The following is a 72,089-nucleotide window of genomic DNA, read 5'->3' on the forward strand; positions in this document are numbered from 1 at the left end:
CGCATTAAAATGAAAGAGGAATGGTAGCCCCCGTATGTCAAAGCAGTAATGGGAAATACATAATTTATTGTTTTTTTAACAGTCAATCGCTGTATTTGTTTCGGCTGTCATATAAAACGGAATTGCCTTTCTGTCTGATTTCATGTCATCATATAAGGAATGTATAGTCCATGTACAATATGACAATTATGTCCAGTAAGCCCCATGTTCAAACATTGTGTGAAAGATTCATTCACTATATTTGAGGAAATGTGTTCGACCTTGCTTCACTGATTACTTGGCAAAAAAGTGACAAGGTATGAAAATATACTGAAACGTTAGAAGTTTGAAGGTCATTTCTCAAATAGGAGTGTTAGAAAGTAACCTTTCCGATAGGTGGCATGGCAACACAATTACTAGTAGGTTTCACAATGAGATCCAGCACTGTACACTACATTTCTCAGATGGGGTCTGACATCTTTTAAGAGGCTTAATAATAAGAGTTTGGGCTGTAATAGACCCATCCAAAACATGCTGGGCTGTTCAGGCATATCAAATCTGCCATTACAGTAGCCTCTGGGTCCTTGTACTTCCAGCAGTATAGAACCACGGTGTGTGGAAAAAGCCTTTCCTCCAGGGCCTGACAATCAGTTAGGTGGGAGAGAACTGCCCTGGATGTAAACATTAGACCACGGAGACTGGGTCGTGCCTCCTGGGCTTAACACAAGATGTGACCTACAGCTGTTATGGGCCTTCATAAGAACCTGCCAACACAGCTGAGTGATCGGTCCACACAACACAACACACACGCCTCAAGGACAAAAGGTTGAAGCTGTGGGTTTGCGGTGTGGGGTTCAAGCCTAGCCATGACTCCCTGACCTATTAAGCAATTCACAAAACTATCATTAAAAGCTGGAATAGATTTTAACTTGTAAGAAATGGTGTATTCATGATTAGCCTGCGATGAATATTGAATGCAGAAATAAGGACCTGACTTGACAGTTCTATATAAAAGCTGTCACGCCCTAGTTTGCCAGAGACGACATTGTACACATGTGAAGGTATAAAGCACCCCCCCCCCCCTCCACCACTGACCGACCTAACAGAAACACCAAAAATAACTTAACCTGCTCAGCAATGGGAGTTTGAAATCAGGGGCTACAGTAAAAAAGCTCCCAGTGACAGCAAGGCAGAGAGACATTAACAAATGTGGCCTATTTGTTTAGTCTGGCTATGTGGATGAATACATGTGGCCTGTACACCATGGTGAAGTCATTACTATCATAAAACTGGATGTCTTCATTTTTTTTCTTCTCATGGACAGACAGATACTACAAACAGACTGAGTGTGCTTGGCTCCTACTACTACAGCTCAATAGCACCCCCTGGTGGACACTTGTTTAGTGCCTGCCTGGCACATTGACAACCAAACAACTGGATTGTTATCATTGCCCAATTTGCCTCACACATGAATAGGGACCAATTCTTTATTGCTTCATTAACTTTAGTCTTATTTCCAAACTAATTATCAAACTCTGAAATATATCCCTCTGACAAGGGCCTATATAATCCACAAACTTGTCACAACTACTTAAATTGTACATGAATAGCAGCTATCTTTTACTTCCCCCTGAAGGAATCCTCTTTGCATTTAAGAAGCTATAGCTCTATTTGCCATCTGGAAACAGTGAAAGTTTATCTAAATAATGGACAATCTAAAAGTCTTGGCTTGCTCTTTGTCTCCACCCTGTGGGCCTATAAAATTCCATAAATTTAAATAAATTGACAACGCAGGCATAAAAGAAAAGGAGAAACATATTGTGTTGACTAGTAACCATCATGCAACACTCCCTGAAATGATAGTTCAAAAGTTAGTAGCTACTGCTGCTCTACCATGCAAATCACATTATACAACATTATTTTCAAAACTAATCATAAAAGCAACACAAAAACTACATCAGCAAAATCTAAACAATTACACATGACAAGATGATGCGGTCAAAACATCTAGAAAGGAAGTGGTTGTATATTTTATAAGTTTATCCTTTATGTTTCCAAGGCAAAATGTGAAGCATATATAGGCTACTACATTTTAGGTCTACTCATCGTGTCTAGCTCAAAATGTTGCCAATGCCAGAAGGCTGACAGCTGGACATGCAGGGTCCCTTTAAGTGCAGCCTATGTCTTATTATTTGGCTTGATATCTCATTAGGCCAAAGTTTATCATATTGGATTTCAGATAACATTTTACCCAGATAGTCAAATATTGCATTAAACGGTGAGACAAGACATATTCTTACTCTTATTGGCTATACTGCACATCCATTTATTTATTTATATAAATAAGGGTTAAATACAATATTGACATTGTTTGTCAGGTAGGCTACATAAAGTGATCTGATGGACGAGCGCCCCTGGACGTTCTCCGCAGTAGCCTATACAAGGTGTCGCTTGCCGAAAAAGAAAACAAAAAAACAAACAAAGATCACCGAACGTCCTATAACAACGCATCGCGTCGAAGCAGATTAGCGCTTTTCGGTAAACGCCACCGTCGTGGAGCAGCCCATTAGCCCATAAATTAAGTTGTGGTATTCTTCATCACAGCTGCGTGGCTGTGTGGCGGCATTCCGTCTCAAGTGCGACGGGCGAACGGACATTACACGCGTTTGTCTCTCAAAGTGAATATAGGTCAAGTATTAATTGGTGGCAGATAAAAATCACACCCGTGGATAAAATACATCACTTCTGACACGCAAACACGGACCACAAACTGTTATTATCGCCCAGAGAGAGAACGCTCATGCACGCTTTGAAGCGGGTTGAAGGACCTTCCTCAAGGATGGACGCGTAAATAAAAAATAAAATAAAAACACCTCGCAAGAAATATATACAGGCGATGCAAGCAGACTTGCTCAGATGTTTCGTAAAAAGGCATTCGAAATAAACTATAATCCACTGCATCAAATGCACTTAACAGCTTAACTAAAAATGCAACCCCTCTCTTCTGAAAGCTGGGTAATAAGAGGAGAAGTTGGTCGATGGCAATGACATGCTGTCATTTGTACTTAAATGACCTGGAATCCTATAAAGTCACGTTGAGTAAATGCATAGGTTAGGATTTAGCACTTTAACCATACTGACCCGTGCGTGCTTTAAATGTGGTCTATACGATGGGAATAGTAGCTGCTAGAATGCAGGCTAATATTAGCTGGCTAGGTAATGATGTCTCCACGTTCAAGCTGCCTAGAATAAAGAAAATAACCGGAGCCGCGTTCTGCAAAAAACCGTCACTTGTCTTTACACGCATGTCGTTTTTGCACGACTTCGAGCTGTTCTGCATCATACCAGCAGTCATCCTGGTAAATTCATCCCGTTATATATCTCTTACCTTCCGACTTGTTTTCGGCAGCCATTTCCCCTTCACGCGCAACATCCTCCTCCTCCTCACGACCGTGGGTACCACGCGCGTGCACGGCGAGGACAGCACGAGGAGGGACCGGAGGAGAGGAGCAGCATCAGCCGAGTACCGACCAATACAAACTTGCCATTGGCTGTGAGGAAGATGAGTGACAGTGATGCTCTGGAATTACTTATACAGTATGATGACAGCGTGATGAAGAAGCACTACTCCCTTATTGTTGCAACTCTAAATAAAACAACTGAGGCTATTGTCTGGAAAGTGTGCGACCAGGACGCCTTGGTAGAATATGATCAAATATTTATATGAATAAGAAAGGGGAAAAAAGTACTATGTATTTACTGGGCACATAGCTTAAACTTGGCAGGCAATGTGAAAAAGATCAAAACGTTACATCTTGGATGAATAGGCTATATGACATAGCATTTATATTATATTTATATTTGTGTTTAGTATAGGTAAATCAATGGCTTCAAATTATTGTGAACATAGCGTTTACATGTAATGCCAGGCGTTATTCTCTGATGCGGACTCCTTGAATGGGTTGTAGTTTTGAACAGTGGTGCTGAACGGACAGCTCCTGTGTGCTACTATGTGATGTCACTGCACTAGATTGGTTCTGACAGGGATTGGAATGTAGCCTCATTCATACTCGTAGTATACGGAGTTGCTTGCAAAAAAACAAACACACACACACACACACACACACACACACACACACACACACACACACACACACACACACACACACACACACACACACACACACACACACACACACACACACACACACACACACACACACACACACACACACACACACACACACACACACACACACACACACACACACACACACACACACACAGCTTTTTGCATCTGTATTACTATATAATATCTTGTTAATGGCCATAGCTGTATCTCCTTTTTGTGTTTCTAGCTGCACTGCTGTGCACTGCCTTTGGTGACTGCATTTCCCCTGTGGGATCAATAAAGGTCTGATGTTCCATGTCACAAATCCTAGTTATATCACTACTATTTGTTCACAAAAAAAACATGATTGGAAAGAAAAGAGTAAAAGACACAAACACACTGAAATACCTCGCATCCCATGGAAAACAAAATAGCAGATGTACTAGCTCACATGTTGCAATGTGACACATTAGTTCTGCTAGTTTAAGTGCAGATCTATTTGTTATTAAGTGGTTAACTTTGTTTTACCTATACTTCCCCCTTTTCAGTGGCTGTTTTCAACAGATCTCATTAGGTGGCACATTATAAAAGCATGAATATCAAATGAGAATACTTTGTCAGTTTGTCAGTCACCGAAGCCACAAGGAGGTGTCAGTTGCTACTATTCCCATGAAGTGCTCAGAGACTTTAGACAGATGTCTAAATTTAACGAGGATGGGAAAAGAGGCGCACTAACTATGGCTAAGCAGCGATGACATAATAATACAATCTTAAAGTAAAACAAAAGATGGAGAGAAATAAATGGAATGAAGAGCGGTCAGTTTAAGTGAAATGATATACCTATATGTATATATATGTGGCCAGTACTAGTTTGAATAAACTTTCCTACTGATATAACAAGGTCTATAAAACTTAAGTAAGGTGGTAAGGATTAAGAGCCGACTATCTAGGCCTGGGTCGTGGCTCAGCGGTCCAGGCACCTTGGCCGGTAGTCCGAGTCTGGCAGTGTGCCGCGGGTTCTTTACTGCATGTCACTCCCCTATCTCTCTCCCCCATTTCCTGTCAGCCGACTGTCTGTCCCTCTATAAAAAATATAAAATAAAAAAGGCGAAAGCCACAAAAGAAAACATTAAAAAAAGAGCCAACTATCTGGCCGTGTGGGATGAAACACTGCACACAAGGTTAGTCTATATAAGCACACTGTGTGAAAATCACTGTACGCTAGATTAAAGCACTGCACTGGAGAACACTGAACTTTGTTGCAGACACTAGAATATGGAGGGGTGAAAAGCAAGGCTCACAGCTCAAATAATTAAGAAAAAACATAAGGAGGCGCACCAGATATAGGCACATATACAAACTACCAAGGAGGAAAAGCAGTGGCTGCTCTGTTGATCACAGCCAGTGTAAAAATAGGATCAGACTCTGGTGATGCAGTGGTAGGCTCTGTTCACCATCAAAATAAATTATTGTCTACACTTAGAAATAAAAAACAGGATCAGCCTAAAATACATAAAACAAGCACAATGAAGCATTAATGCACTTGTTATTGCCTACAGTATAGTTCTAAACTGTATGTCCTATAAGCAGGTAGACATTAAGCTTGGGTTCAACAGGTTCTGATATCATTTACTGGTAAACATCTTCAATCCATCATTTTGATCAAATTCAATAAAATAAATAATAAAACAAGAAACCACAAGATCTGAGTGCATAAACCTTTAAGATGTGTAATTCCTAGCCTAAAATGTACTCTCGTAGATGTATTTATCGATTCTGACATTTTCAATCGAAAATGTCAGAATCGATAAATACTGTACATCTACGAGAGTCTAAATTCTTTCTTCAAATACAATGCTGCTGGCAACATTTGTAACTGAATCACGCCCAAACATGAACAAATGTTATGTTGTGAAACCTGCACGAGTCACTTTAGAATAACGTTTTAGCAACTGCAGGTCGCACTTACTATGATTGTGCATTTCCCGTCAGTTGTTTGGTTGGCCACGCCCCCATATATGGTCATGCCTCATGACATCATGTGATGTCATCAATATTAAGCCCATATATGCATGGAGATCCCTGATATCATCAATATTGGCCAGCAACTCTATATACATCTCACCTCAAACCCTTAGATCTCCATATATGGAGCTGCACCTCGGGACCCTGTACACTCAAGACACGCTCCATATATGGCCAGTACAGAATTCATTCCATATGTTGATCTGACCTCCCAAGCGCCAGTGCTCGCCCAGCAGTCTGCTGTTCCCCAGGCAGATGCGTGCCCGCAACCTCGCCCTCAGGCGTCTTACTGGTGATAGTAGCTTAAATTATTTATAACTGTACAATCATACAGTAAAAACAGTTACTGTAATGTTACCAACAAGGAAGCACTGCACATGTGCTGGTTTTCTGTCCAAAACACCGGTAGGCTACAGCCAAGGAAAATGTGAATTTGTTTTAAGTTTGTCATAAAAAAGTACATACTTAATATTCAGCCACCCTGATCAAGGTGTAAGCCAGTACGCATTGGTGTTCTAGTCTGTTTTAATAAAGCCATTTTGGACATTCAAAACCCTCATGAGAGTCTGATCTGCTATACAGTACGTCTCCTCTTTCCATCACAGATTAATAACGTTGACATTCTTCAAATAAAGTTCTCAGGTCCAATTTAAGCTCATATTTCACATTCTAAATATGTCACCAATAGATTTATATTACACACATTATGCTGGTTACCTTACCTCTGAGTCTACAGAATTTGAAAACCACTATCCACACATTAGTAAGAAAGTTATTATCCTAAAGTGATACAGTATCTCCACCGACACGCACTCCAGACCAGAGGGGGGCGGCAATGCACCACAGAGCTCTTTATGAACCGCAGAGAAAGACATGACAGGTTGTAAACATGGCGCCCGCCTTGGAGGATGATGAGATTGATAATGATGATTATTATTCTCTACTAAACGTCAGGAGAGAGGTAATGCAGTGCACCGACAATTGACATTTATGACTATGAATACACATTCATATGATGATCATTCTGGAACGTCGCTCGTGCGGATTCGTCGCTGTTTAAGAGCAGAAGTTTAGCGACACGTTTATGTGGTGACCCTCGACATTGATTCTCTGTGTGTGACTCTGAGCTGAGGTTATGATCAATGATCATGCCACTGCAATCACATACCAATAATACGTATTGGTTTTTAACGTTCTCTAAAGTAACGTCGCCAAGGCTCCGTTAATTGTGAACAGATTTCGAGGTGCACGGACAGTAAATGTCAAAATCATAAATGACAAATCAAGTCAGATTCTACACCAACGCGACTTGAGCAACTTATGAAACATCAGGTTCAGTACGTGTTGGAGCTCATAGCAGCTAGGCGGCTATAACGTCAAATCCAGCATACATTCTTCATTTTCAGTTTACTGTTAACTGAAACGCGACAGACAGTGCAAATTAAGATATACACATGAGCAACCCTAAATTAAGCGTACTGACTATAAGGAAGGTACTATGTATATTTGCCCATACGTTGCATTTTCCAAAACATAGCCAGAACATTCCATGCATTTTTCGAGGAGGAGCCAGGGTAGCATTTTGTGTTTACTCACCCAATAATGAATTTCTGCAACTCGGCGTCAGCTTGCCATGATTTAGAATATCCATTTGAAAGTTGTGGCAGAAACACAAACGTGTATATTTAGTAAAACATCTTTACTTTTCCCACGAGATTCACACGGACAACATTCTATGTTTACGGGATGACATTCACAGCAGCAAACACAGCACGCATCTAAACATCCTTCAGTGAACACAATACAACTTGTGCACACACTGCCACGCAGGTGCGGGGTAATTAATCACATGGTGGCACTGGTCCCTCACACCTGCCAATTTGTCAATGTAATCTTTGTTGTCTCTTTGTTTTTGTTATTGCTGTTACATCCTACAATGTTGAAGAACCAAAACATAAAATAATTTTAGTCTTGTGTACTCTTATATAAATAAGCTGTAACTTTATATATGTTTTTAAATGTGGGGAAATGGAACAAGTAGGGATTCCATCTTGAATGAGAGAGAGTTAATGTATATTACTGTATACCTTATGCAGGAGACCCATCTCAGACAAAAGTAACAGGTTGCAGCTTTCAGCTGTATGAGTGAGACAGTGTATATTATAAATGCTGCTGCTGATTTTACTCTACATACTTTGACAGGCAAAAGAAATGTCACATATTTGTCTCCAGTTTTACAAATTCATGCTTGTGATCAAATAAATGCATACATGTATGGAATGTACAGTATAGAAGGTAAATGCCTGTTAGTCCGAATAACTTTTGATGTCCTATCTGTGCTGTATTATCCTCTGTTCATTTAACGTTATATGGATTTAACCAAATGGACCCATTTGGTTACATTAATAGTACACTCTGATACAAATGCATACATTTACACTGAGGAATCTTATGGCTTGGATATGCAAAGTAGAACAAAGTGGGGGCTTGCAAGTCACTTTTGAATGCTCCAAAAAATATATTGGCGACAAATCAGCAGTAAAGAATGCTCTAAAAATATTTATTAGCGACAAAACAGCAGTAACAGTAACTTTACAGCTGTTTTGTCGCTAATAAATATGTTTTGCATTCAAAAGTGGGTTTGCGAGCCCCCGCTTTGTTCCACAATTTCTGTTCTTACAGTTTGGCTCAACACCAAATAACAGAGGATGTGCGTTATATTTTTCATTGGATATGCAAAGGTCATGCAGTTGGATTCATGAAGCATAAAAGTTGTTTTCTGTTTTTATGATTGTGCTTTAGGCGACACAGGATGAGCTAAAGGCAGCTTACAGACGGTTATGTATGCTCTACCACCCGGACAAACACCGCGACCCTGAGCTGAAGACTCAAGCAGAGCAATTATTTAATCTTGTACATCAAGCTTATGAAGGTAAAAAAAAGCTTTCATGTACAGTATGTATGCATGTTCTATTCTTTCGAAGTGTCCTTGAGCAAGACACTGAACCTGCCCCTAAGTGAAACGATAAATAGTGCCTTCTGCCGTCGGTGTGTGAACGTGATATACATTGTAAAGAGCTCTGGAGAAAGACGCTATAGAAATGCAACAATTGTATGGGATATACTGAGATCTATATCAACATTTGTCTGCAATCTGTGCATTTATTACTGACATTAATGATGTCTCTCTTCTCTCTAGTTCTTAGTGATCCACAGTCTAGGGCCATCTATGATATATATGGAAAGAGAGGACTTGATGTCGAAGGATGGGAGGTAAACCTGTTGGATACTGTAATGACTCAATTCCCCCTTTTAAGTAAACATTGTGCACATGTTGATACAGTTAAATCTGTGTCACTACCATTGGTCCATTTGAAGGTATTGAGTTGAGAACAACTCATTTGTCAGAACTTAAGAATAAGATTATGCAAGTATACCGTTCACACAAGTGGTTGGTTATTACCTTAAATACTTTCTTTGAAGCACATGTTATTCACTCTGGATAAGATCGTCTGCTAAATGCACAAATTGTAAAAACTCCTATTATTATTCTGATGGTGTCTGTGTCATAGCATAGGAAATGTTTACACACCATGACCATTAGTATGAAGCTACAAAATAGGTGACATTCAAATATTGATACATTTTTACAACACTATTATATTGAGAGTCTCAAACAACACAGTTGCGCCTCACCAGGTAGTGGAGAGAAGACGAACGCCGGCAGAGATCCGAGACGAGTATTTGCGTCTTCAGAGAGAGCGGGAGGAACGGCGGCTTCAGCAAAGAACCAATCCAAAGGTGAGTTGACAGGGGCGTTATTAAGGCTTATCCATACTCCAGTTTTAGGCGTTAAGGTGACCACCGGAAACTACAACATGATGTCACGCCGCGGTGGTAAGCGACTCACCAATCACCCAAACACATCTCTCTGTTTTTACTAACCAAACGGTGGTCACCTTATCACCTAAAACTTAGTGGCTGTGACGAGCCTCAACCTGGGCTGCAACTGTCGATACATTTCTTAGTGATCGATTACCTTTTCATCATTCATTCAAGTGTTTTTTATAGACTTTTATGACTACTAGTAAATCGATTAGTTTATACTATGTCGCACAATGATGACGCGCAACACCATCGCGCCAATCTACAGTACAAGCTTATAAAGTGTAAGAATTTATTCTATCTATTAAATCGATTTTTTTCCTGTTAGCCTCAACCTGTTGCTGTTATAATGAATGAAAGTGTCTGTCTTCTAATCTAGGGAATGATCAGTGTGGGTATTGATGCCACAGACCTCTTTGATCGCTATGAAGAAGACTTTGAGGAAATGGCCGGCGGTGGACTCCCACACATTGAGATCAACAAGATGCACATATCACAATCTATAGAGGTAAGATGCACATATCACCATCTATAGAGGTAAGATGCACATATCACCATCTATAGAGGTAAGATCGGATGCACATATCACAATCTATAGATGGGTACATAACACGATATAGGGGTAAGATCGATGCACGAATCTACTGTATAGAGGTACATTAAGATGCCATATCACCGTCTATAGAAGTAAGGGCTTGAGCCAGGGAATGTGTTAATTATAACATTTTGTCTGGTCTGAGTGTGCAAACCTGCAGTATGTCAACTCTGTTAATTGTAAGGGAAATCATTGAATCATTTAAGCCCTATATACTTATGTCATAATGTCAAATAGTGTAAATAGCCCGAAACACACTGCGGTGCAATATGTTGTGTGCTTGTAGATTGGCTATTTTCACTATTTTGGAAAAGTTCTGCCTTATAAATTAGGGACTCCAGGTTGAAAACAGTTACTTTGATAGACGTCTCTGGCCTGTACAGAATCTGGAGACTAATTGTACACTGTGCGTGCGTTGTCTGTTTCAGGCTCCTCTCACCACAAAAGACACAGCCATTCTTTCTGGCTCTCTGTCAACTCACAATGGAAACGGAGGTGGAAACATTAACTTGGCCTTAAGAAGAGTCACCTCGGCAAAGGGCTGGGGGGAGGTCAGTACCAATAGATCCGTTATCTTCATTATTTTGGATCCCAGGCAAACGACTCATTTTTCTTCTTGAGCTAAAACATTTGGGAACCACTGATTTACACGAAAAGGGTTTTGTGATATATATACTGTAATGCAGGAGTCAATGTTAAAAGTTTTAATATAATCTAAATGTACAATAGACTCATTAATTTAGCTGGGGGACCCCCTGGTACTGCCTCAAAGAACCCTGGAGGTCTCCAAACCCCACTTTGAAAACCGCTACTGTAATGCTCCATGTCTGCTCCCTCTTGCTTTCTCTATTCCACACACAAATGAAATGTGACCTTTATTCTCTGGTGCTCTGTGGTTCATTTTGAAACAGCTTGAGCTTGGTGCCGGAGATACTCATGGACCTCTCTTGGGGTTGAAGATATTCCGAAATCTGACTCCACGCTGGTACGTATAGAAGAGAGGAAAGATGTGTGTATATATTCATATTGTGATGATTTAGGGTTATGATGTCACTAATGTGGTGTATTTCAAATGGGCCCTTTGACTGCAAGCCTTTCAGCTTTCAGGAAGAAGCCAACAATACACAGGGAAGACACATTTGAATATTATAACCACACCACATACAAAACAGAAAAATCACAGCACTCCATCTTTAACATTTTGATTTGTTTGTGTGCCCCACCCATCACCAGCTTCCTGACCGCACAGTGTGGTCTGCAGTTTTCATCCCGAGGGGTGCGTCCCGGTGTCACCACTGTGTTGGCTCGTCACCTAGACAAGAACACCATGGGCTACCTGCAATGGCGCTGGGGCATCCAGTCCTCTATGAACACTAGCGTCGTCAGGGACACCAAGCGCACACACTTTACCTTCGCCGCACAGGTCAGCGCGGCAACAAGACTTCACATGTTTTATGTTAATAATGAGGACAGAAAACACTGTTCAGCTAACTACTGCTCTTTGGTCTGTGCAGCTCGGCATACCTCACACGTTCCTGATGATGAGTTACCAGTACAAGTTCCAGGATGATGACCAAACCAAGATCAAAGGATCTATAAAGTATGTGTTCCTAAATCGTATAACTAATTTGGGATTTTTACACAAATCTTCTCTTCTGGGGTTCTCCTTGGCACAAAACCTTTTCAGATGGGGTTCCGCAGTGCTTGGCACAAAAACGTTTGAGAACAATACTGAATTAGAAATCATTTGTAGAATGGGTATTAATGTGTTAAAGGTGCAGATACTGTGTCTCTGTGTTGCAGATCAGGCTTCTTTGGGACTGTAGTGGAGTATGGTGCTGAAACCAAGATCAGTCGACACAGCGTCCTGGGGGCCACCATCAGTGTCGGAGTGCCGCAAGGGGTCTCTCTCAAAATCAAGTAAGCACATCTCCGTGTTACCATTTGAATATTCTGAACATTCTCAGCGTTTTTGTGCACTTTGACTTCATTGCCAGATTTTCATCTGTTGAAAATCAGACATTGTGCATGGATGTGCATGTAATCATGGTAATAGAGCGTCGCAGTCCCCCCCCCTTTCAAACAAATAATTAGAAAGTAGAAAAAAACACTTTTTTGTTTTTCTTCTTATAAATTATTTGATCGGCCCAAAACATTGTGTTCATTGTCATGATTTGTCACGATCCGAGTTGGCTTTGTCCGTGGCGTAACCGTCTTTAAATAAATAATTTAGGAATCGCCTATGGTGAAAATGAATGGAGAACCATTTCCTGGGCCACTCGTTGTTCTGAAAGGGGGAGGGACTGTGACGCTCTATACCCACTCCTCCCCCTGAGGATTTATAGGAGTCCTAAGCAATTTTAAGAATTCACTCCTCATGCATTGAAGGAAGCATGAGCTCAGTTCGGGGCTCTCCACAGGTCGGCAGAGAAAGAGTAGCGCCCAGGCAAAATTACTACTCAGGCAATTGGCACCGGGTGAAAAAATGAAGAAGTAAATCCAAGTTTGTTGTTCTCCCAGTCCTTGTCGAATCTGACCTGTCACCCGAGGCCCTTTTCTGCATGTCACCTACTCGCCTGCCTTTGCTTTCTCTCGACTCACTGTAACTGTCAAATGAAGCAGAAAATGCTGGAAATGTTTAAATCCATCCTAAAAGTACAAATCCATAAACCATTGGTTCTCAAAGTGGGGTCCCTGGGGGTGCCCAGCAAAAGTAGTTAACATACAGTAGCGTCACAATCATTTTAACCACTTTATCCATTATGTTGGCTATTCAAATATGGCAAATCTACAAGCTTATGAGCATGTACAGTATATCTGCTATTGAATAGCCAAAATATACACATACTTCGTACCGCACTGCGAGCGTGTACAAACTGTTACTGTACATCAATTTCTTTTTTTAATAATTAGATTTTTTTACACATCTTCTCTTCTGGGGGTCCCTGGTGCAACATATTTTCAGATGGGGTTCCCCGACCAAATACAATACAATAAATCAATTTGGTGGTCCTTTTTGAGAACCACAGACAATAGATTGTAATAGATGTATGACTATGTTTCATGTAGCACGGTACGTTTGAACATCTGCTGAAATGTAACTACAATAAAGCCTGTGTAGCCACTTTACAAACAAAGGACTTAATAAATAATAATTTACATCCTCCTGTCAAAATTCTACTTTCTCAATGTTTTACTTTGATGTATGCCTGATCAATCAAAATCCCCAAAATGGAAAATTGCAAAAAAGAAAAAAAACATTTACAACATTTACAAAGTGATAACACTTACTTGAGATGTTGACATGCCTTTGGTGTCCCTTGGGCACAAAAAGTTTTTTGTCAGTCTTTCAAACTTTTTGTCTTAGATGCTGTCTATCCTGGCAGACAGTGGCAGTGACATTGGCCTTGAGCACTTACTAGGGCTGTTGGGCACCACAGTGCAGAAAGACAGCCTCTGGTCAGTCTGCTTGCTCTGTTAAAATTGTGCAATGGAATTCAATATCCACAAACATTAAAGAGTTTAAAACCAGCTTCAAGCTTTGGCTAAAGTCAGCACAAATGTGTCGCCATCAATGATTGCCTTTCTTTTTAATTACATTTGTCATGTTGATTCTGTTGGACTGTTACTTATTGTAATGATGTTTTGTGGTTGTTTCTGTTTCTGTTTTTGTCCCAGGCACAACGGATGCAAATGAGATGCTACTGTAGCTTACTCTGGTGCAATTACTTTTAATTGTGCGCTGTCTTTGACAATAATAAACAATAAATCAAATTAATTGAAAAACAAAAAGCAGAAGGAGAAGGGACAGATAGCGGCAGCGCACTATTTTATTTCCATCATCGTGTTTGCTATGTAAAGCATTTAACCCAGTAAAACCAGGAAAGCATCTGTCATTATAGATTTTAGCTATAATAGCATAGCGTTTTTCAGAAAAACAGTGATTCTAAAAAATAGATATATAGCAAACCCGGTACATCTGCTATTTAAAAAAGAAAGAAAAAAATGTTGAAGGTGTTCTCTCGTCCCTGGCAAAACATTTTCAGGTGGTGGTCCGTAGCCCAATACATATCATTGGCACAAAAGTTTGAGAACTACTGATTTATAGAGTTTTGTCAGTTTCTGGATTTGTGTTGAATTTCTTTAATTTGTGAGTAAATTGTGTAGAAACTAAAGAAAGCCTGCCTCCCTGTCTGCAGATTAAACAGAGCCAGTCAGACATATTTCTTCCCCATCCACCTGACGGACCAGCTGCTGCCCAGTGCTGTGTTTTATGCCACGGTGGGACCGCTGGTCTTCTACCTCGCCATTCAGAGGCTCGTTATCCGGCCCTACGTGCGTGCCCAAAAGGAAGAGTAAGGAAGATTCCCTTATGTAACGGTTTAATTTCAGAAATCGGGTTATTTAAAAGCTAATGGAATTAGCTCTATGCATGTTATTGTGCCAGAGTTATCTTGAGAGACCCTTTTTTAATTCTGCCCTTTTATGTTGGATTTTATTCTTTCTCTCTCACTAGAGACTTGGAGAAACAGCGGGAGAGTTCATCCACGGACATTGCCAGGAAGAAACAAGAAGCAGAGTCGGCTGTGAGTCTACTAAGGACCTCATTTAACCGGGAGTGTTGCATCAGAACTTGCATTAAATCCTGTGTGTGCGTGTGTGACTGACTATTGAGAGATAATTAACGCAAATGGTGCCAACAAATGTATTGAGATATGGACTGGATAGTAGGAAAGCGTGGCTGCAGTGAGGATCACAATCTTTACTAGCAATGAGTCACAATTTAATATATAAAGAGTAAATGCATTCATGTATTTAAATAAGCTACATGCCAAAAACATACTGTAGATACTACATGTGAATTTGTATTGAATGTAACTACTACAATGGAGGAAGCTACAGTTCAGCATCAAGTATGCACGTATCAGTGTGAAATGCACATACCGTACCTGTTTCAATTTCCTCCATGCTTGAAAGGCCAATCTGCAGCAGCCAATTAGAGAGACACGTCAGAAAGGTCTCATCCTCCTCAACAGACCATAAGTCACATTCAGATGATTAGACATTTTTATTGATCCCCAGGGGATGTCATCAGTTGTCATAGCAGCACCTCGGTAAGGATAAGACTAAGGTAGGGAACGGTAGGGAACAATATAACGGATGAGTCAGAAGTATAACACTAGTTTTTGAGTGGTGCAACCACTCCAAGGAACAGCAATGTCCGTGTTCATGTGTTGGTTCACCCATGTGTCCGCCTATGTGACGTTAATGAGCACCAGTATGACTATTAGTACCAGTAGGGGCGCTGTTGTGCCAGAAACGGAGAGAGAGAGATAGTGCTGCACGTGCTGCACTGTTGCCTGCTAATGAGAGAGAGAGAGAGAGGAGGGGAGGGGGCTGTCACAATTATGACATAATCACATTTGTAATAATTATTACATATTACTTAAGTTAAATTATTATATCATTTTCCATAATTGTTTCCATGTTCAAATATTTTCCAAAAATAGATCTATTAATTTACATGTCACAAAAGCTTGTAAATCAGCTATTTCTTCTATTTATTTTTTAAATGTGTCCGTAATTTCTTTGTATATTTATTTAAGCTATTGTTTCTTTTCTCTGTGCAGGTTTTACTGATGCAGGAGTCCGTACGCAGGATTATTGAAGCAGAGGAGTCTAGAATGGGTAAGATCACTATGTTTGACCAGACATGCAGGGAAAGGGCTTCCTCCTGGAAAACTGTATTGTTTCTCTATTATTAAAGTGGGTACATGATGTAACTCTAAATATTGGTGAAATATCTTCAATAGTTGCTCTGTAGATAAAAAATGGATGATGCAATATTATTGGATACACTCCCCTGATTAGTTACATTGCATAGTGACACCTTTTAGCACACAAATGAATACCCGACCCAGCATTGAGTGAGGGGGAAGGGAGGGAGAGCCTATTTCAACCACTTAACACACTGATTTCTGTATATTTATAAAGTTGCTAATCACTACTGAAAACAACCTTCAATAAGAAATTATGATTTAATCTTTCACAATGATGTAATGGTAAAACTTGCTAGTCAATTAATTTGGTCAGCTGTTGCATACTCTCCTCCCCAGTCACTACCATTACAAAGACCATTGTGCAAACCATCTCCAGATCCCTTGGGGCTGACAGAGAGATACAGCATATACCCATAAAAACAATGAGAAACCAAGGCATTAAGAAAATTATAACATTTTTCTCTATATAACTATCACTGCTAATAGTCGTGATTAATAATCGTCATTAAAATAGTAGTGAAATCGGTTGAAAAGTTGTAAAATGTTTGCCTATAATGAACAGTCCCAAAATGCAGATGCTGGGTTGAAAGTGCATTCTGGGCTCCATTGACACAGTAGGTGTCAATGGCTCTGTGGACTCTGGCAGATTATGCTGTGACAAGAGTTATGTTTGTAACTGTCTGTAACCCCATGTGACTACTGAGATCATTGAAAGCATTTTTTATTTCACAGAGTGGTGAAAATAGCTTTTGGAGCGGCTGTGTGTTATCAAAAAGCTCTCTCCTGACAGCATCATTTTCACCTGAGGTTGTGTAACAACTGATAATTAGCTCATACCACCTGTCCTCCATGTCACTTTGACTGGATTTAATAGGTTCCCAGAGATGATGGGACTTGTCATGCCGCTGTTAACGATGTATAATGATACACACCTGCTCAACTTCATTTTAATACAGAACAAAAAGTTTTTGTTAAAAAGTTAAGTCTATATTCAGCTCTATATTGCAATCACCACTATAGAGTGTTTATTCAGTAAAAGGGGTCTCCCAACCTCTCCAGCTCTTGAGTGAACAGAAAATACATTGCCAATTTTATCTAATCAGGAGAGAGAACCGTTTATCAGCTTGCAGCGTTCCAGTTAAGATTTTGTCTGAAACACAAAACTAATTTCCACCACAGAATAGGGATGCTAGGATTCATGTGGTTAACATATAATATGACATGATCAAAGAGCCTTCTATAATCAATGGAATACCATTTTAATTGACTGTTTTTCCTTGTTTTCCTGGGTTAGGTCTGATCATCCTCAATGCTTGGTACGGCAAGTTTGTGACAGACAACAGCAGGAAACACGAGCGGGCCAGGGTCATCGACGTGACCGTGCCACTGCAGTGTCTGGTCAAAGACTCCAAACTCATCCTCACAGAGGCTACAAAGGTATGTTCACACTACACCCTTATCTGCGTCAGTACAGTATGTGCTTCTTTCATTGTGCTGCTGGTGTCTGACCTCACCTTGTCTTTGTAGTCGGGACTCCCTGGGTTCTATGACCCCTGTGTTGGCGAGGAGAAGAGTCTAAAGGTGCTGTACCAGTTCCGTGGAGTCATGCATCAAGTCCTGTCAGGGGACATAGAACCACTCAGGATACCTAAGCAATGTAAGTCGCACACATGGTGTGCAGTCAGTGTAATGGTGTGTAGTGACATACAGAAGCTGGATAGCAATTTTGATTGAGACTTATCCAGATAAACGTACTCACTGGCGTGTCCGACCTGCCCTATAGAGTCAAACGATTCTATTGTTGCCAGGAGACATGTGAAAACCGTTTCTTGTTGGCTTAGCTAATTAAGAGACGTTTCTCTAAGGTTTTTTCAATGCTGTTTCCCAGGGCAACGGTTATAAATGGGTCGTTCACAAAGGTTGCAACATTCAGGACAGGATTGTTGTTGTTTATTATGTTCCAAGTCTTATTGACAACAGGATTAAAATGGTGCTCTAGTAGATGGATGGATTTGTGTGTATCCAATTCTCCCTCCAGTTTGAAACGCAGCTGTCCATCCTAAATTACGCCATCGTGTCCAGCTAAATTACACATCAATTGTAGTATATAGGGGCTTTAGCCTTGTACTAACTGATATCTCTAACTGCTCCCATCGTACAGCTCACAGGATTGACGCAGACACTTAAGAGCTCCTCCACTGAACAAACAGACACTGCGCTGACGGACTGTTTGTTTGACGCAAAATGGATCAACTCTTATTTTAGACACAGCATGGACTGGAGTCCTCGTTCTCAAGACGACATGCATTTTGTTTCATTTTGTCTTGTCTAGAGACGAAACATACTGGGTTGTTTGTGATTGAATGATCATTGTACAACGATGTTGCCCTCTTTAGCTTATTGAACCCTATATACGTAAGTTGGCGGATGTCCCCAAAGGGGTCCGTTCCTTTTTCCCTCTTTACATCAAATATCTTTGCTGAAAAAGCCAATCTACCAGCCCATAATCGCTGAGCTTGTAGATCTATTTTCTCCGAATGTTTGCCCCAGAATAGGGGCGCTAGGGTTCATGTCACCAAAATAAATAACTGTTATTCCATGGGTCTTTTATTCTCCCCAGTACCCATTTATTTTTGATATGGCTTGTAATGTATGGTTAAGTTCTGTTGTACACACTGCAGTGCCTATGTGATTGAAGACATGAATCATGATGAATGCACCTCTGTATATTTGCCATATTATTAAACATCATTCTTCCAAATTGGTTTGTTTTTATTTGTGCCTTTGCAAGAACCACTAAATCAAAGGATACCAAATTAGGATCACAAAACGGGAAGCTTATGAATGTAAGGGAGCACGTCATTGGTTGTTACGGAAGCTTATCATTGGCATAACCTGTAAAAATGAACAATGATAAAGCCCCGAGCCTACCCCAAACTCATCATTAATGCCCTCAAACCCAAATACAGCCTGATTCTACAAACATATCTACACACACACACAGTTTGTTTATAGAATTCAGGCTGGAAAGGCACAATTGAGTTGTTCCCATAATTTCTCTAAAATCAATGTTTTTAAGATTTTGTCTTTCCAAGTCACGGCTTGAATATTTCAGTAGGCTACCAATAATTTACATTCTAGATATTTTTTCAGAAAACTACTTTGAGACCAATCTTGAGAATCCACGATGGGATTCTCAAGATTGGTCGCAGAGTAGTTTTCTGAAATATTCGGGAAAACAGCTCCTCCCCTGTTGACGTGAGGCAACAGTCTGTCTTGAGAGACTACTCTGAGACAAATCATTTATAAACTAAACTACTAATACAAAAAGCCATTGATATTTTCTGAGATTACATTTTCTTACTACTTCCACGAGAGGGGGAGAGCTGGAGGAGTTCGCTGTTTTAGAAGACCGTTTGAGGGTCCAATGGAGTTAAGAGGTTTTGTCCAGAGCGCTTTTTACTACTTTTCGTTGGTTCAATATTTTCGAAACAACATACAGATGTAAAGGGTGTTAAATAGTACTGATTTATGAAAAAAATACGGGGGGAAAATGGAGTTAGGTGGTTTCCTCCCGACAGCAACAGTAATAGCACAGAAGGTAAACATGGATACCTACTGTATATTGGGGGAGGGGACCCATAAGTGGCATTGTGACATTGTGTGGGCTAAACACACTTTAGGGAGTAGGGACAACATGACTCATATAGTTGACCCACCCCTGTATCTAGAAAACTGTGACTATAATGTAGGCTATGTGTACATAGCTTACAATTTCAATTACAGAATTTTACGTTTTATCTATTGCCACCGTTTTTCTGAATGATCAACTCATTGAAACACTATGTATATTTGGAAATTAATCTAATAAGTGGTAATTTTGGTCGTTTCATCTGAACTATTATCATACCCTCTTCAGAAGGCTGCATCTGATCTGACTTTAGGCCTACTGTAGCTCTCTTCGGCACCTCACTCTCTAAAGGACTGAGAAACAGACACTTATTTTCATTCTTGACATTCAAACTGGCAGACAAACACCCGATGAGGAGGAAGATTCATGAAGATCTCCTTCAGCATCACCAGAGGAAGAGAGCTGCCGGCCGGGTCATTAATGCAGGTCTACAACTCACATTATCCAGCTGCTGAGCAGCCTGTTCCACTTGAATCATTTCCATTGCTTGCGCTTTCATTGTGCACCTGCTGCGGTTGGAAATAATCTATGTACTCTGAAGAGTTTGAGAAGTAGTTTCATAGTTAACCCTGAAGGAATGCACTGATGTGAGAGAGAGGGAATTATTAGAGTGACTGACTGCTCTGTGTGGGCAAGTAAGTAAGTCAAAACAGCCTCACAATGCCAGACAAAATTGTCTGTTTAATATAGATTATTGATATAATAATCCACATAAGTTAAATTAGGTTTTCAATACATTCTGAATAGACCGAGATAAGTTTAAAACATTTCCAAAAATTAGAACTAAAAAGCCAATCTACAATTTCACAACACATTGCATCCCGTTGGACCAATAAAATGAAATTCAGTTGTAAATAATCACAACTTTTTTTGTTTGTTATTAAATAGTTAGTTAGTTCTCAAATAAATGTTTTTCAATTACATTCCAAGATTTTGCCCTTTTTTATTTCAAAATATCTGTATTTCAGTGGTCTAGGGGAAAAACTATTAGGATCAACATTGGTCTCAAACATCGGTCAGACTCTATAGTTCTGAATTAAAGCACTTGATGCACTACTAGGATGCTATGGAGATGACTAATTAGGCTACAGTTCATGGTCCTTCTGCATGGAACCACACTACTAGGATGCTATGGAGATGACTAATTAGGCTACAGTTCATTGTCCTTCTGCATGGAACCACACTACTAGGATGCTATGGAGAGGACTATGGCTACAGTTCATGGTCCTTCTGCATGTAACCACAATTGCAGTGGAAGGAAGGAGTCGAGACTGTAATATGAACTATCTAGTTTGGTACAGTAGCGGCGAGTAGCCTACTGTACAAGTACATTTTGGTGGTTTAAAGTCATCCAAATATTTAGTTGCTACCATTAGTGCTACCATCTTTTAAAAAAATTAAACCTGAGAATTAATCATTTAAGAATGGAAAGGTCACAACATTTAATCAATGTTTTATAATTCATTATTAACATTTGACTACAATTCTAGCAGGAGGTATTGTATTATGCAAACTTGGACAAACTATTATATAATCAAGCGATGTATTTGTGTAAAGAAACAATATAAAATCATGCAAATTTAATTTAATTTAATGTAATTTAATTTACAGTATTGCTGTCGGGAAGAAACCACTTAACTCCAAAATAGTCATTTTTCAGGAAATGAAAATTTTATTTTTTCAAGAAATTAAGAAAAGCAATACTGCCTCATCAAAGTTGGTGTTGTGACTTTATATATCGTCAATTACTTCCATGAGAGGGGGAGAGGTGGTGGAGTTCACTGTTTTAGCAGACAGTTTGAGGGTCCAATGGAGTTAAGCGGTTTTGTCCAGAGCGCTTTTTACTACTTTTCATTGGTTCAATATTTTAGAAACAACATACAGATGTAAAAGGTGTTCAATAGCACTGATTTGACTTATGGGTCCCCCTTGAAAATGAGATGCTGCATCTGAAGGGGCTATCCCTTCAATAAAAATATGAAATCTGCGATTGACCAAGATATGGCTACCATGCAGAGGTAATCAGAACCGTGGGTTACCTCTGCATTCAAATCAAATATTTCATATTTGATTTACATTTTTAAGGAACAATATTTATATTGCCATGCATATCTTTAATATCTTGGTACTCACTCTCTCTATAGTAGTTTGTTTTCTTGACCAGAATCTAGGAATGTAATGTAATTTAGATAGCAGCATGTTATTTAAACATATTCATTCATTGTTTATTAACTGGTGTCATATAGTTTAAATGTGCAGATTGTTATTTCAATAGACAACTTGAGCATTTTTTAACTCACTCTGGATAAGAGTGTCCACTGTCTGCTATAGATGCCTAAATTACATAGGCCAATTGTATAATACACTGCATCTGTGAGATCAGTTATAATTTCTAATATCAAAATACATGAAATGTAGGCCTACATGTTTTCTTTGTAAGTGAATTGAATAGTTGAGTTAAAGGGGCATTCCACTAATTTTCAACATTTTACTATGTCATTAATGGTGAGGCGAGGTTACCTTAGAGCTGTTGTGTGGAAATAATAAAAAGTCCCCCCCATTCTGTGTTTCCTAGAACTGGAGGTCTGGGAAAAAATCATTAACATGGTGAATCACATCTTGATGTCATCAAGATGTGTTTCACCGTGTTAATGATTCTTTTGTTAATGATTTTTCTAGGAAACACAGAACAGATGGACTTTCTTTTAATTATTTCCACACAACACCTCTAAGGTATATTAATGACAGTAAAATGTCGAAAATGAGTGGTATTCCCCTTTAAGTAAGCTATACTCCTCGCATTGACCCCACTTTGAAGACCACTGTGTTCTCATTCTTGTTTTATCCATTCAATCAATTAAATAAAAGCGCCCCCTTGTCATCTTCGTTGTTGAAAGCTCTGACATAAGATTGAATCTAGAATGCTGCTCACCCAGACAGACCATTGAATCACACGGTTTATCTATGGGTATGTTATAAATACAGCACGGGGTTGAACGAGTGGGCGGGGTTTGAGTGTAGCCATAATCTGTACCACCCGGACTACGGCCCGAGTGTTCGTGAGGACAAACCAATCGCACACTGGTCTTTCCTTACAACGTCACTTCAAGGAAAGGAAGGCGTTTGTTTACTGTTGTTCCAGTAGACTTGGATTATTACATAGTAAAGAACAGACGTTAAAACGAACATGTACCGTTGGTTCAGGTCCTTCAGGGAGGTCTGCGTGTTTTGAATGTGCATTTTGGTTTCACCTCAGAGATCAGTGAGTCGTTATTTATCTATACAACTGGACTGGACGTTACTTCCGCATGTTTGCAAACATTAACGTACAGTAACTTATAACGTTGCTAGCTATACTAGCTTACACATTTACTATCTGGAGTGTGTTTAGAGGAATGAAGAGGAGAGCCATGGGTCTCACACAGAGCCTGGCAGTAGCTGCAGATGGTCCTGATCAGTTTAATGTAAGTATAAATGTGCATGAGTCAAAAGCATGATAATTCGTCATTGAATTGCGTCACCAGTCTTTTCTCAAGCCTTGGCTTCTGCTCATTTTGCTCAGCTTCTGATAAGATAGATAATCAATAATATGCATTCTTGCCGTTCTAGTCTACCTACTGCAATTTAACTTTATTTCTATCAATCTATTTTCACTTTACTTCATTACATCCAGAAGGGGGAGTCGTAAAATTACATACCATTCATATGTACCCAAATTGCATATCTCTGCTTGGCACTCGATCGGTCGATCTGCATCAGGGTTGGATTCGGGGAAAATCCCTGGACAGTCACAGGGGGTGTGTGCATACCGGTATGTTAAGGAAACAGCTGATCCTGACATATGGGCCACATATACATGGCTCTGGAACTATTGGCTAGGCTACTTAGTACTTTACTTTCAATTGAACAATTTTTTATTCTATTTTATTTTATTGTTTTGTAAGACTGTCTCTGTGGAACACGTCCTACCAATATTTTACTGTATGAGTGGCCAGACACCAGTACATTTATTTTCTTGATGTTGATCTAAGTCACAGCAGAGCGCACCAGAAGTCGGAGCGTGGTGGTTACAAGAAATGTTATGTATTATTCAAATCGAACCATGTGGTCAGAGTTGTGACATTGAGTCAGTTCCTCTGCTTACTTCAAACTGTCCCTGCTGAACAAAACTTAAAACTCTGTTTTTCTCATACAGCTACTGTTTACTGACATCTTGTGTTACAAATATTCTGTGGATTATTCAGACTAGAGTGTAAATGGGTTGTTGTAAAATCCCGTTTTGTGTACTATACTAACACTGAGGGTTTTGTTGTGTGTGGGAGATTCTTCTGCCTACACATAATGTCATGTACTCTGAGAATCTGCTCGCCTCCGATATTGGAGCGCTCTGGTTTTGACTTCATGGGAGTGCTCAGCTGACTGTCTCTCTGTCTGTGTTGATGTGTCAGTCTACAGGTCAGCTGACTGGTCTTCCTTGGGAGGTCCTGGAGGAGGTCTTCATGAACCTCCCTCCCCATGAGCTGGTCTGTGTTTGCCGGTTAGTCTGTCGTGAATGGAAGGAACTGGTGGACAGTGAGTCTCTTTGGAGAGAGAGATGTCGACGAGACGGCTTTAAGCCCTGCGACGCTGCCAAAGTCCCCAATGACTGGAGACTGTTCTACTTCCTGTGTAAGAAGAGACGCAATCTTCTGAAGAACCCACGAGGAGAACGTAAGGAAACCAAAACCACATCTGTACAGACTTTGTGTGGTTGTAAATGTTGGAACAACAGTGCTTCTTTCATGGCTCATCTTTATTTTTCACAAAGTCCCTGCTCTACAATACTTAATCACAGAAAAAAAGCTATATCATTCTGTATACGATCTGTCTCACGAACGCAATGCTGCCGATACTTGTTGTGCATGACCACATTTGACCATGCGCCCAAATAACCATATGCATGTCTCAACGAATCCTTAACATTTATTCTCTCCCGACGGAGAGGAGTAATTGTAAATATGTCCAAACTACAATACTGTGTGAGAATGCTGGCCGTTGGCCGGAGGTTCCAGGGAGTAGACAGGTCCACAAGTACATTTCAGGCATTTTATTTACCTCCAAAGTGCAGTACAAGTCCGTGACGATACAAAAATAAGCCAAAATAACATTCCAAAAATAGGAAACAAAATACACCTGCTGGCTAAACTTTAAGAAAACAAAACAGATCCTGAGATACTGTTACAGGCTATTTATCCTTCGATGAGCTCCTGGCTTGGCTTCCATGTCTCTTCTAGCCTCAGGTAATACTGAACTCTCTTCACCTGCAGCAATCCTGCTTTTATACAGGTAGGGCAAACCATCCCCTAATCAGCAAGTGGCGATCAATTAACTCAACCACACGGCCAACTAAGGCCTACGAGTAATCTTCCACACTACTATACTTTAGAGGAATATACACTCAAACATATTTCAAAGGCCCAATTCATTCACAGGGCCTAACATAAAGACCAAACATAATACAGACAGGAACAAACACCCCTCCTCCTCCACAGTACTTGGCACCCTCCCATCTAGAGAGGAGTGCCAGCACTGCAGAGAAGAGACGGGTGACAAACATACTAATGCAACTTCAGTGTCAATAAATACAAATAAACATTTTAAACTCTTTCAACCATTATGTCTATATAGGGCAGGGGCTGGCCTGGCCCGTGACAGACATACTGTCTGCTTAAAATAATGTCATTGACAGTGTCGACCAGTGAGTCTGCTACCTGACTCCATGGTCTAAATGTCTCAATGGAAGAGCAGGGACACCACCTCCAACCACTGCATTGCAGATCTACTACCGGTAGTTACCGGTATATTGTATACACTTATTTACAGATTGGTTCAAATAAGTTTAGAATAAGTTTCATATTGTAGCTGTAAACCTGGCTGTGTTTGGTGTCATAACCTACTACAGCATGCAATGTGTAACCCATTTTGGGCGGGAACCCCTTTTGGTGTTAGCATTATGTTATGCTTTAGCCATTTAAAAATAGCAGATCAACAAGCTCATAGCGTGCCACCGAGTGGCGCGCTACAAGCTTGTAGGTCTGCTATTTTTTTTTTAATCGAAAAACGTTTTCAGAAAACTGTCAGGATGTAGAAGACATTTTTTTAATCTGATCTCGGACCACTGTGACTGTCTGCCATATAAAAATACTCCTCATAACTAAACCTCAAACACTTTTGTTTAATAGAAAAACTCAATGGCTGGCAAATTGTGGAGAATGGTGGAGATCGATGGAAAGTTGACGATCCCCTGGTTCCACATCCTGATGAGGCCGTCCAGAAAGTGTTTGTGACCTCCTATCAGTGAGTCGTCATCAGGACAACATGCTTACTGTTTCTACCAGTGATTTATAGTATACTACACGTAACAACTCTTCTGTTGCCTTCAGAATGTGCAGGAAGGCCCAGCTGATCAATTTGGAGAAAGAGGGTTACAACGACTCCTTCATGGACAACTTTCAGCCAGATATCACCATATCAGACTGGTAAGAAAATGCATGTGAAACTCATTTTATTTCAAACTTGTCTTGGAATGTCTTTTAGATTTTCTCCAATGGAACTTTATTTATTTAAAAATACTACCAAATGTGTTTAAAAAAACTTTAATATATACTATATAAGAACATCCTGTACAATAACGTTTGTGTGTGCATGTGCGTGTGTGCGTGTGTCCGTACGTGCGTAGGTATGCACCTCGTTGGGATTGTGGAAGTGAATATGACATTCGTGTGGAGTTGCTGAATCAAAAAAAGAAGCCAGTACAGACATTCGGTCCTGCCCCGGTTCGCTTTGATCAGTGGAATGATCAAAAATGGAATCAGGTACTGGTAGACTATTAGAATAATATGAACACATTCTTAAGAAGTAGTAGTTCAAAATGTTTCAGAGCTTAAAGCACAACAAGAATTCTTATTTGCAGTATTGTTTGATGTTTCAGATGACCCATGTGTTCCAGAACTATGGACCAGGAGTTCGATATATACGTTTTGTTCATGGAGGTAAAGATACACAGTTTTGGGCAGGATGGTATGGAATCCGGGTGACCAACAGTTGTGTGCAGATCTGTCCATCACTAGACCGGTAGCTGTTATATTAATGTAGTCAGAAGCAGGAATTAGCACCTTCCTTGTACCCTCTGGGAAAACGTTCCAACGGGATTTCAGTATTAGATTGTTCATTAAAAGTACCCCAATGTTAAATTGAAGTTCATAATACTTTTCCCCTGCAAAGATAATCTTCACAGAGGAACACCTGTTTTATGATTGAGGCTTATATGCATTAATGCAATCACTACAATTAAAAAGTGAATGTTACTCCGTTAACGTTATGTGCAATGTCCCAGACAATGTCTATCAGTGTCTATCAAGCCCAACACACACCGGGTGCGCAACGACACAAAATAGAACAGTGGCGTATCGGAGCGTCAGGCGAGGCGTGAACGCGCGTCGGACGCCGCCGGTGTAGGATAGGTTCATTGAAAATAACGGAGGCGGCTGTTTTGATGTGCGGCGTTCGCAGACTGTGTGTGTTGGGCTTCATTTAGTCACTTGTATTAACCACATTTCAGACATTTAACCAAAAACAGAGAGAGAGAGAACCAGGAAGTGCAACATTTGTTTTGTCAATACAAACTTTTCCACTCTATACTGCCGCTGCCTGTACCTCCAACCAATACCTCCTTAAAATTGCACCTTTTCCAAGTTAATTGGCCTCATGTTATCTGCACTTTTGAATGTGGAAATATATTTGTTTGTTTACCTCCATGCTCCATCCTTCATTTAAAATGACACCTTTTCCTAGTACGGTAAACCTGCCTCATGCTATCTGCACTAAATTTGAATGTGTAAATATCTTTTGTTGTACCTATCACAGCAGGAGTGTCTGTTGCTTTGTATAATTTTCAGTTAGAAATGTCCCCTGACACTTTAATAAATGAAGGCTTATGCAAAGCAGTGATAAGAATAAAGGACACAGTTGCATTTCCGTTATTCATACTGGATGTTGGCACAAAGAGTGATACATTTATACAGTCATCTGTAACGTTATTTAAAAGTTGAATAAATTGGATGAAAACATTTTTCACCCGACTAACTATAGCTGGGTGTCCGTCCGAGTACCTTTATGCAAATTATGAAGTACAATATTTGCATTAGAAAGGGTGAAATAAAATGTCAAATTAAATTACATTTTCCACTATCGTATTGAATAAATATTTTTTTACACTCACTAGAGGTTTAAGGGATACTTCAGGTTTTTTTATATAAATATTTGATTTTGATGGCACGCATTCTAAGGTTCTTGTGAAATAGTTGAAAACCAGTACCACTTGGAAGCTTGCTGTCTCAACTGAACTATTCCTTTAAGCAAAATAGAACATGGATTTAGTAGATGAAGGTATTATGGGACAAATGCATTGACTAAATAATTTGAACTCAAACATTGCATGTTTAGACCAAGGATTGACTGCAATATGCTTGTCTAGCACAGTAGACTGTAGCCAGTCAAACTGTAAATGTAGTACATTTAAGATATACTTATTCATAGCGAGAATAGTGCCAAATGGTTTGGAACGAAATTCAAGTCTTTTCTATTACCGGTACATTGAAAGAGGTTATCTTTATCAATTCTGTTAATCTGCAGAAAATAATGACTTTTGCTTATACTACTGTAACTGCAAGGCATGACACAGACAGAAAGTATATCTACTTTGTGTGTGGCACTATTGAGATTCCCATCTTTTGTGTAATTTTGTGCGTTTTAAACAATAAAGTTAATTTGGTTTGTCGTTTGTGTCAGCGAATTGTCTAACCATTGCTTGACCTTGTCTTTATCAGGCTCTTGTACAGCTACAGTAGGCAATGTGTTGTCAATATCATCAATCTCATCTGGGATTTTGGATATCCTAACATTGTGATATGGCTTACATGTTGTCTTTTCCTGGTGCCACTTAATCCTTCTTTTAACATATTTATTTTTCAAAATTTTAAATGTATAGTCACAATACAATATCGATATTGGGGTATTTGGTAAAAATGTTTGTCCCTATCGCCCAGCCCTAAGCTTTTATCAATATATATCGCATTCATTTTCCATACAGTAATTGGCTCCACAACAGACATTGTTACCCTCTGCAATGATTTTTATTGTAAAAGTTTGACTTTATTTTTGTCATCAAAGTTTTTTAATGATTTTCCAATAAAGCTAAAAGTTTGATTTAATTTCTCAGTACACTAGCATGTTCATGTAACTTTTCTGTTCCAGCAGCATGAGGCTTAGGCTATTTTATCTTTCTATTACATGGTAAAAGTATCCTCCTGATAACAAACAACTAGTAGCAAATGCTAAAATGGATATGCATGCGATTTTGTAAAAAAATAAATTGGCTTGTTTTTGGTGAAAATCTTTAATGGATATACACAATAGCAATGATTTATTCATAATACTGGTTTATGGTAACAGTTCATCACAAGCAAGATACAATTTAACTGTAAAATGGAACACAAATCAAATCCTCAGATACATCAGTCATTTTAAATTGTTTTTAATCATTTGATTTCAGTTTAATTTAATTAATTCACCAACGAATGCTAGACACGTATTGATATAATTTAAAAACTGCATCAATACATGTCAAGTGAATTAAGTGAAGGTTATTCTCTCAGTAAAGTCATTATTCAAACAGACAAAGACTGGGTGGTAATGCTATTAGACACTTTTTCAAACAGTACCAGTCAAATAGTAAAAAGGGGGGAAATGACATTGTGTAATTTAAGTTCTAAAATGAAACTTGAGAGAGCAAATAAAATATTGAGTGCAATTGAAATGCACATAAATGTAGAGGTAATATTGTGCTTTTCTTTTAAAGTTAGAATTTAAATTAGATCACCTAAATATCTTAAGTGTCAACCACTTCAAATAACATTTGATGGTCATATTAAGTCTAATCTTCCTCTAGAAACTATTTGTAGTCCTTATTATAAAAGATTGCATTTTTACAGGTCCTGGTGATCCCAAAAAAAGTCCAATTTCTGTGGTTTCTCCAAGATCTTTCAAGCATTTATCATTTTCAAAAACCTATCTAGGCTTGTGAAGTTCTTAGTTTTAATGGAATATTGGCAATATGGGAAATGTAAGAAAGCAACACTGAGCAATAAGGCCTCAATGTCAGGAATGTTTATGCAATACAAATATAAAACTTAAAATGTATTTGCATGCAGTGTGGCATTGAATAAGGCAGCAATAGATGTAAAATAAAATACATCACTTTTCTATTGGAACTGTACTTTTTCTGCTGTTTCTGCTTGCCATTATCACGGGATGTGAGCTCCCATCAATCACTGCCAATTAAATAAGATAATATAAACATTTCAACAGTGGTTCAATAAAAATACCATTTCAGGGTGTTTTGCACTTACACATAAATATAATGTATATTTTAGTAGAACCCAACCAATATATCGGTCTGACCATTATTTGACTTCATGTCACTGGTCTAAAAGTTTAAATTTTAGTAAAAAATGTTTAATTAAATGTTGTCCTATAGAAACTTTAGTCAAAGCCAGGTTTTTCAAATTGATCGAAAATGTTTGCATTTTTTGACAACTTCGTGCAAACATCAGCAAACAGTGGGCCAAGACTCTCTATATTTAACTCTGTAGTTAACCTTTAGTTAGCCTTTATGCCCAACAAAGTGAATAACTGTAAACATACTGCAGTCCCACTCAAATGTGGTGTGCTTGTACAACACTTGTATATTTTATATCAACTTGTGAATGGTTACATCTTTAGTATCCAGTGTTCATGTCACTAAAAGACCATTCTGAAATTCTCATCTCAACAGTCAGACCCTGCCTCTTAAAGGGCAACTTTACCGATTTTTAACATGAATCCAAATCATTCTATTGTGGAAAAATGTGTAAAATGGCGCTTTTCGGCATGGTTTATATGAACTGACAGCCATGTAACCAGAGTTCTGAACACAGAATACTTTAGTAAGCATGATTTATACTCAACACCACGCCAGTGTTGTGCACCTAAAATAGCAGATCCACAAGCTCACATGTCACGGATGTGACGCATTGTGAGCTTGTAGATCAGCTATTCTCAGTGCACGACGCCCACACACAATTAAGTATAACCCAAGCGGTATGTCACATTTAGTTCGACAGGGTGTCCCTCTCACAATAGAACGATGGCATTCAGATTAGAAATCAGCAAAGTTGCAGTTCAAAGTCACGCCAAATACATCAGCTAGTTTGTTTCCATGTCAAACTCTACCATAAAGGAGGCATGTCATTTGTGACACGCCAACTTCTGTGGGAATGGGATTTTACAGCAACACTTGGACTCCTGTAATAGTGTCAGTCTACTGTAGTTATTACGGTAAAAAGTGGGTGGAGTAGAGGGACAAGGCTGGTAGGAAACTCAGAGCAGTACACATCTACGCCTTTTCTTAGGTTCAGGGGGCTCCAGTGCCGCCAGTATGGCCTCATCAAACACATTCTTTAATCCTTTCTGTGGAAACAAAACATTCACATTCAAAAACAGTACCACCTCTCAGAAATCATTGGTGAACACGGCCAGGGAATAGATAGATTAAAATTCCACTTGGACTGGAGCAGAGGACTTTATTCAAATTCAGTACAAGATTCCCCCATAACCATCAACTTGTCTGTATAAGGACAAGTGCTAATGGAAAACGTTCATCTGGCAAGGGAAAAAGAATGGATCTAGAAATACAGACAGGATATCGAATAAAACCTGATTTATACTTAGTTGTGAAATAGCAGATCTACAAGATCTGTTGTGCCACCAACAAATGCCAATCTAAAAGGTCACATCAGCAAGCTTGAAGATCTGCTATTTCCACGCACACAACTAAGTATAACTTTGGCTTAATAGCTTTGTAAGGACACAAACAAAATAGTATAACCCGGAGTTAATAACAGCATTTAAAAATGAAAATACATCTACTATGCACAACCAAATGTAAACGTTTATTCATACTTCATCGCACAACTCTCAGTGCGACAAAAATGAAGTACCCTACTATTCTACATCATTATATCATCAAGTGACAAAGTATAAATTAAGCCGGTATTGAGAACAGAGAGAGATGAAAAGTAAAGATTGGCACGGTTATGATAAAGGACAAGGCAGCATGGGCGAATTGAGATTAGACCGAGTTCAAACAAAAGCAGACATGAACAGAAGATGGTGGAGTGTTAATAGGCATACATTTCAGATGGGCATTGTGATTATTTCGGTGACAAAAAGACATTTCTTTACTGTGAATAAGCAGCAGACAAGAGGCAAAGCGATACTGAAGGAGACATCAGAACAGACAGCACTTTCTCTTTCTCTGAGTTTCAGGGGGCTCTAAAGCGGCTAGGATAGCCTCATCGAAAACGTTCTTCAGTCCCCGCTACAGTAGGAGAAAAGGGGGAGGAGATAAGTGAACAACACTGGAGTTAGAGGCCAAGTCGGAAGGAGTTAGCAAAGAAGACAGCCCGAGCACACCGTCAATGTCAGACGGGTGGAAACCTTTCATGTCCCAAAAGAAAAAGAAAAACCTGTGTTCCAATGGATACAATGTAGTTATTTAGTCACAAGCTCTTGTTAAAACTTTATTGGTTAAATATGAATAAAACCCAAAGGAAACAACTAACCCCTTTCAAGCTGGCGTCCCTATACTGGCCATGTCACTATAGGTGAAACTTTAAAAAGAATATTCAAAATATTTTCCAAAATAGCAAAATATGGAGATAAGGTTTCTGCCTCAGTGACCAGTTTTTTAGCAGGGTTAAGCTGGCAGCATACTTTTTACTTTATTTTCTTTTAAGGGGACAAAATAGTTGCATTAATGCTGCAGGCAGCATTAATGCAATTGTCTAATAGTGCTGGCCGATATGGACAAAATCTAATGTTTTTTTACCAAATACCTTAATATCAATATTGTGACAAACTGACAATATTATTTATTCTTCAGTTTGTCAAAACTAGCTGATCAAATAGCCGATCTACCGCTCACAACACATTGTAATCAAAAGGGGATGCTTTGTGAACTTGTACATCAGCTTTTTCTATAATTATGTTAATATAGAGCTTAGGTTATTAAAACCAGGAAAAGGAAATATAATATATAGAAAATCCTTTTACCTTTTCTAGTCGCTCATCATCATCATATCGATATAATATCAATACAGAGCTCTACTGTCTAACATTCATATGACACAAACATACCTCACCAACAATGTAAAATGTGATTTGATTTGTTGAATTTAAGGTCTTACCTGTGTCAGAGCTGAACACTCAACGTATTTGACAGCCTTAAGGTCCCGGGCCAGCTTCTCTGCCGTCTCAGGGGTGATGGGTTTCTGCTTGTTCTTGGCCAGCTTCTCCACTGTGGAGGGATCATCCCGCAGGTCTATCTGGGTTCCTACCAACAGGAAGGGGGTCTTGGGACAGTGGTGAGTTATTTCAGGAACCCACTGTTGAAAGACAGAGGCACAAATATTGTTAATTAAAGATGATTTATTCATTTATTGAAACCGCAATCACAGCAATGGGGCAGGGTTTGACAGCATGGATCATTGCAACCGCCAAACACCGCACAGGGGCATGTCATTTACCCGGCTATGAGCTCTCATCCTGGGCATGGACAGTACCAGTAAGACGCGCAAACGCGGGAAGCGAACAAGCAGCTCGTACATATTTGGGTTTTTTTAAGATTTTTTTTTAAGTTATTTTTTTTTAAGTTAAGTTATTTTTAAGTTAAGTTTTTAACTTAGCCATAACCATATAAGGAGTCCCCAAAGCAGCTATACATCCATATACGTCTAAATATGGAGTGTGTTGCATCAATGACAAACAAATCACTCAGCTCCATATATGGGCACAAAGGGGGGACGGACACACAGACATGATCTGCTAGGTCTCATAGTAAGTGCTCACTGCATTCGCAAACAGTGCCATGACCCGCCTGGACGTCACCTCACTCAGACCACAAAGTAAAAAAACAAGGCAGAATAGAGCTTCTGTTACTGCATTGCCTTTGTCTCCCTCAAATGTCTACATTAAACATGCAACACTGCCCTCTAGTGTCTAGATCTAGAATAATGAATCATAGCTCTGTGTTGAACATTGAGCTTTGAGAGTGACAGGTGCATGTGCAATGGTTGGTACTTGGTACCTGCTAATGTAATCACACATTGCATTTTTTGTTTGAGAATGAATTAATATTGGACCTTTGATAAAATAAAATAAAAGTACACAAAAAAGGAATTTATTTTCTTTTCTTTGGGCATCTATCCATGTCGCGAATATGACCACAGATATGCTCCAAAAGGGTGAAAACACATTTTTCATTTCAGCTCATCTTGAATGCCCTTGAGAGAACAAAGTTATTTTTACATTTGACAGAGGACAGTTGGTACATTAAGCAGCAGCAGCAAGGCAGGTTAATCATCAAACATATGGATGGGCAGCAGCTTAAAGGGACAGACGATTGGACTGAACTGATGGAACAGGCGTTATCAAAATTAATCCAGGATTAACATATTTTATGCATGACACATAAGAAAATTCATCTATTTACATTGTTGTACTCAAACAACTGGTTTAGTGATGTATAACGGAAATATATTTAATGCTATTTACAACAAGACAATACTTGTCTTTGTTCCATTATAATACAATGAAAAGATGTGTTATCGCTGGGCAAAAAAGGGTTTTTCAAATTAAGTACCGCTTTACTCCCAGACTTGCAGACTGCAGACTTGCAAAGAAAAGAATTCCAAGGCACAAAATATAAAGGATTTATTTTGAGCAAGGCAACAATATGATCAACGTGTATCGACCTAGAATGTCTTGCAGGGTCTGTCTGGTATTATGCAATTTTGTCTCTCTGTCTGGCTTCAGATAACTTGAGCATTTACGATTACCATTTTATGACCTTATTTTAGAATAATTTACAGTCGAAATTTAATCAAAAGGCATTAATTGTATAATCTATAGAACAATTGACATTAATCAATTATGAAAATGATTGTTATAATAATCATATAGGCCTACAAATAATCAAATCATAACATGATATTTTCGTGGAATGTTAACCCGTTAAATAATGAGCTTTAATTGACGTAGATCTCGGCCAATGGCGGTATAAGGAAATATCAGATAAGAGTATGCACTTGCATCACTTTTCCACAGGGACACGCCCCCCTCATCTAGACTGAGTGGCAAAACACTTTCCCCCCCATTCACAAGTTAATTGATTGTAGAACAGCTTCCCACCCAATAACGAGTTACGTTTTCATTGTTTAATTTGCATTTTTTTATAAGTTTTAAGTCTTACGGGGTTTCCATCAGACAGAGTGGGATAGATGACGTGTTTTGATTACGTCATCGGAAAAACATCCGACGTACTGGCATGCAAAGGGTTCTGGGAAATTGAGGCTTAATGTATTCCAATGGCGGCGGTGGCGTGCAGGGGGCACGTTCCTCCTCCGCTTTGTTGTTGCCACTTTGGATTATATTTCAACACTACGACAAGCAACTACACCATTTTAAAGCAGATTCTCATGAAAAGGAACGATGATGGCGTGGTCGTTAAATCCAGACAGCGAACGTGGCATTGCGATGTAATTAATTCCGCAGTCAAACTGTTAAGCAGCATGGAGTATTGGAGTTTGGAAGCGCTCGTTGGAAATCACTCAACAGTTCTGCGTACCACATAATGCAGGAGGCAGCAGGACATTGCGTTATTGAAAACGAGCGCTTCCAAACTGATAAAAAAGAATCACCTGCACGGAAGTTCTTGACATAAAGTATCTCATAACATGTCTATGGTGGATTTTTATGAAACAAAAATGTTGCAGATAGAAAGACGATAATTCAAGCTTTCCGTACAGCTGCAATGTTGGTGAGTTTAACGTCATTAGATGTGTCAAGTCCTTTTTAGCCACTAAGTAGGTGTTCCCGCATAACTTCCAGGTACGATGATGTCACGCACATAGCCTCTCACAGTGAGCTTATACTTACTGTATATTTGCCATTTTAGAAAAGTCTTGAAAGTGTTTGATCATCATTTAGAATTATGAAAAACGTTTGAGAACTACTGATTTGGAAGGCAATTTGTAGACTCGGCCTCAGTCTGTAATGGGCTAATAACCTGGAGGACAGGTGAACAGAATGGACCAACCTTCTCTTTCACGTTCTCAAAGGAGGAGGGTGAAACCACGGAGAAACAGACCAGGAACACATCTGTCTGAGGATAGCTCAGTGGTCGTAACCTGTCATAGTCCTCCTGGCCTGGCAACAGAACAGCAATAACAACATGTCACAAACTGGCAAAAAAAAATTCTTCCAGATGACAGTAAAGTGACAATTTAAAGGACTTTTAGGACGTTTTAATGCCTAAAGAAGTAGAAATGACGATTACTCAAAAGTAATCAACAAACTACTGTATAATATAAAAACTGGTAAAACGTGGTCAAATAATAAAAGAAAGAGGAAAACCTTGTAAAAATTGCCGATCTACAAGCTCCCAATGCCTCGCATTGTGAGGCGTTCTGACCTTGTATATCTGATTTGGCATTTTATTTTAAATGTGAATTTATTTTCAATTGTTTGTTTAAATCTTTCACCCATAATGTCCAAAATAGGGACACTGGATTGAAAAAAGTGGTTAAAGCCCGTTTTGTACCTCTTTGTATGAAGGTAGCCGAAGTATATATAACTAAACCTAAAGTACAGTATGAATCAAGACGTGATAAAGAGTCTTACCTGCTGTATCAAATAATCCTAGGGTGTAGGGTTCACCACCAATCATTACAGTTACTGCATAGTTATCAAACACCTGGAATCAAACAATGACAAAGAAGGAATGACAGTTAACACTAACGTTCACTCACTAAACTGTAATTAATCAAAAATATTTTTTACGATTAAAGGGTTTCCTTAATATTTTGCTAGTGTTTCACAGGTCAACAAAACTGTCCACTTGTACTGTACTTGTCGTTAATTTACTTGAGTTAAATTAACACTGTTTATTATTTCTTCATGGCATACTTTTGAGTGCAAAGGGATATTTTGTGTACTCACTGTTGGTACATATTCAGAGGGGAATTTGTTGGTTGTGTATGAAATCAATAGACAGGTTTTTCCCACGGCTCCGTCTCCAACCACAACACATTTGATAGTCTGCATGTCTGCGTTTACAAGACCTGATGGAGAACACACACAATTACCATCATGTTCTCAGCTGAGTCAAGTAAGTCACATCACATTCCGTTGCTGCTTATCAGGCAGAAACCTTGTATGTCCATAATTCAACTTTTTATGTTTATCATAAATGTCCTACTTTGTCACAAGCCTGTCACACAAAAATATCGATCTACAAGCTCAGAAGCTTGCAGCTCTGCGGATTTTTGACATTTTAAAGTGAAAGTGTGTCTGTAATAGGGGGTTGACACTAAGGTCTCAGAGACACTTGCCCACTTACCTGCAAGTACAGGTCATGTTCTACTCGCCCAAAGGTAATGCCCACTTGCAAGTAAATTGTTCACTATAAAACACATTTTTACTTTCTGGGGGTGTGTGCGCGATAAAAATAAAGTCACAGCTCAATATTATAATTATGCCAAATAACTACTTCATAGCTATGAATATAACTATGGGTGTGGCAACAGTGAAAACAGCACACTATAGGTAAACAGTGCTCTTAATGTACATTCCACAGACCAGTAGACAGAGCGCTCGGGCTACATTCAGGTGTTTACTGTTTAGACAGATATGTGTTTATAGACGATAGCCTAGTGACTTAATAACTACATTGGATGATCCATTCCCTGGAAAAGACTGACATTACAAGGTTTCATCCAGATTATTTATTTGTATAGGACATTTTACACACAGCAAACTCAGTGCTTCTCATTTAAAAGATACACATTAAAAAATGTATACGTTTATGCATTTCATACATACAAACTACAGCATAAACAACATCATAATTGCGACGGTAGGTCGCAGATTACTATGAAAACCTGCAAAACACGTCCGTCCCGTCAGTCAGGTCACGCCTCCATATATGGTTGTCAGCCCATCACGCCTCGTGACACACCACCGCACCATATTTGGTGACACTCCATACATGGCCATCTCCATATATGGTCAACGCTCCATATATGGCCGTCTCCATATATGCAGATCGCAACACTGACCTCATCAAACCCTGGATAGCCATACATGGAGAAGACTGGATCATCACCTAGATCTGCATATATGGAGCCGGCCAGCAACTCTACATCCGACCTCAAACCCTTAGATCTCCATATATGGAGCTGCCCAGTTTTGACATTCCATATGTTGATCTGACCTCATCAAACCCTGTACACTCAAAACACGCTCCATATATGGCCAGACCTCATCAAACCCTGTACTGTACACTCAAGACACGCTGAGGCTCCATATATGCCTTGGCCAGTACAGAATTCATTCCATATGTTGATCTGACCCCCCCATGCCAAAGCGCCAACACTGGCCCAGCAGTCTGCCCTGGGTGCACGGTGCACACTTCTCGCCCTCAGGGCGTCTTACTGGTGTATATATGTTTGTACAGGACTTTAAGAGATTTATAAAGTCCTGAAAACAGAATAAAACAAGAAATATAATTTGAACATCATCACTGGTTATCATTATCAAGTCTCTGGGATTTAAGTAGTGATTGACAGTTTGCATTAATCCACACATTCCAAAAATGCAGCACTTTAGTACCCCACCCAACAAATAACTGTATCTCTCTCTCTCTCTCTCTCTCTCTCTCACACACACACACACACACACACAAAAACACACACAGGCCTGTGAAAATAAGCAGGCTGCTTTGACAGATTATATGTCGTTTCAGGCAGTTTAGTGGTCCCAGAGAATTGGACCATGGTGACAGTGACCATCTTCACCACATGCAGATGTTACTGTAGCTACAGTTATAGTGTCTGATTATATGAGAGATGCTATTATTGATTACTGATTAACTGACTGCTTTATTATAGGCACAAGCAGTGATTGTCACAACAATTAATCACTGTGCTCTGCTCTGCTGCCTGTCACATCTAATAACCAATCATCTTTGCTTTACCAGCAGCTGCCTTTACCAGCCGAGCAATTAACGAATGGATCAATCAATCAATCACATGATCTACAATCTTCATCCATAAACCCATCAACTATAATTTTCTTCCTCCACAGTGAAGCTAATGCTAACTGTAGCAAGACAGTTTAACATCAACACGAGCTTGCCGACTACTACCGTTGAGCCTTTAGTTGTGAACCCCCGGCTAACACGCATTGTAAATAAGAAGGTGAATTGTACGTGTAGTATTGATGGTAGGTTATTGATTATACAGTTTACAGTACCTGATGTGATGTGTGTTTTTTGTTTTTTCTCTAGCCGGGCGTTGGCAGCAGCAGTTTGAGGCGGTGACGTCAACCTCTAGTGTTTCTTCTTCTTGTCGTTTATTTCCAGCAGAACAGAGGCGCAGTACTGCCACTGCCCCCTATAGTCCAAAAGGCTTCAGGCACCATACTGAGATACAGATACTGAATACTGATACAGTATAATTGACTCAGACTCAGACCTATACAGAGCAGCCTAGCAGGGTCTTCTCTTCTCTTCTCTTCTCTTCTCTTCTCTTCTCTTCTCTTCTCTTCTCTCTTCTGGTGGTCCCATCCCTCTCTCCGGGCATAACATATTTTCAATTGGGGGGTCTAATACATGGCAATCTACCTAGGGGTTTTAGACCAGTGCTTCACTTCAGAGCAAAGTGGGGTCCTTTACTGAAATTGACAGAATAGCCTCCCCCTACTGGTGGACTTCATCATAGCATTGAAGATAACTATAGGCTAAAAAACAAACAAAACACAAACATGATTAGGATATAATATGACTGTTGATTTTAGAGCTACTTAAAGGGATATCATGCTGTCGTCTATCAATTTTTGCTAAATGCAATGATGATACGATATATAAATAGAGATAACCTGACAAAATTTGAAGTTGTGTCCCTTGCACCAGTACTTTGTGTAGTCCCTGTAGTGAGCATCATAGTGGCAGGAAATTGTCACAGAACCCCCTGATCCTGCTGTCACCAGTGCTGGAGCAGAGAGCTGAGCTGAACCCGCTTCCAACCTCATTAGTATGAGCAGATTGAGGAACGGAGCTACAAAATGCACAAAAACAACATTTCACCAACATCAAAGGATACAAATTCAAGCATTCCTCTATTCTGCCATTAGGGAGCTATTTCAAATCCCTAACAAAATGCCCTCATTACCTTTGAGGAAGCTCATGTGAAGCCCACATATCTTCATGATGTGGATGTGAAGGAGCCTGCAGAAAACTATTTACAGTATACTGTAAAAAAAAAAACAAAAAAAAAAAGCCTCTACGCAGGCCCTAGATAGGGCCTAAATTAGCCAATTGATCACATCTGATCACCCCTAGATCTCCATATATGGAGCTGGCCTGTTCTGACATCACAATGTTGCTCTACAATCTACATCTACATAGACTCCATATTTGGGCATGCCTGACAAAGAACTCCATAGTATATGGGCAAAAAGGGACACAGACATAACTAGAAATGCACTCTGTCGAGCTGCCAACTTGCGGCAGCTTAATATGCCACGTACGTTACCAGTCGGCTAAAGGGCCATGGCCTGATAGGCAAGCAGCAACGCACCTATAGCCTACAAATATAGCATACAAACTCATGTTATGAACTGTATGGTGCTAAAATTGTTAACTTACAGACTCCTATATGACCTGAAACGAGAAACGATTTATACTATAGTCACAAGGATGCATGAGACCACATAATGTCCTGTTCTAATGGCTCAACTCCCACATGATCATATGAAAAACTTGGCCCGTTTAGTGAGAGGAATAGTTCATAGGGTATTCACAAATCACAATTTGATTGATCTGCCTGGTAGTACAGTATATTGATCTCTCAAAAGTGTGTTATGTCAAAACACACATATTACTACTACTACTCTTTTGTCTATCTCTGGCAGACATGTGATCAAGATGAATCAGGCGGCAGAAATAAATAAACCTATTCTGGGATGAACATTGGGTGTAATAAATAGCCTATATCCAAACAAGCTTGTAGATCGCTATTTTCAGTGAAGACGTAGAGGTGGAGTATAGACCCCTGGGGGACTACTCCAGTGAACGAAGGGTTTAAGTGGCTGAACTAAAGTAAAACCTCTTCTTCTTTTCCAGCCTCTGTGACATTTCCTCAATGTTTTGTAATTGCAGAGAGACACCGTGCGACTGCGAACAAACAGGCAGGGTTGTTGTCACAGAAACGACCTCTTTCATTACTTCTGCTCTCAAGAACCCAGCAGTTTTCTGCTGAGTCCAGCATATCTTTTATTAAATATCACATTCACACATTTCATTGAGATAAAGTGGGCTACCTTATAATGGGCTGTAACGCGATTAGATTAGGTGCAGATTACGTTATATTACAATGCAAACTCCACTTCATGACATATCACAGCCTGCTTTTGATCGCGTTAAGAGCCAAGCATATTTATCTTTATTTATCAAGATTCAACAAGCTACTAAATACTTTTGGAAAAGTATTTTCTTTTTCCGCTTACTTATGTGAGATGTATAAGATAACAATTTCTGAAACCTCCTAGCAGGTATAACAAAAGTACAGAAGCTGACATTTCATTCATATTATTTCTCTTGATTCCCGGCATATGACATTACAAACTTTATATAATAGGAATAGCTACATTTGACCTCTTGCTTATGCTTATTGCATTATATGAGATAACAGAACATAACAGAACATAACCACTTATATACCCTATATACTTAGTCGACCGGAGGACCCCAGGGCTCTATACTAGATTGCCTTTCCCTTCACACCAAATATATTTGATGAAAATAGCAGATGTAAAATTTGGTATTTTCGCCGGATGTTCGTCCCCAAAATATAGACGCTGTATGATTCATGTGGTTAATAGGTTAATCAAATAATACTTTTTACAAAACAGCATAGTTGGTGAATTATAGAAAGATATCAGACATGGTAGGCATTTAATATGATCCTATTTTCTAAGATTTCCATATTCACTAATCATTATCAGGCTTTCTGTGGTTCTGTAATTGCGCTCGTTGGACATTTCATTATCAGTCAAGGAGAAATGCTAAACTGGCAATGTGTGCATGAAAATAAAAAAGTATGATAGGTAATCATACAGTACATTGGTTCTTATGTTGGCACATTTGATAATCCTTTGTGAAACAATCTTTAGCAAATAAACCTTTTTGGCAAAAGTCCCATGTTAGGAAGAATCGAGCAAACTGTGTGAGTATAAAAGTGAGACCTTGTAGACTGAATTGTACACTGTCTGCAATCATGGGGAAGGTTCTCATTGTGGCTGGTAAGTTAACTGAAATGCATGTTGTACTTACTTTAAACCTTTCTTGAAATGATAATGTGGTTAAAGGCTTATAGTTCACCCAGAACTTACTTATTTTCTATCAATTACATCAAATTATTGTCTCAATGCAACAAAAACAAAAAAGAAAATTAATTCAAGGCTTCACAGGGTGTGTAATTGATAGAAAATAAGCACTGTTTTGGGCAAACTACTGCTTTAAAGGTGATGTTTAGTAAAAATGAGTGTTAAAGCTACATATCACTTTCACGTATGTAAAAAACATATTATTTTGAGAATTTGTATGGTAGAGTATATATATGCAATTGAATTGAATTGAATGGTGATTGTAGTTGGTCTACCTGCTCTTCTATTGAGATATTTAGACCCGGTGGTACAGTATGGTAGGGCCACTACTGGTTAAGTGGTGCATGCCTGAAAGTCAAAAAGCAATATTTCCCCTGAGCAAGCAGCAGGCATGCTCTGGTACAGTAGCTCACTGGCAACAGGTTCAGCATTTGCACAGGGGATCCGGGTTAAAATCATCCCAGATCAGAGGACAGGGAAATTAAAGGGTGCAGCTTTAAATAGCCCTATATAGCTATTCTGATCGTGATTATTGCAATAGTGGTTCAGTAACAGGGGCCTCCCTGTCATTCTCCAGCTCAGGAAAATACATTTAGAAGTCGGGGTACTCATTTCATTCAATCAGGAGAGAGAACTCATACACTAAACAAGTGTATTTGGAAGTGATATGTAAATAAATCAGCTAGCACCTTTACTGCAGTCATAAACAGAAGATAATTTAAGCTGTAAGATGCAATCAGATTTTAATGGATTTTGATTTTAGTTTAAGCTGACTTTTCTTCTTTTTCCCCCAGCTCTGGCTCTGTTGCTGCATGCGCAGCTCGGTGAGTTTTCTCTACAGTTTCAGAACAATAATGCACTATTTATTTAATTGGATGGAGGACATATTCAGTCTTCATTGGTCTCTTTTTTATATAACATTATGGATAGTAATGGACATATGTTATTTGCATAAATCAATACTATTGAGCACCCTTTATGTCTGTGTGTTGGTTAAAACAATATTGAACCAATGGAAAGTAGTGAAAAGTGCTTCAGACAAAACCTCTTAACTCAAGTAATTGCCATATATTATCTGAATACTGTCTTTAGGTACCCTTTTGGCAGCCAAATCAATGCATATCATTGGCATGAAATAGTTTGCAGGGATGTTAAAATGTCAAATGTATTGCTGTATTTAATGGTCATCACAGGGTCATCCTACATCCTGTCATGTTACTTCACCAACTGGGCCCAGTACAGACCACCTCCCATGGTCTACTTCCCCACCGACATCGACCCGTGTCTGTGTACCCATCTGCTGTACGCCTTCGCCACCATCAAGAACGGCAAGCTGGCCACCTATGAGTGGAATGATGTGACTCTGTATGGACAGTTCAACGCTCTGAAGAACCAGTGAGTCACAAGGACGCACGCACGCACGCACGCACGCACACACACACACACACACACACACACACACACACACACACACACACACACACACACACACCTTTTAAATACAAAACTCTATTAAGTTATTTCGAATTAAGTACAGAAGTTGTACGATCAGAATCTATTCAAAGCACAGAATAACGCTAATACAAAAAATATATTGTATATGTTATTGACATGTATTATAATGATTGATGCATTTAATGTGTAATGTTTGTATTATAACTATTTGATATAGTCCACTGCTGGACAGCTTGTGACCGCCTCCCCCTCCAATATTAGGCAATATGGACATTATGTATAACAATACACCCTAATCTGTGACTATATATTGTTAATCTCAATCTTCAAAGTAACAAGAAAATATTTGTCTTCAAAATGTAGTGGAATAGAAATAGCCAATAAAGTAGCAGAACATGTAAATGCTCAGGTAAAGTACTGTGCAAGTCCCTCAAAACTGTACTCAAGTACAATACTTATACAAACATAAATGTACTTAGTTATTTTCCACCATGGAACTGCAGAGGTAATATGTCAAAATTATTTGATGCAGTTCATAATCACTGTGGCATAACATTTATTGTTGGGCAGGAATGGAGACCTGAAGACCATGCTGTCTGTTGGAGGATGGAACTTTGGCTCTGCTGGGTGAGTGGCTGATGTGCATACCTTCTATACAACCTACTGTATGTTTTCAATTAAAACAAACATTATTTGATATAATCCTTGACTGGTATAGTTTTCAATATAACGACTTCTCTATCTCGTATTTTAGCCGGTAGTGTCTGTTAACGACACTCGCACCAAAATAACAATACAAGCATCGGAAATGCACAAGAAATTACATTGATGTTACATTCCAAAATAACCTCTGTGCCAGGACAATGCAGCGTTCATTTTGGTTTGAAAACTGAATGACTTTAATCAATCTATGCTCCACTGACAGGTTCTCCCAAATGGTGTCCAACTCTGCTAACCGTCAGACCTTCATTGACTCAGTCATCTCCTTCCTGAGGATGTATGAGTTTGATGGACTCGACATCGACTGGGAATACCCAGGAAACAGAGGAAGCCCATCTCAGGATCAGCACCTGTACTCCGTTTTCCTTGCGGTTCGTTAGCAGCCACATCTAAGTTAAAATAAGTTATGCTTGATATGATAAATGTATTTAATACTTTACCCAACAAATGAATAATGGTGTGTTTACATCCATTTTCCACCAGTTATCTGGAGTTGGGTCACAGAGGTATAAGAGTTTTTAGCAGAGAATACCAGACTCCCTTTCCAGGGCTACATACAGTAATTGGCTAACTCTGGGGGATCCCTAGGCGTTCCAAGGCCAGTGTGGTTCTTGGTCTGCTCCGTGGTCTCTTCCCAGTGGGGAAAGTGCCTGGAAAACTGACCTGGGGACCACCCAGGAGGCATTAGATGCTTCCTGACATATAGATAGGATGATTGAATCACGTTAACTGTCTCCTCTCCATGCAAAGGAGCAGTAAACAAGGATGTCAGCATGTGAAAACAGTGCTACTACTTGAATTTAAAAGTCTTGTGTTTCTGTTTCAGTAGTTCAATCAATACTATATTGTCTTCTACCCGATGACATTAAACAGGAGCTGAAATCTGCCTTCGAGGCCGAGGCTAAGAAGACCAACAGACATCGTCTCCTGGTATCCGCTGCTTTGGCCGCCGGCAAGGGCACCATTGACTCTGCTTATGAGATTGAGAGCATTGGCCAGTAAGCATGTGACGATATAATACATATTATGTCCTTCTAATAATATTCACAATTTCATTATTGATTAGAGTTACAAAACGTAACTAAGTTTCAGATTTTCATTCCTATTCTGTTGATGTGATGAATGTATGGTGGTGCTCACATGCTCTTCTCCACATCCCAGGTCTCTGGATATGATGAACATCATGTCTTACGACTACCACGGATCATGGGACCCCTTCACAGGCGAGTGCAGCCCCCTGTTCAGGGGCCCCAACGACGACGGTGGCTTCATCTATTTCAATATTGTGAGTAGAAAAATGTCTGCAGTTCAGTGGGGATTGCCACACATGTACAATGCAGAAAAGTATATAGAAATACCACAGTGTAGACATATCTGGATATTGACTTAAAAGTACAAAAGTATTAGGATCAAAATAATTAAAGTATCAAAACAAATTAGGCCTACTCATATAGATTAGACATTATTTCAGAATAATAAGTATTACTTATACTTCATGTAGTATAATTAATGATAATGTATTTGTTGGTTATATTTTATATTGCTAATCTCATCCTGCAAAGTAATTGAGTTATCACATAGTAGTCTCATGGTAGTGGTACATTTGCCATGTAGTATCGTATAACATGGAAATAGTCAAGTAATACTAGCACCTCAAAATTACAGTATAGTTACAGTAGAGTAAATCAATTTGGTTAATACTTTCCACTACTGAAGAGTGCAAATGTTGAAAACCGAAAACATGATAGCGTTTTGTTAAATACCTGTTTAACTGCAACACTGTTGTGCTCTGTTCCAGGACTACACCATGAACTACTACAAGAACCAGGGCGCCCCAGCGGAGAAGCTGCTCATTGGTTTCCCAACCTATGGTGCCTCGTTCACCCTCAGGAACCCTGCCGTCCATGGCGTGAAAGCCCCCATCGCTAAAGCTGGAACTCCAGGGAAGTACACCCAGGAGGCTGGAGAGCTGGCTTACTTTGAGGTACGTGTACGGTGACCAGATGTCTCAGTTTGACTGGGATTCATTTCCACAGGTTCAAGTTAGTTTCCAGAGTTCCGACAAATATCTCTAAAACACTACAGAATTGTTCCAGCTTTCACCATAGTCAAAATAATAACACTTTTCAGTCTGTATGTTTGTCATGTTCTGTTCATAAGAAAGGTAAAAGTAAGTAAAGAAAGGTGTCACTAGGTGTGCTACAGTAAATACTAAGCTAAATTCAAGAGATTCTATTATAGAGCCCTGGTGGACAGCAGTCCATATACATATTATATATATATATATATTAGGGTTTACATGCAGTGCTAATAAAGTTTTCGTCAAAATTACAGATCTGTGGATTCTTGGAAGGAGCAACTCAGGTTTGGAACTCACCTCAGGACACCCCATATGCCTACAAAGGAAACCAATGGCTGGGCTATGACAACGAGAAGAGCTTCCAGATCAAGGTAAGGAAGCAATAGCAATTCATATGCATGTACATGTTGTACATGCCATGCCATGATAAGATATTATTACTATACACTATACAGTATGTTTGTGATAGGTTGAAAGCACTGTTTTGTTATATGCAATAAGCATAACATATCACTGAAATCAACACGAAATAGTGTATGACAATGACAAATGACAAATGACAAATGACAACATTTGTTAAGTGCTTTGTTATTTCTTCTTTTCTCAATTATTGAGAGTTGAGACTTTTATTGATCCCTGAGGGACACCAGTAAACAAATGAATTGTTTCAAGTATTTAATTGCCACTAATTGTAGTCTTGACTCATTTGATGGGAGCAAATGCATGTGAATATTCTCAACCCTTTTCATTTCAAGGATCTCCAGTTTCAAACTGTAAATGTATTACCCCATGCACGAACCCCCATAACTCTCAGACTTATAGACCTGTAATGGTTGGTCCTTTGGTTCCTAACTATCAATAATTTACCTGGAGACCCCCTGGAACCCTCAGAAGGACCCCAGGGTTCCCAGCCCAGACCCCACGTTGAGAACTGCTGCTGTACGGGACATCTCTTGCATATTTATCATAATATTTCAGTATTGTTTATTCATGACCTGTCTGTAGGTTGACTGGCTGAAGAAGAACAACTTCGGTGGTGCCATGGTGTGGACCCTCGACATGGATGACTACAAGGGCACATTCTGTAACCAGGGAAAATACCCTCTGATCAATGTTCTGAAGAAGAGCCTCGGTCTGGAATCAGCATGTAAGAATCTAAATCTAAAATAAAGTACCGGTGTGAACTGGTATGTGCACACATTCTGAGGAGATTTAATCACCTTGGGAAAACGTTGAGCGAAAACAGCTTTGGTGTTGAGGGAAAAACTCAATGGACATATAGAGCCCTGGGTTTAGGGCTTAATTTGTTGCACAATTATCACTATATCAAAAATATGCAACATTATAATACAAACAATACATACAAAAGTGTTGACGTGACGTCAACTAATCAACTATAATACTTATTTCCAGCTTGCAAAGCTCCAGCCACACCCCTCCCCCCAGTGCCAGGTGCTTCCACCACCAGCGGTGGCGCTGCCGCTACAACAACTAAACCCATCCCAACCAAGCCTAGCGGAGGTGGCGGGTCCAGCGGAGGTGGAGGATCCAGCGGAGGCGATTCTGGCTTCTGCCAAGGAAAGTCCGGTGGGCTGTACCCAGACCCAACAAACAAGAATGCATTCTACGAGTGCAGCCAGGGCAGGACCTACCTCCAGCATTGTGCCAGCGGCCTGGTCTTCGACACGTCCTGCAAATGCTGCAACTGGGCCTAAAAGCCATATGGTTACAGATTGACTAGTTAACTGCTCAAGAGGCAGGAAGCCTCTCTGTTTTGAATTTGTTAACTCTTCAGATGGATAACTATGTTGAATGTGACTCTGTCCTCTTGAGTGGTTGATTTAGAAAGCAATCCAATAAACATTGCAGTTGCTGAAAATGTTTTGTATTCACTTTCTTTGCTGGTGATGATTATATCAAGTGCAATGACACAACCATGCACACACACACACACACACACACACACACACACACACACACACACACACACACACACACACACACACACACACACACACACACACACACACACACACACACACACACACACACACACACACACACACACACACACACACACACACACACACACACACACACACCTTTTAAATACAAAAGCTCTCGCCGTTTTAATGCACATGTCATCATTTACAGAATCTCAACAAAGTCACACCAAATTTACAAAACGATACATTTATCTGCAATAATATTGTTGGACATCTTTGATTTACATCTAAGAAATAATGAGTAATAAGAGTTTGAAGTTACTATCCCTAAAAGTAGCAAAATATTGATGACTTCCTTAAAGCTACAATCCAGGATTTAATCCTTGACTTTCACTACATTATGCTGACACATTTCGTCTTGTTTGGTTCTAAAGTTAATGTTAATGTTAAGCGGACAACATAATACATTGCAGCACTTTACTGTAATTCGATATCATTGCATTTATCTCTGTCGGTTAGGGGGAGTAAGAGAGTAAAAAAGTAAAAAGTACATAATACGTATATGGATTGTAGCTTCAACAAATTATTTTATATCAAGCACAATAAAAATAAGTTGTGCATTCTTCAAGTGCTTACAGGGAAACACTCCTCAGCTGCTCTGGTTGTGGTTTTCTTCTTTCTGCTCGATGGTTTGGGTAGAATTATTAAATACAACTGTTGGCTCCTCCACCATGGCTGTCTTTTTGGATGTTCCTTTTGGATGGAGGGCAGGGTGGGAAAGAAAGAGAGATATGATGAAACCAAGGGGAGTTTTATCATGAGCACAATTACTGATTATAGCAATGGTTTGAGAAAGCTAATGAGTAATATAACCCTACACCCAAATGTGTGTGAAGCCTGACATCTAGTTGTGAAGTAGGGTAATGCACCATCTGCCACAGGGCATCTCTATGAAGCAGCAGGCAAAGCTCAATTATTGATCATATATCAAAGACATTGTTTGGAGAACAAGGATGTATCATTGTTTGCCTAGAAAAAGTTATGATTTTTGTTCTGTTTTCTTCAGTGGTAAATCCTTCATGTTTTAGTGGGCCTTTAGCACTCTATGGGGCGTCGTCACCTGGCTCCAAAACAAGCCAATAGCAGACAGCCGCTGCAATATACCCAGCTTTTCACCAGTCAGGCAGGCCTCCCATAGATTTGGGGTTAGTTAATAATAATGAAAGATGTACCTGTGAGGTAGTTTTTGTGCATCCGATGGAACAGCAACAGAACGAAGAAGAGGATGAAACCAGCACAGCCGATGACCACCCCACAGACCAGGAAGCTGTAGCTGCCTTCAGTCTGAATAATCTGCACAGAAATTAAGGTTGAACACGAATTAAACATATGGATTTCTTCTCAATCTCTGCTACGAGGAGTTCACCAAGGCTGTAAGGTCCCCTATTTTCCTTCTATACCAAATGTCTTCATTGTAAACAGACACAATGCACCACAACTTGTAGATCGGCTATTGTCATCAAATCCTCACCCCCAGAATATGTGGTTAAACTATAACTCTGTGTGTGTGCTTGTAGATCTCCTGCAGAATGACACCCATCAGTCTTACCGATCCAACCACAACCTGCATCACCATCTCCCCCATCCCTGCGCTCGTCACCAGGACAGACGTTGCACATCCTGAATGGAAAGAAAGAGCGTACAGCATTTATTTACTGTGTCTGTGCCTTTATTACAGTCTTCATTTCAATGTACAGGCCACACTGTCGCTTTCCAGATCTGATCTTCAAGCTAACAATGAGTCGCAGACAACACAGATTATAAATAAGGCGCTATTGTGTTATTGATTATGCCAATTGTGTTTAGCTACCCTGTTATCCCATTTTTGGGGCGGGAACCCCTTTTGGTGTTAGAATTAAGAATTAATAACAGATCTACAAGCTCATAGCGCGCCACCGAGTGGCGCGCTACGAGCTTGTAGGTCTGCTATTTTTGAAAAATCGAAGAACGACTGACATAGAAACATAGCTTTTTCAGAAAACTGTCAGGATGTAGAAGACATTTTTTTAATCTGATCTCAGGTCAAAATGGGTTATATATACCTTGGTAGTCGAGGATATCTTCAGTATAGGCCACCATGCAGGGGAATATGCTGCTGAGGAACAGGCCACACAAGCAGGTGCCAATAAACAGAAAGACGTTGCTTGTGTAAAAGATAAGCAGCAACAACACGGTGACAATGACGCCCGCCTGGAGGACACAGAGGACAAAGCACCGTTAGCAACACAGAAACCTAAGGGTATCAGTCAACACTTGAAGTGGAACAGCGTTATGCGTCATAGTAACGTCTGTCTCTGCCTTCCCTACAACACCGTGAACACGTCCTATAGCTTTCCTCGGTGTGGAATGACCTCCCCCACCAGTTAGGAATGCAGGCTCACTCCCTGCAGTCTGAAAACTAAACTCTTCAGACTGACTCCTTATTGCTTGTATCACTTTTTGTGCGTCACCGCCTGTACTCCTCATTCCTTTTATCACTTCTTGTTGTCTAATTGTTTCATAGATGGTAGTTATACCAGGAAGATGTTTGCATATTGTTTTTTATAATAGATACAGTAGACATATCGTTGCTAAAATTTTGAGGTTTTTGTTTTTGTTTTCTCCATAAATCAGTGCTATTACACACCTGTCTGTGTGTTGTTTCGAAAACCCCTTTTGGTGTTAGCCACCGAGTGGCGCGCTACGAGCTTGTAGGTCTGCTATTTTTGAAAAATCATGAAAATGTGGCGCAAATCTTTGAATATATACTTCAGAGCGAACATTTTTAACTAAAATATTTGCTTCTGGGGGGGGTCCCTGGAACAACATATTTTCAGATGGGGGTCTGTGGCCAAATACAGATAATTCCGGGGGTCCTTGACATAAAAAGGTTGAGCACCACTGACATAGAAACATGGGTTTTTCAGAAAAATGTGTTTAGAAGACTTTAATGTTAATGTTATTTACCAGGTTGAATATGAGCAGCTTGACGGGCTGGATGCGGACAGAGAGTGCGATGGACAACAGGCGGCCGGCCGTGATGGCCGCCCAGAAGATACTGGCCAGGTAGCCTGCCGTCTTGTTGGGCAGTGACATGGGAGCTGCCACGGCATACGTATACACAAAGCCAGCATACGCACCCTGACAATACAAAAGCAAGAACAAAACACAGATGTTTATGTTTTCTGGGTACGGGTATAAAGGCAAACACTGCACTGTAGTCATTGTGCCTATGCCTGAATTAACATTAATAGATAAATTAAGAAGAAAGATAGCACATTATATTCAAATATTCGCACGTCTCACTTACCACAATACCATCGGTCATGAAGAGCACCATCCCACCCAAGATATGAATCATAAAAAATGACACCGGCAGTCCACGCAGGTTATCGTTCTGACAACAGCCAAAGATATCTCCATGACCTGAAACACAACATACATTTCACCATGCTCAACGTCATATTTTATTCATCTTTTATAAAGGTGCAATCAATCAGTGATACAACTATAATGGATTAATCCTCACCGGAATAAAAAAGAAAGATATATAGCACTTGATCGGGGGTGCATGAGTGCACTGGCCTGCCGGGCTGAGGCACAGCTAGGGGCCCAAGAGCTCAGGGGGACCCTAGTCAGAGCCTTTGTGTCAATTGTCACTGTTGTTAACTTCTCAAAGGGCTTTGTCCAGTCATTCATGGGAATAGCAGAGCCCTAGCTAATAGAGTCCTATGGAATAGCTTAAACATCCACTTTCTATATATTACAAGAACCCATCATAATGCCTTTTAAGTATCCAGACAGTTTATCAACAGGGCTTTAGAGGGACATGCGAAGTCTGTGCCAGGGGTCTGTCTCACAATGCGCCTATACTGTCGTGTATACACTTTAATACATGTTTCTGTTATCTACATGATTGAGTCAGCTCTTGATAAAACGACTATTACTTTAATAAATAAACATTTATTTTGATTCATGATAGGGTAGGAAAGTTCCAAAAACATTGTTGTACATCTACATCGTCATGGGGCAAAACACCACAGGCTGGTGGTTATTAATTTGTTTGGCGCAGCTGTCTTGTTTACTAGTCTGCCATGTTTTTAATCTGTTGTAGTTTTTGACCTGAACTGGAAAACTACAAAATCAGCCTATTGAGCACCGAATTCTGACGTCAATATCGGTAGAGGATGCAAATCCATCCCAGCCAAAAACAATAGATACCTCCCTGACAATAACGCAGAGACAGCTTGTTTATTTTTGGACCACAATGTTTACATGAAACGATTTAAAGATGACCCCATGTTATTCTCCATAGAGAAATTACTTCCGTGAACCAGGCAGAACCAGGGGATGAGCGAGTGACGTCAGGACTTCGGCGCTCTATGGCCCCTCTGTTCAGAACAATCCTGGACTGGACCTCTTAATGACATAGACAAAGGATACAGTGCCTCCTACTGGTACGTCTAAGAAGTGTCTTCCACACAAGGCCTCCTGAGGAGCATCTATTCAGTTGCTTCTTACCTCCAGTTTCCTGTTGTTTTGACTCCAAGTCGAGCCCGTCTGCCCCCTGCTGGTTCTCCATGGCCAGTTCATCTTTATCCAGCAGTGTAGGGTTGGTGCTGGGACAGCAGGGGAGCAGCTGTTCTCTGTACATCAGAAACAGCACTGCCATGGGCACCGGCAGCTGTGGGTGGGGTTTACAGATGGACATGAAGTCTCAGCATAAAGTAATGAAAGTCAAAGATTAACCAACTAGAAATAGGTGGTGAAAGGGTCAAGGTCACTGTGTGACCTCACAAAACATGTTCATCAAAGTCCTTCAGGGTCTTCTTCATTCACTACTACATGGTGAGTCTGGAGGACAGACACGGAGATGTACGTACACGGCAACTGGCTGGTGGAGGCATACAACTGCCTTGCAGTACTTCTAGTATGGTCAGGACCAGTTTTTTAAGTTTTAGGATGTGTAAAGGACCACTTCACCCGTTTTCGACCTATCGTCATATAATTGGTCCGTACTCTAATAATCATTATAATAGGGTGCCATTTTTGTACATAAACGTGCACGTTTGGTGCGCATTTATCCGCACATGAAATGTATTAGGTCTTGGGCTATGTTAGTACTATGTAGGGGTTTTGTAACAATTATGGTTAAAATGTATTTGAAATAATTTACATTGTATTTCAGTCATTCTGTTGAATTCTATTCAGGTATGTCAAATATGTTTGATGACAGAAAATACATTTGAGACCCCACCGTCAGTGTCCCGCGAGTCTCGACTCCCGACCCCACTTTGGGAACCCATGTTTTATATTATAGTTTGTTGATTACTTTTGGTCTACTTTCTTTATTTCTTTAAAAAGCTCTAAAAGTTAAAAGTCCTTAAATTGTTAACTCTCATCCGGGACCACCCATTTAAAAAGATAATAATAGCCAGGTTGAGAACCACTGCTTTTAATATATATTTTTTATCCCATGATTTTGTAACCCATTTTTCACCCCTGTGTCAATCATCTAATGTGATCCTGGGCTCTACACACCCTCCACCAACCTGGTCCCCATATATGGGGGACAAGGGGAGAGCAACGGACTTGAACACATGCTTCCTTCATGCCCGAGTGTCCAAGTTGCTCCTTTACACCTGACAGGGGGGAGTTTCCCTGGTTGGATGTAGCGCGTGGAAGGAACACGTTATTCCAACCAGTTCCTTTCCCCTCCATCAGGCGCCCAGATGGAGGCCCAGGCTGGCCAGGGGGAGGCAGTTTAGTGACCAGGATTACCTGGAGAACCACTGCTTTTAGGCAATGTGTCTGGTCTGTGATTGTGGTGTCAAAACAAATCAAACCATTCCAGTGTCTTACATTGATAAGTGCCATAATCCAGAAAGCAAAGTGCACAATGGACTCCTCCTCTGGCTCAGCGTGGGCGGGCAGGAGGTTCTGGTTGAGGCTGATGTTGTGGAGGACCATGGGACTGTTACGCAACGTGTTCCTGAAGTGATGCATGATCTCAGTGTTGTTCCCAGTGTGGTTCCCGCAGCCCGTCTCTGACAGGAATGGATCTGCGATCAGCGGACTCACCAGGGCTCCGAACCCGATGAAGAAATGCAACGCCTGCAGAGTGCGGGGAGTGGAGACATCGAAGAATAACGGCTATTTTTTCTCTCAAGCAGAAATTCTGGCTGAATCGACAATAATAAACTTTGAACCGTTTCAAACATCATTAATAGGTACTGTACTTTCTACAGCTGCTTGCACGGCTCTGCAGAAGTCGGTCTGTGTGTCTGTACTGTTAATGTACTGTACTGTACTGGAGTTAATCTAGCATATACTGTATATTGTGCACACAGGCCAGGATACTTTACATTGTGTTATGGAAGTCAATGGGGCTCTCAGCCATGTCATAGATCTCTAACTTCTTATCCAAGATATATATATATATATATATATGTGTGTATATATATATATATATATATATATATATATATATATATATATATAAGCATAGTCATGAAGACGATGGATGGAGAGGATGCTGCTACAGTAGATGCTACTTGACTGTTAATGCTATCAAAATCACACACTGTTTTGCAGCCACAAAGCCGCTGGCAGTAGATTGCTAAATTGCTTCTTCCCACAGACAATCAGATATAAATGAAACGATATGAACCATCTGGCCAGAGAGCAGAAAAATAAGCTCGGGAAATGCTAATATACCCGAGTTTACATTTACACACTCTCAGATTCAGACGAACAATGAGGAGTTTACTATGTAGATTGGAGTCCCATGTCAAAAGAAATCATGAATATGTGCTCACGTAGCTTACTCAAAGCATAACACTGAAGATGTTAGATGGACCCTGAAAAGTCCCGAGAGCACAAAAGCCTGGTCCTGACTTTATCATAAGTCTTAACCAAATGTATACATGCACGAGTAGTTTCAGAAGAATAACATGTTTTATTGGATCCGTGGCCTTATGAATATTAAACTGGCCATCCTTGATGATGATGTCTTGACGTCGCTAGAAATATTTACATCAATAGCACTTTAGCCATGCAAACCCAGCATACTTAATTGCCCGGGGTCCCCGGGGACTCTACTATACAAGGCCTGCTAGTACTTTCCTCAATACCAAATCTCCCCAAATACTGTAGCTGGAATAGCCCCAGAATACAGACGCTAGGGTTTACCTTAGTCCTATCCTTGGTACCCAGGCTTTAGTTTAGGGTTTACCTTAGTCCTATCCTTGGTACCCAGGCTTTAGGGTTTACCTTAGTCCTATCCTTGGTACCCAGGCTTTAGTTTAGGGTTTACCTTAGTCCTATCCTTGGTACCCAGGCTTTAGGGTTTACCTTAGTCCTATCCTTGGTACCCAGGCTTTAGTTTAGGGTTTACCTTAGTCCTATCCTTGGTACCCAGGCTTTAGGGTTTACCTTAGTCCTATCCTTGGTACCCAGGCTTTAGTTTAGGGTTTATCTTAGTCCTATCCTTGGTACCCAGGCTTTAGGGTTTACCTTAGTCCTATCCTTGGTACCCAGGCTTTAGGGTTTACCTTAGTCCTATCCTTGGTACCCAGGCTTTAGGGTTTACCTTAGTCCTATCCTTGGTACCCAGGCTTTAGTTTAGGGTTTACCTTAGTCCTATCCTTGGTACCCAGGCTTTAGGGTTTACCTTAGTCCTATCCTTGGTACCCAGGCTTTAGGGTTTACCTTAGTCCTATCCTTGGTACCCAGGCTTTAGGGTTTACCTTAGTCATATCCTTGGTACCCAGGCTTTAGGGTTTACCTTAGTCATATCCTTGGTACCCAGGCTTTAGGGTTTACCTTAGTCCTATCCTTGGTACCCAGGCTTTAGTTTAGGGTTTACCTTAGTCCTATCCTTGGTACACAGGCTTTAGGGTTTACCTTAGTCCTATCCTTGGTACCCAGGCTTTAGGGTTTACCTTAGTCCTATCCTTGGTACCCAGGCTTTAGGGTTTACCTTAGTCATATCCTTGGTACCCAGGCTTTAGGGTTTACCTTAGTCCTATCCTTGGTACCCAGACTAGGGTTTACCTTAGTCCTATCCTTGGTACCCAGGCTTTAGGGTTTACCTTAGTCCTATCCTTGGTACCCAGGCTTTTACTTCCGTTTGCATTCGGCTCAATAAGAAAAGCCTGGGGAAATTCGTATTGGAAGATTTGGCATAGGAAGCCCACTTCCTTGTATTTGGCTAACCAATAACAGTGCAGAGAGGCGTCTCTCCAAATGTGTTGATGTCAGTGTTCTCTACCGGGGAGGGGGAGGAAGGGGCTGGGCAGGTGCTCAGATCAGTGAACCAATAGGATCCATGGCCGTGCTCACGTCGGCACCAATAGGACCACGCCTTGTACTCGCTGGCACCCGCCCCTCTAGCCCAGAAACCACACAGGCTGGGCCAGGCTATACCGTAGTCCAGGTTAGTTATACAGTACCTGCAAGAACATGGCGGAATCCTTCTGATAAATGGTGACCAGCTGGATGTTGGCGATGGTATCGATGATGCCCATGGCCAGCCCCGACACCGCCATGGCGATGGCCAGAATCAGCACCGTGTTGCACCATGGTATTATGGCAAATATTACAGAGATGACGAGAGCAGAGATAAACAAGGCAGACAGAGCGCTGAACAACCTTTAGGGGAAAGACAGAATAAAGTGAGTTATTGTATCCCCATGTTTCTATTGAGAAAACAATAATTGTACAGTGTTAATTAAATACAATTCTCATTTTTGTATCTGCAGTGCAGAACAAAGAAAATAAAAAACAAATACAATTCTGTGGAGTAAAGTAAAGTAGTTTACAGTATCAACATACCACACGCACACACACACTTATATACTTAGTTAACTGGGGTCCCACTCCTTTGTCCCTCTAGTCTAGACCACTGGTTCTCAAACACCTGGGTCGGGACCCATTTGTGACACATTGTCATGGGTCATAAGTAAATGTCCCGTTATTTTATTTCTCCTACATTTTGTTAAATCAAAGAAATCAAAATAATAAAATTTCTCTTTTGGGCCTAGTTAAATGTTGCTAAAAGGTTTGGGTCCCAGTGCTCTAGAACAAATCTCTTTACCCCAGAATATAGGGATGCTAGGGTTCATGCGGTTAAAATAAAATGTTAGACCTTTAAAATAAATTCCGGATTGCGCAACTTCACCTACAGAAACAGTACAAATACACCATGAAGCTACTCACGTTTTCTTGAAAACACCACCAATGGAGCTGCCAATGAGCAAGCAGAACTGCTGAGAAAAGAAAACCCAGGTGATCTGACTGAGCGTGGAGTTGGTCTGGCACTGCAAGTCCAATATTGTAGGTCCAAGAAACGCGATGCAGAGTCCAAAGCTGAAGAACACACTCCAATAGGTCAAAGTGTGATGGGCATTCCGTTTGAACAGAGTTAGTATCCTCTCTTCCACAAACATCCTGACTGATACTTCAGAAACGTGGAGGCGTAACACAGATTCACAGAATGTCTTTCCAGTAAGTAAGGAACTATAGATCTCAGTATGAGATACCAACTAGAGTAAGATTCTTGCCATCTTGATTTCTTTTAAAGCTGCTCCAGGGCTGTGCCCTCCTCTTTGAATTGCATAACTGAAAGGATGTCCTCTATAGTTAATGGGTAAAGTGGAGTTTCTTCTAACAATAATGTCTATTTCAATTGTGTCAATCATTTGCAATGAAAAAGAAAACAAAAACGTCTGTGTTGAAATCCTATCCAAAAGAACGACTTTATGTGTCATCATACATGGACTACTAGGATGTACTGTACATTGCACAACTTTGACAGATGCCTGTTGACGGTAGAGTACATATATCACTCATACTGTAGACTGTTAATATATTCATTCACATATTCACTGTTGATATCCATTCTTATATTTGTCGATAATCTCTTCTTTCACAATCATTGTATGGATATTTATTTCAATTCCCCAAATCTATCCTTTTATTTAGATATGCACGTTGTACGGGCGGCATAATATTACATTCCCTCCCGTTACCATATGCGGGATCGTGAGGCCAGTGCCAGTGAAATGCGCGAAATAAGCAAAGAAGTAGATCCACATCCGCCCGACCCGGAAGTGATTGCCCTCCATAGCTGTAGTCTTGAGTAGACTGGCCCCAAGTTGTGGACTAACGCCCGGGCGATTCATATTCTTAGAGCAATTAATGTTTAATGTTTTATTAGGTGCTAAAGATACTACTATACTTTATCCCATTCTGAGCACAAAAACCACTAATAACCACGCACGCACGTGGCATGTGCACCGGCGATCAGGAGTAAAAATCAAATCTCGTAATCTCGTGATTGGCATATATGGATCAAATAGCTATCCATGAGATAGTTAATCTTTGCGTCGACTACTTTAAAAATATATATCTTGAAAACTACCAATGTGGATTGTCATAGAATTTGCTGTGCACCTTCATGCTCTGTGGAGGATGACCCTCACTGATTATAGTGACCTCATGGCCTTTCTAGCGTCACACCGTACTGTATATCTACAAATCAAACTGGTTTTCTGGCATGAAGTAAAAATATCAATACAGGAATGTAGAAATAATAATAATAAATGTTAGAAGTATAAGTCTGGAATTAACATGGACAACATGGACAACAATATGTGCAAAAGTAAATCTATCTTCACTTACTCCTAGAATCTTAGAACATAATTACAAGTTTATTTTCAAAACATACTTAACCCCTGTTTGTCTAAACAAAATGTCCAGGGAGAACTCTCCTCTATGTAACAGATGCAAACTGCATTTGGGTACCTACCCGCATATGTTCTGGTTTTGTCCAAAAATCAAACCATTTTGGCAAATAATTCATGATCAAATTGAAAAAAAAGTAAAATTGAGAAAATCTCCTCTGTTATACCTGTTGGGGGCAGACCCAAATGTAAAGTTGAGCTCTGCTCATAGAAAATTATTTGATCTATTTAGATTCTTAGCAAAGAAATGTATCTTAATTTTTTGGAAGACAGATGAAATACCCTCAGAACATATGTGGATGGCCCAAATAATGTCAATACTACCACTGGAAAGACTCAAGTATGAAACACAAAATAAGGCAGATGTATTTGTAGAGGTATGGACCCCCTTTTTAAATCATATTGAAGAGCGCATTTGACTCTGTTTAGGACGGAACCCACCTTAACGTGCACACATACATTATACAACCCATGTACCACTTGGAAACTATTATTTATTAGCTATTTTTCATTTTATTTTAATTATTTAGTTCTATTTTTTTTCCTTGTTTATTCATTGTTGTTTTTATGTAAGTAACTGTCTTGTATGTAAGTCTGCTGTGTTTGTCCTTGTGTCTACGTAAAGAAAACCCTCAAAATAAATAATATTAAAAAAAAAGAGTCTGGAATTAAAAATGTACAGTACTTGCGACTGTTGGTCGCATTTACTATAAAAACCCTCATCTCATATACTTAATAACTGGGTGGGGCATGCATTTCCAGAATCTTCCATTTCACAGGTATTCAAATAAGCTTTCAAATGGCCGAAATGTATATAGGGTTGAAGTGGTAAATGCATGTTTTGTTATAATAATCCAAATCTACAAAGTAACTATAGTAACTAAAGCTTTCAAATAATTGTAGTGGAGTAAAAGTACAATATTGGTCTCTGAGCTGTAGTGGAGCACTGGAGTAGTAAAAGTATAACACATTGGAAATACTCCAATAAAGTACCTCAAAGTGTACTTAAACTACAGTAATTGAGTACATGTTACTTTCCCACCACCATCTCTAAATGAAAGACACCCACAATGAACTTTACAGTATCTTCAACTGTGTGTGTAACTGTCAAAATGTCAGCAGCGAAAAGGGTTTGTGTACACACGCCGAGTTCTCAACGTGGGTTCACTGAAAAGTTATAAAGCTTAAATAGTGATGAGATGAGAATAACATTAGGTTCTGTGACAAAGTACAGTAGCCTATAAATGTATTAAAACTCACACTCAATTTCAGACTAGTCACTAGAGTTCAGGAGGGTGCCTGGGAATTAATTGCGAACGCAGTGAGCACTTACTATGAGACCTAGCAGATCATGTCTGTGTGTCTGTCCGTCTGTCCGTGTGTCTGTCCCGCTATCCAAATATGGAGTGTGTTGCATCAGCAATCACTCAGCTCCATATATGGGCACAAAAGGGGCCAGGTCCACTCAGCTCCATATATGGGCACAAAAGGGGCCAGTGATTTGTTTGTTGTGGACCTGGCCCCTTTTGTGCCCATATATGGAGCTGAGTGCGTTCGCTTCCCGCGTCCGCGCGTCTTACTCGTTATAATAGTATAGGTTGGGTAGGGATGGGTAAATGTATAGGACAAATGTATGTGTATGTAAAGTATGTAACAAAAAATATTAAAATAACTAAAATATGAATTATAAACATAAACATAATGAAGCTCACATCAGCAGATAGCGTTGTGACTGTGAGCATGCAGATTTTTTAGATCATGGACATAATTTGGTATAAGTCTCAAAGTACTGTGAGCCTCTTGCCTCAGCGTGTCCTTAATGTCTCACGGCTTGTTACAGTGAGCCTATGTGCAGTATTGGGTACTGTACATTTTATGATTTATAAACCATGAACCATAGGTTGTCTTATACAACATAAACAGGCTTTAGAGTGCAGGTAAAAAATAATAAAAACCCTAAGCAGGGCTTTCCCCAATTCATGCAGCCATTCTGGACGATTTCTGTAATGAACAATGATGAGTAATACTTTTTTATTGTACAAACACTGCAGGCGTATGAGTCAAACTTATTTGACTCATACTTATTACCTAGTTTCTTTAATCATTCTATGGGTTGAGTAAAGCTTTACTCACTGGTTGTGGACCAATAAGGACTTCCGCCACGGTTGTAAATGGAGACAGGAAAAGAAGAAAAGATAGATATCACGACAGCCATACAAATCTTTATCTTAACCCATTCTGACCTGAGATCAGATTCTAAAAATGTCTTCTACATCCTGACAGTTTTCTGAAAAAGCTATGTTTCTAAGTCAGTCGTTCTTCGATTAAAAAAAAATAGCAGATCTACAAGCTCGTAGCGTGCCACTCGGTGGCGCGCTATGAGCTTGTAGATGTGCTATTTTTCAATAGCTAAAGCATAACATAATGCTAACGCTCAGAATGGGTTAAAGGACCACTTCACCACTTTTCAACCTACCTTCATATAATTGGTCCTCACTAATGTTCATGATAAAAGGTCACCATTCTTTTCTACTCTGCCTGTGTCTCATGGGAGGGCTGTGGGCAGTTCAGAAACCCGTCCACCAGTGACATATCATCGATGGGAAATCCAAGCTAAGCACCAGCATGCGTACACAGGCCGGCAGCACAAAAACCCTGCCTCTCATAAGATGCAATGGAAAAGTTCAAACGTGTAAAAAATGCCCCATCAAACTTTGTTTTTCTCCCAATGTGCAGGAGGAATGGGAGGTGCGCTCATGATCACGGCAGCAGAGCCTTTTTGTGCATGGCTGCACGCACACCTGCAGCCCATCAAGTATAATTCATGCTTCGTCCTGCGATGGTGTCACGCACGCAGACCTCTAAGCACAGTCGCATCCGCATTGTGATGTGAGCTTGTATATCAGCTGTTCTCTGCGTGCAATACTGCCAACACACAAGAGGAGGTTGAATGCACCTCACTAGCCAACACACAAGAGGAGGTTGAATGAACTGAAACCAGTGCTCCCCAAAACAATAGGTTTGGAGATCTGTTGGGAATTGATTACATGAAACAGTCACCCGTGCGACCAGTCTCAATGTTTGTAAACAAATAATTGGTCTATAGAAACTGCAGGCTTTCTATTCCTGAAAAGTTGCAATGCAATAATGGAAGCCATCGTTCTCGCGATAATAAAAATCTAAATATACATATATTTTTTAATCTTGTTTAATCTTGTCGCCTTTATTTTATATTTTGTATGGAGGGACAGACAGTAGGCTGACAGGAAATGGGGAGAGAGATGGGGAGAAGACATGCAGTAAATGCCGTCGGGATCAGGAGTCGAACCCGCGGCACACTGCCAGACTGGATTACCAGCCAAGGTGCCTGGACCATTGAGCCATGGCCCAGGTCAGTGGACGGCTTTCTGAACTGCCCACAACCATCCTATGAGACACAGACTGAGTAGGGAAGAAAATGTGGTATTTTATCATGAACATTAGTGAGGACCAATTATATGAAGATATGTTGAAAAGTGGTGAAGTGGTCCTTTAACTGTTGTCGAGATTCATCGTGTACATTCAATCAATAGCTCTATTTGAATTCTTTGTTGATATTGTCTTTATGACCGACTGGTGTCTTGACTTATGCCATACTTGATTACTACAGTAGTTATTGGTCATACAGTATATGAGGTTTCTCTAACATCAGTGATTTTAAGTGTCTTCCCTGTGCTTTCAACCTTGCTGCTATCGCTGCAATTACACGTGAATTTCCCTCCTGGGATCAATGAAGCTTTATGTTATCTCATCAAATTCTGTATGTGCTACCATTACACAGTATCCAATATGTTTTTGATGACAGGATACAGCAGAAGCATGATTAGAGCACTGCACAAGCTATCAATGACCCGCAGGGTTGATTTTGACTGCAAATTTTGATTTAGTTTAGTTATAGTCTTTTGAATACAATTTCATTTATTTTTTGTCATTTTAATCACATGAAAAGTTAGTTTTAGTCTACTACATATCATAAGATTTTAGTCGACTAAATGTACAGTTGATTTATTTTGTACACACAAAATGTATTTTGGCAGGCCTTGTTGGCCTACCAAGATACACAATTTTACACTTGGTTGCATTGCATGTTGAAAATAGCCAATTTCAGAGTGCAACACTCTAATGCAACCAAATTCCTCAGCTTTTAGTTCTACTGGATCTCTTCTACACTAGTCCCTCCCTAACATTTGTCGTCTCGTTTGTATTTGTCGACAAAATTGTCAATATATAATTAGTCTTAGTTTTAGTTACCATAGCTCAGTTTGTATTTCATTTTTACCAACATTTTTCATCATAGTTTTGGTTCGACAAAATGAACAGTGACCTGATCACATGACCTGGAATCCTTTGTAACTGATTTTCTAGCTCTCATCTCTTCATAGTCGGAGATGTTGGTCTGCTACTGAACTCTGAGAAACATATGTTTGTACAAAAGGCACTCATTAACATCATCCAGCCACCCTGCTTCCTCTTCTGGATATACAGCAACGCACAGTCACTTATTTCTTCAGATAATTGTCAACCAACATGGTCAAGAAACATAGTCGCAGAGGATTTGTAAGAATCAACAGTGTTTTGTGGCAGATGTTTTAAGTAGATTTATATGTGCTATGTTGTCAAACAAGGAACTTAAAGCAGAGAATGTGTAGACAATGTGTCTAGTATAATAAATGTATAATATAATATAATATAATCTTTAACCTTCACCTTATGTGAATGACAGATATACTATATACTATACTGTTAAAAAGTATATTCCCATGTAGCATACACGTCACTTTCCAATTAAACAAGGCTGTGTGTGTGTGTGTGTGTGTGTGTGTGTGTGTGTGTGTGTGTGTGTGTGTGTGTGTGTGTGTGTGTGTGTGTGTGTGTGTGTGCGCGCGCGTGCGCGAGAGGGAACTTATTATGCACCAGCGGAGATGCTTGCTGGAACTCAGAAGCCAATGAAAAGATTGCATTGTGCTGCCCAACATCTTGTCTGGTGCCCAGACTTTTTAATAAGTGTTTAATGCCTAGAAAATGAATGCCCTCCCCAGTCTTAAAAAAAATGTCGATGCCCGTTCTTTCGAGATCCAGTTCTCAGACGCATCCGACCCCATCCCCCAATGGACCACAGGCAGATGGTTAATGATGAAATATAGTCTCAATTTCAACACCAGATGGTGCTGCTGCTCTGTAATTATGCAGTGTTCCAAGCCATATCAGTCTCACTAACTACAGTATATTTTACCACAAAATATTAACCAAAAAGCTGAGCTTTAGCAGTAGGATAACATATATTTCTTTCAAACAGAAGACACAAACATATTTTTGTTGTGTTGTGGTGGCAGTTACCATATGGAAATCAATCAGGACAACTGGGCCAAGACTGCAGATTCTCTCATTTCTAGCTCATCTCCATAGGCTGACATTTAAGCCCGATTTAGACTTGGTCGTACAGCTGTGTTGCGGCCCCAGATAGCTAGATCTATAAGCTCACAACATTCACAGATGAGGCAGGTTGTGAGCGTACAGATTGGCTATTTTCAGTCGGCAACACCGCCGTACGACAGAACATAAATTAGGCATTATTAGCCAACAACACTCAGTCAGAGGTCTGAAACTGTGCCAGGTCACAATGTGACAGGAATCCTAATCTGCAGCCATTATTTGGCCGTTCTTCTTTATTTATACTTTGGCGTAGCCTATATGACCCCATTTTGTGTCATGTGATGAAAATGTATTTTGTCATAAGTATAAATGAGGCTGTATATTTGATTCTGTCTCACTCCGTTTCTGTTGCAGGGCTTTTCTTTTGCTTTTCCTTCAGTGTCCAGTTGTTTCTGTGGAGGAGGTCAACATATCTGCTCATAAGACCACAAGATACTAACTTGCGAGAAGCAAGAGCATATAATGCAAAAGTATTATTTCAATATTACTTCTCCTGACAGGAAGAAGGATATTATTAATACACGCATGCATTCACAAAAGTGAGGCTCATCAGTTCTCATGTAGATATGGAGAACCTCTCCACAGTTCTCAGACATTGCCTCCCTGGACATAAATGTCCGTTGTGCCCCAACACCTCCCCCAGGCCCAAAAATAGTGCCGTGGATATGTGGGTATGTGGTATGGAGATATACATATCTGCATGGAGACTGAACCACCTGCTGGTGATCCAGTTGAAGACATACATCATTATGTGTAGGGTTCTATTTGTAAAAGGGAAAAAAATAATACAGTGGTAGGAGGGGGACATTTAACCACTTACATAAACCATATACTATAAGTTGACTGAATTCCCAAGGGCTCTATACCAAGCCTTCTCCTGTTTTCACTGTACACAAAATATAAGCCGATTACAACAAAGTAAATGAAAATAGTCAATCTACAAGATCATAAAGCATCACAGTTATGCATCGCTTTCTGAGCTAAAATAGCTATTTGAATGAAATATTTTGGAATTTAGAAAAGAAAGAAAACTAAACCAGGGTTATATTGTAGTGTTAAACTGTGATATCAAACATATCAGACAGTCTACATTCCCCAAATGGAATTGCATTTACCTCATTGAGACCGTAAACCTAACCCTTAAGCCTAAACCCTAAACCCTAACTTTAACCCTGTGGGAATATAGAACTGGATACAGACTTACCCCCACCCCCAGTAAATCCAACCCTGGACATAATTATTGTGACCTCTATGTGTTATGTATGGCCAAATTTGTCTGCAAGAAATGATTTGGAGAAACTTCACAGCAAAGTGGATTAAAATGGGGTCAAAAGGTTAAAGTCATTAGTATTTCTATACTGCACTTGCAGAAGTGTCACTGTTATTACTTTAAAATGGCTGACAAAGCTTTTGAGTTCAACTCCACAGTTTGTAATACAGAGGCCTGGAACATGAAAGGAATCTAAAGTGAGGGTAATATGATCTCATCTTTTCATGCAGATGTACTTTATTGTACCAGCTAGACTCAGAGATTCTCGGATGCAATACAAAGCAAAGCTTGGCAGGGCACGCAAACTTTTGAACCCTTTTTGTGTGAAAGAAAAGTGAAAAACTCAGTGATTTGATCCCTTTTGAAGTAGAACTGCAGAGATATAAGATGGTAAAGAAGCTGCCCATGGACTTACAAAATGTCAAAAACGTTCAAACTTTTTCAAAAGTAATGAGAATAGCATATCTCACAACACTGTGAGCACTTTAGGATTCTCAAAAATGTTAAGTGCATTATAAATGAAATCCAGTGACGGAGCAGAGACGATGAGTAGAGCAACGATGGCCGTCAGCTCCAGAGACTAGACCCGCCACCCTGAGTATTGCCCTACCATGGGTTCCTCATCCCGTTCCACATTCATCTCATTATACGTTTCAATAAACTGTTAAACTTAAGGAGAGGTCTCTTACTAGTGTACGTGGCTACGTGCAGCTAACATAAACCCTATGGTATATACTTCGCTGTAAATTAAATGCCAAAATAATTGCAATGCGACACATTGCGAGCGTGTTCGCCCAATGTTTGCTATTGACCATATTGACCATCTTGCCAGCAAGGTGGTAACTAGATGCAATTTCCCATTGACAGCCCATTATATCCAAACAGAAAGGTCCTATCTGATTGTATTAAACTATGTCAAACTCAATACTTGCAGCTGTACGGAAAGCTTGAATTATCCTCTTTATATCTGCAAAGTGTTTCATAAAAATCCACCATAGATATGTTATGAGCTACTTCCTGTCAAGAAATTCATTCCTTTTGTGTTGATTGTGATATCAATCAACGGCCCTGCATAGCATACCACCCGTTTTGAATTTGGACATAATGCAGGAGGTTGCTTTACTGAAAACGAGCGCTTCCCAACTCCACACAACTCCAAAATCACCTGCAAGGAATTTCTTGACAGGAAGTAGCTCATAATATGTCTACGGTGGATTTTTATGAAACAAACACTTTGCAGGATAATTCAAGCTTTCCATACAGCTGCAATGTTGATGAGTTTGAAGTTGGGAAATTGCATCCATTTACCACCTTGCTTTCAAACATGTTTGGGGTCATTTTAACACCGGCATCTACAAGATCTTTGTTAGCACTCACCCAGACAGTTTTCAGTTGCTTGATTCAGTATTTGATATCCATTTTATCAGACATGCCCCCCTACAAAGTACCCATTGTAACTTGTTTTTTTTTAATTACTCTTTTCATTACTTTAAAAGTTTTTGGGAAAATGGAAATAAATGAATGTCAAAAATAATATCAAAATACTGAATCAAGCAATCAAACAGTCAGTCTGGGTTATTCACAAAAGCCAGAGTAGATACATACATACATACATGTTTGAAAGTGAAATATCCTCACTTAAAAGTCAACGAGCTACACATGCAAATACAGCAGCAACTTTTAACATGCTGTCTGACTCGCTAACATCCATCCAGCTGTTCAGTGCCATTATAGAGACTCATCGTTAGCGTGAATGATCTTCAGACACCAATATTCTCATTCTGTGAGATGAGATTAAAGTTCATTTCAATGAGAACCTCTCATGCCGGGTTTCTCAGGGCTCACCACACAGTCACATCTGGAGCCTCCTGACCGTAATGGCTTCTGTCAGCCAATTCTCACTCTGTCATCTAAATGAACAGCGGACTGTTAACACCCCGCTCTGAATGCTGTCGTCTGGAATCATTATTAGAGCGAGGAGGGTGTGACTCTGGACCTCCTGCCAAGGATCCACTGTGGATTTATACTATGTTATATTACACCATTTTATATTATCTTGCATTATTATTATACTTAGCCTACTATTATACCCGTTATTATTGTTATTGCCGTCATCGTAGTTTTAGTTTCACCACACAATTTTACATGCAGTCCAAGTGCTGATGGCACTAGTACACCATTCTTTTCATAATGCCTGTGCATTAAAGACTTTTGTCTCGTTTTTCCCCCCCTCTTACTATATAAGTTAGTCCTCGCTGTATCACTCTTTCCGTACCCGTAGTCATAGGAGATTTTAGGGGGACCCCCCTGCTGGGAGAGCCTAAAATCACATATACCCGTATAGTGTATTTCATATTCATAACTGCTGTAATGTGCATGACAACTGAACTTCCCCCATCACAGGATCAATAAAGGTCTAGGACAGGGCACTATAGGGTTAATGTGGTTAACATACTTACAAATATATTATAATATCAATTAATATCAAACATATCAGACAGTCTGCAGAAGTAGGAGAGGACACTGGAGCAGCACGGACATAATTGTAAGCCTTTTATTTAGGTGCTAGTATACAAACGACTAACGTTTCGACCTAAAAGGTCTTCATCAGAGCCATGACTCGACAGTCATCTCAGACAGTCTATTCTACATTATACTCCATTTACATTATAATAGATGAATTAAAACATCTAACTCCTGGAATCCTGATGCTATTTTTTCTTTTCTTTGAAATCTTAAGCATGGAGCCATGCTGCTCACATGTAAACCATGCAGATGACTCCAATGTTATCGTTGGACAGTAGTTATACTGTATAACATAATCCCTCAGATGTCGGTGGGAGGGGGTGGGGTGTTACCAGAGCATCTCTACTGGATATTCATAGATTTTCAGCTGAACAGAAAACATCCCAACAACAAGCACAGTGGAAGTGAAATGAATTCCTCCTCCCGCCGCCTTGAAAAGAGAACATCGTTCTTCAGTGCAGATGTTACATCATGCAAATCATTTCATGTATAAAGCTCAGGTCAATGTGCCAAAACAAGACAAGCAACACATTTCTACATGATCGACCAAAACAGGGCACTATACAAGAGTCTGATCTGTAGAGAAAATGACTCATTAACCACTTAAACTCTTAAATACTTCGTTGAACAGAGTCACCCAGGGCCAGGGGTCTATACACTTTTTGTCTCTACAATAAAAAGTGTCAAAAATAGCAGATCTACAAGCTCACAACACGTTGTGTTGCGACGTGTTGTGAGCTTGCAGATCTGGTATCTTTGCTGAATGTTCGCTCAAAGAATAGAGATGGTGTGGTTAATGTTATTATTAAGTAATGTTATTTTATTTAGTAATTATGGCAATAGCTCAATCTCTTTTTCCTAGTGATTCTCTATCATCCCGGGACTGGTTATGATTGCTCGGAAACGCATGGCAAATTAAAATGTCAAATTAAGGACAGGATAACAGGAGATTAGTTCCACAGTGGAATCAGTCGTCTCAAGACTATAGATGACTCACGCAAGAGAAAACACAGGAATATAAATCAGCCATTTTATCCCTTTTCATGGATTAAATTATTTATCTGCATATGGGCACTGATAACTGGAATGGTGCCGTGTTAGGGCACAAGACCTCGTCGGGGTTGATGAAAGGCGAGTGGTGAATTAATTTGAACTCTGCAAAGCCTTACACAAAGCCTTAAACATGCCATTTGTTTCCACGCATAGCTAATAGGCTGCTGTGTAGCGGATTAAAGCAGCATTATGCACCTGGTGTGTACATGCCCTGTCAGCGCCAGACGCAAAACTATTGATGCATACATCTGCATGGTGATATATGTTTGTACACACATCTGGACAGAGATAACGCTATTGTGATTTATTCTCCTTTTCTGTTATGAGATATCACTCCCTTTTTCCACCCCCAAATCCTTCCCAATCCCTCCCCTCCTCTCCACCCAATTGTAGAGAGCAGAGCAGCGATGCGTGTCTCAGTGAGACCTGGTGAATAGTAATGAAGCGAGCTCTGTGTCTATTTGAGGGAAAGAGGGAGAGAGAGCGAGAGTGGGAGAGTGAGAGGAAGAGAGATATTGAGAGAGTGGGGGAGAGAGGGGAGGGTTTTAAGGAGGAGGAGGAGGGTGGGGGTCTCTTCTTGAGGCACTGATGCAGCACAAGCCGTGGTGAGGAGAGAGTGTGCGAGCATATTGGTGGAGGAGAGAAGGAGACACAGTTAAGCATTAATCCTCTCGCACCCCCTGTGACACCATCGACGGCCTCATCACTCATCCCCCCCGTCGGCGCGGCGTGACTCCGTTCACAGAGATCTTTTAACAAACTGTATCTTTTCTCTGGACCGCTTCATTATACAGTAGCTCATTCTCTCCCCCCACCTCACTAAAGCACCCATCCTACCCCGCCCCACCCAACACTCTCAGAACACGAAGGGAAGGGGGGGGGGGGGAACGATAGACGAGTAGAAAACTGAATGTGTCTCGGAGAGAGGGGGCAACGGCACCTGCTGTCTTCATCCGAGATTCGCCAGGCGAAGCGAGCATTCTTCCCCCACTAGTAATGGACTGTTAGGAGGACAAAGAAACGAGTAACAGGCGCTCGAAAAAGAAAAAAATATAAAAACAGAACAAACAAAAAACGGGGTCTCTTATGGGGATATGGGAATCTTCCAGCATTTTGTTGTGTAATATGCTTGTTTCATTGATGTGAAACAAGACTGCTAACAACTGCTAATGTAAAGGGGAAGTTGAAGTGGGACGATGAAATATATGATGTGAAAGAATCAGGAACCGCAGAGAATATGTGGAAAACAAAAGGTTTCAAATAGCAGATGCTCCATGCTCACAATGTGTCTCACGGACGTGACAAATTGTGAGGTTGTAGATCTGTGAGGTTGGATATCTATGCCGCAACACTGTCATCATAAGACAAAGTATAAATTGCGTTTTTAAAATGGTTTCACCTCATCGTGAATCTTGGGTTATGATGATGAACTAGGCTCAACTGGAATATTCAGCAAACGGCCTGCAAAGATCAACCAGAGAGCCACTTTTGAATGGAAGGGAACACAACACAATAGCAGCCCCCCCTTCCACTTCACCCTCTCTTTTATCCCTTCCATCCAGGACCCATGGGCACTCTGCCAACTTGGAATCTTAAGAACTCATTCAAAGAACGCCAAAGAAAGGGACTTGTTTAAAAAAAAAAGAAAAAGAAACAGGACCCATTCTCTCTCTCTGCCCTTGTTTTTCCTCTTACATTTCCCATGTGAAGAGAGGGATTTCTGCACGGATCGAGGCTCGCATCTGGGGGTTTCAAGAATTGCCATTCAAGAAACGTTTCTCGTCAGATTTGTGATTTGAGCGTTGCATTGTGAGCGCACAGTGATCTTCCAGAGCCTCTCTCTCTCTCTCTCTCTCTCTCTCTCTCTTTTCATTCTGGCTTTCCTCTCCCTCTGTATCTCTCCAGTCTTCCTCCTGCTCATATAGTAACTCCTCCCACCCACTACCCCATTGTCTCTCTCTGTCTATACAGTATCAGGATGCCACAGTCACACCAGTGGGGGCACACAGGAGGGCTACAGGGAGGTAAGTGTCACAGTTTATAGCCTTGAGAATCCATCCGTCACTAAAATGCATAGAGCCGTTAATCTTTAAACTATTTGAACTAGCAAGTGCACTGAGGAGAGAGATATTTGAG

The 72,089-nt window shown here is 40.0% G+C and overlaps 5 protein-coding genes across 7 annotated transcripts; 3 read left to right on the top strand and 2 right to left on the bottom strand.

Annotated features, from left to right (window-relative positions):
- Window positions 1-6,997: 6,997 nt before the first annotated feature.
- LOC308315506 (dnaJ homolog subfamily C member 11) lies at window positions 6,998-19,136 on the top strand. Its single transcript, XM_080763523.1, has 16 exons — window positions 6,998-7,076; window positions 8,918-9,047; window positions 9,315-9,388; window positions 9,815-9,916; window positions 10,380-10,508; window positions 11,024-11,146; window positions 11,507-11,580; window positions 11,829-12,018; window positions 12,110-12,195; window positions 12,399-12,515; window positions 14,795-14,950; window positions 15,112-15,181; window positions 16,226-16,283; window positions 17,670-17,812; window positions 17,903-18,032; window positions 18,537-19,136. Exons 1-16 carry the CDS (start codon window positions 7,005-7,007, stop codon window positions 18,560-18,562), a joined length of 1,680 nt encoding a protein of 559 aa, XP_080619649.1. The 5' UTR covers window positions 6,998-7,004; the 3' UTR covers window positions 18,563-19,136.
- A 4,022-nt stretch (window positions 19,137-23,158) lies between these two features.
- LOC308315471 (F-box only protein 6-like) lies at window positions 23,159-28,884 on the top strand. The gene is made up of 6 exons (XM_080763462.1): window positions 23,159-23,530; window positions 24,515-24,776; window positions 26,288-26,402; window positions 26,489-26,584; window positions 26,785-26,920; window positions 27,037-28,884. The coding sequence occupies exons 1-6, from the start codon at window positions 23,462-23,464 to the stop codon at window positions 27,181-27,183; spliced, it is 825 nt and encodes a 274-aa protein (XP_080619588.1). The 5' UTR covers window positions 23,159-23,461; the 3' UTR covers window positions 27,184-28,884.
- A 605-nt stretch (window positions 28,885-29,489) lies between these two features.
- Window positions 29,490-39,601, bottom strand: LOC308315472 (cell division control protein 42 homolog). 3 transcript variants are annotated; one of them, XM_080763465.1, is made up of 7 exons: window positions 39,516-39,601; window positions 37,203-37,324; window positions 36,885-36,957; window positions 36,301-36,410; window positions 33,392-33,589; window positions 32,388-32,523; window positions 29,490-31,613 (listed from the first exon to the last, which is right to left on the bottom strand). In XM_080763465.1, the coding sequence occupies exons 2-6, from the start codon at window positions 37,305-37,307 to the stop codon at window positions 32,434-32,436; spliced, it is 576 nt and encodes a 191-aa protein (XP_080619591.1). In that variant the 5' UTR covers window positions 37,308-37,324; window positions 39,516-39,601; the 3' UTR covers window positions 29,490-31,613; window positions 32,388-32,433. The 3 variants fall into 3 exon arrangements, with proteins under 3 accessions (XP_080619591.1, XP_080619589.1, XP_080619590.1); XM_080763463.1 differs by lacking the exon at window positions 32,388-32,523; XM_080763464.1 differs by lacking the exon at window positions 29,490-31,613 and having other exon boundaries at window positions 32,077-32,523.
- On the top strand, window positions 37,353-48,617 carry LOC308315118 (acidic mammalian chitinase-like; the record flags this gene model as incomplete). Its single annotated transcript, XM_080762954.1, has 14 exons — window positions 37,353-37,371; window positions 39,348-39,467; window positions 39,550-39,639; window positions 42,435-42,563; window positions 43,442-43,471; window positions 43,841-44,042; window positions 44,673-44,729; window positions 45,028-45,193; window positions 45,696-45,820; window positions 45,984-46,107; window positions 46,621-46,806; window positions 47,157-47,273; window positions 47,908-48,049; window positions 48,316-48,617. 14 exons carry the CDS (start codon window positions 37,353-37,355, stop codon window positions 48,615-48,617), a joined length of 1,809 nt encoding a protein of 602 aa, XP_080619080.1.
- Window positions 48,618-49,497: 880 nt separating this feature from the next.
- Window positions 49,498-58,336, bottom strand: mfsd4ab (major facilitator superfamily domain containing 4Ab; the record flags this gene model as incomplete). Its single annotated transcript, XM_080762955.1, has 10 exons — window positions 49,498-49,601; window positions 50,081-50,201; window positions 50,458-50,528; window positions 50,951-51,098; window positions 51,855-52,028; window positions 52,198-52,313; window positions 53,409-53,571; window positions 54,750-55,001; window positions 57,341-57,539; window positions 58,107-58,336. The coding sequence occupies 10 exons, from the start codon at window positions 58,334-58,336 to the stop codon at window positions 49,498-49,500; spliced, it is 1,578 nt and encodes a 525-aa protein (XP_080619081.1).
- Between the last annotated feature and the right edge of the window lie 13,753 nt (window positions 58,337-72,089).

Source organism: Protomyctophum bolini, assembly GCF_963924005.1.
Source record: "Protomyctophum bolini genome assembly, chromosome: 5".
NCBI lineage: Eukaryota > Metazoa > Chordata > Actinopteri > Myctophiformes > Myctophidae > Protomyctophum > Protomyctophum bolini.

What these genes read in the sequence shown, in the direction of transcription:
- LOC308315506 (XM_080763523.1), top strand. Translation starts at nt 7,005, where the DNA reads ATGGCGCCCGCCTTGGAGGATGATGAGATTGATAATGATGATTATTAT. An exon ending in AAGATCAAAGGATCTATAAA is followed by an intron (nt 12,196 to 12,398) that starts GTATGTGTTCCT and finishes TCTGTGTTGCAG; the next exon opens with ATCAGGCTTCTTTGGGACTG. An exon ending in GTGCGTGCCCAAAAGGAAGA is followed by an intron (nt 14,951 to 15,111) that starts GTAAGGAAGATT and finishes CTCTCTCACTAG; the next exon opens with AGACTTGGAGAAACAGCGGG.
- LOC308315471 (XM_080763462.1), top strand. Translation starts at nt 23,462, where the DNA reads ATGAAGAGGAGAGCCATGGGTCTCACACAGAGCCTGGCAGTAGCTGCA. An exon ending in GAAGAACCCACGAGGAGAAC is followed by an intron (nt 24,777 to 26,287) that starts GTAAGGAAACCA and finishes TTTGTTTAATAG; the next exon opens with AAAAACTCAATGGCTGGCAA. An exon ending in GTGTTTGTGACCTCCTATCA is followed by an intron (nt 26,403 to 26,488) that starts GTGAGTCGTCAT and finishes TGTTGCCTTCAG; the next exon opens with AATGTGCAGGAAGGCCCAGC.
- LOC308315472 (XM_080763463.1), bottom strand. Translation starts at nt 37,307, where the DNA reads ATGCAGACTATCAAATGTGTTGTGGTTGGAGACGGAGCCGTGGGAAAA. An exon ending in AGGATTATTTGATACAGCAG is followed by an intron (nt 36,411 to 36,884) that starts GTAAGACTCTTT and finishes TTCTGTTGCCAG; the next exon opens with GCCAGGAGGACTATGACAGG. An exon ending in AGTGTTCAGCTCTGACACAG is followed by an intron (nt 31,614 to 33,391) that starts GTAAGACCTTAA and finishes TTGTTTCCACAG; the next exon opens with AAAGGATTAAAGAATGTGTT.